The 71,620-nt window shown below is 45.0% G+C and overlaps 4 protein-coding genes across 5 annotated transcripts; 1 reads left to right on the plus strand and 3 right to left on the minus strand.

Annotated features, from left to right (window-relative positions):
• Positions 1-8,393: 8,393 nt before the first annotated feature.
• On the minus strand, positions 8,394-10,825 carry LOC125506521 (putative apyrase 3). Its single transcript, XM_048671322.1, has 6 exons — positions 10,516-10,825; positions 10,292-10,420; positions 10,130-10,186; positions 9,944-10,036; positions 9,384-9,589; positions 8,394-9,216 (listed from the first exon to the last, which is right to left on the minus strand). The coding sequence occupies exons 1-6, from the start codon at positions 10,762-10,764 to the stop codon at positions 8,577-8,579; spliced, it is 1,374 nt and encodes a 457-aa protein (XP_048527279.1). The 5' UTR covers positions 10,765-10,825; the 3' UTR covers positions 8,394-8,576.
• A 1,346-nt stretch (positions 10,826-12,171) lies between these two features.
• On the minus strand, positions 12,172-12,734 carry LOC147974051 (uncharacterized). The gene is made up of 2 exons (XM_087524890.1): positions 12,285-12,734; positions 12,172-12,198 (listed from the first exon to the last, which is right to left on the minus strand). The coding sequence occupies exons 1-2, from the start codon at positions 12,732-12,734 to the stop codon at positions 12,172-12,174; spliced, it is 477 nt and encodes a 158-aa protein (XP_087381016.1).
• Positions 12,735-14,496: 1,762 nt separating this feature from the next.
• On the plus strand, positions 14,497-18,696 carry LOC147974052 (uncharacterized). The gene is made up of 4 exons (XM_087524892.1): positions 14,497-15,661; positions 17,012-17,558; positions 17,896-18,597; positions 18,687-18,696. The coding sequence occupies exons 1-4, from the start codon at positions 14,497-14,499 to the stop codon at positions 18,694-18,696; spliced, it is 2,424 nt and encodes an 807-aa protein (XP_087381018.1).
• Positions 18,697-19,657: 961 nt separating this feature from the next.
• Positions 19,658-27,906, minus strand: LOC125506522 (putative disease resistance protein RGA3). Of its 2 annotated transcripts, none has more exons than XM_087522348.1 (5): positions 27,604-27,906; positions 27,078-27,404; positions 25,071-26,180; positions 20,786-20,936; positions 19,658-20,009 (listed from the first exon to the last, which is right to left on the minus strand). In XM_087522348.1, exons 2-4 carry the CDS (start codon positions 27,369-27,371, stop codon positions 20,850-20,852), a joined length of 1,491 nt encoding a protein of 496 aa, XP_087378474.1. In that variant the 5' UTR covers positions 27,372-27,404; positions 27,604-27,906; the 3' UTR covers positions 19,658-20,009; positions 20,786-20,849. The 2 variants fall into 2 exon arrangements, with proteins under 2 accessions (XP_087378474.1, XP_087378473.1); XM_087522347.1 differs by lacking the exon at positions 19,658-20,009 and adding an exon at positions 21,466-23,592 and having other exon boundaries at positions 20,799-20,936.
• Positions 27,907-71,620: the final 43,714 nt, after the last annotated feature.

Consider the following 71,620-nt stretch of genomic DNA (forward strand, 5'->3'; position numbering starts at 1 on the left):
GAGACGCTTCAATTCCATCCGGGATCTAGTCCAGGTGGGATACATAGAGATTTGCAAGATACATACGGATCTGAATATAGCAGACCCGTTGACTAAGCCTCTTCCACGAGCAAAACATGATCAGCACCAAGGCTCCATGGGTGTTAGAATCATTACTGTATAATCTAGATTATTGACTCTAGTGCAAGTGGGAGACTGAAGGAAATATGCCCTAGAGGCAATAATAAAGTTATTATTTATTTCCTTATATCATGATAAAAGTTTATTATTCATGCTAGAATTGTATTAACCGGAAACATAATACATGTGTGAATACATAGACAAACAAAGTGTCACTAGTATGCCTCTACCTGACTAGCTCATTAATCAAAGATGGTTATGTTTCCTAACCATGGACAAAGAGTTGTCATTTGATTAACAGGATCACATCATTAGTTGAATGATCTGATTGACATGACCCATTCCATTAGCTTAGCACCCGATCGTTTAGTATGATGCTATTGCTTTCTTCATGACTTATACATGTTCCTATGACTATGAGATTATGTAACTCCCGTGTGCTGGAGGAACACTTTGTGTGCTACCAAACGTCACAACGTAACTGGGTGATTATAAAGGTGCTCTACAGGTGTCTCCAAAGGTACATGTTGGGTTGAAGTATTTCGAGATTAGGGTTTGTCACTCCGATCGTCGGAGAGGTATCTCTGGGCCCTCTCGGTAATGCACATCACTTAAGCCTTGCAAGCATTGCAACTAATGAGTTAGTTGCGGGATGATGTATTACGGAACGAGTAAAGAGACTTGCCAGTAACGACATTGAACTAGGTATTGGATACGGACGATCGAATCTCGGGCAAGTAACATACCGATGACAAAGGGAACAACGTATGTTGTTATGCGGTCTGACCGATAAAAGATCTTCGTAGAATATGTAGGAACCAATATGAGCATCCAGGTTCCGCTATTGGTTATTGACCGGAGATGTGTCTCGGTCATGTCTACATTGTTCTCGAACCCGTAGGGTCCGCACGCTTAAGGTTACGATGACAGTTATATTATGAGTTTATGCATTTTGATGTACCGAAGTTTGTTTGGAGTCCCGGATGTGATCACGGACATGACGAGGAGTCTCGAAATGGTCGAGACATAAAGATTGATATATTGGAAGCCTATATTTGGATATCGGAAGTGTTCCGGGTGAAATCGGGATTTTACCGGAGTACCGGGAGGTTACCGGAACCCCTCGGGAGGTACATGGGCCTTAATGGGCCTTACTGGAAGAAGAGGAGAGGCGGCCAGGGCTGGGCCGCGCGCCCCTCCCCCCCTAGTCCGAATAGGACAAGGAGAGAGGGGGCCGGCGCCCCCTCCTTCTCTCTCTCTCTTTTCCCACCTCGCGAATCCTATTCCAACTAGGATTGGGGGAGAAGTCCTACTCCCGGAGGGAGTAGGACTCCTCCTGGCGTGCCCTATGATGGCCGGCCGGCCTCCCCCTCCTAAACCTTTATATACGGAGGCAGGGGCACCCCTAGAGACACAAGTTGATCCACGTGATCATATTCTTAACCGTGTGCGGTGCCCCCTTCCACCATAATCCTCGATAATATTGTAGCGGTGCTTAGGCGAAGCCCTGCGACAGTAGTACATCAAGATCATCACCACGCCGTCGTGCTGACGGAACTCTTCCCCGACACTTTGCTGGATCGGAGTCCGAGGATCGTCATCGAGCTGAACGTGTGCTAGAACTCGGAGGTGCCGTAGTTTCGGTGCTTGATCGGTTGGGCCGTGGAGACGTACGACTACATCAACCAAACGCTTTCGTTGTCGATCTACAAGGGTACGTAGATCACACTCTCCCCTCTCGTTTCTATGCATCACCATGATCTTGCGTGTGCATAGGATTTTTTTTGAAATTACTACGTTCCCCAACAGGCACGCACTGGTTTGCATGAACCCAATCACGGCCTAGTATGACATTGTAGTTACCTTGCACCTCAGTGATAAAGAATGCGGTAGCCAAAGTTTTACTTCCCACCGTGAGCTCCACATACATCACACCTTTGGTTTCAATTTTCTCTTTGCCTTCAAATCCATTGAGCACCATGTTGGTCTTTATCAACTCTTCATCATGCAACCCCAATTTTTTGAAGACCGAATACGGCATAAGATTCACCACAGCACCACCATCAACAAGCATCCGAGTGAGCGGTGATCCATTGATATGACCTCTGAGATACAACGGTTTCAGATGCGTTACTGGGTCTTTTGGCTTCTCGAATATTGCATTTTTAGGGCCAAAATCCAGCTGATCCACCTCCCCTTCCTCATTGACAGCACGAAACTCAGCAGGTAAGTAATATACCATATTGATATCCATACCTTCATGAACCGGCGTAGACTCATAGTCCAACATATCATCCTCTTCGTCAAGTGCATCCATCGATTATGAAATTTGTCCAAGTGAAGGAGAAGTAAGAAGTGTCGCAGACGATGTAATAGCTGTCGCATCGTCCTCCTTTGGTGGCGCAGGCGCTGCTGTGATAGGTGTAGAAGCAACTGCATCTTGTATTTGCTTAGGCCTCCACACTTGTTTTGTAGGCACCATGGGTCGAGTGTCATTGAACAACTTATCCCTTTGCTTCTCGGCTTCTTGTTTTGTCATCTCTTGACTCCTTAATCTCTGTAGTTTCCTCTTTTGTGTTTTTGTCAGCCCAGGAGGACACCACTTTGGCTGAGTGTATTTAGGATCTCTCATCTTTACTTGGCTGGTGTTCCCTTCAAGGTCATTAGCCGAGTACTTTGGCGCGATAGCAAGTATCGGCTCAGTCGGATTACTATGCATAATCGGCTGTTGTATGGTGAATGTTTCGGTGCCCAAGATGATTGAGTTGGCATCGGTTTTTTCCTTGCCTTTGCTTGACTCGACCGTTACAGCACTTGGCGACTTAACACGCCATTCTTGCTTGCCGCCCCTTTTTTGATTATCTTGCACTGGCCGATTGACACCATTGTTCAAACGGCCTCGTGTGGGATAAGAAAGTCTCATGAACGGGCCTCCTTTGTTCTGTCGAACCCGGATGAAAAGAATAAGGGGCCATTGGGGGCTGCCTCCATTCTCCATTGAAATCCCCCACGTAGTATGGCACATAGGGGGGTGGCGGCATCCATTGTCCTGGCGCCCACGACCCATATGGCCTTGCATGATGCTGAAATTCTTCCCGAGGAGGTGACCTTGAGCGCTTCCAATTTGATGACCGGTTAGAGCTAGAACCGGCCGCATGATTGGCATACTTGGATCACAACATATCAAAAGTTGGCTTGATTTTCTTGCGCTGCACTTTTGCCTCATTCCTCTTCCACTTGCCAACTTCTGGACTTTTGGGCTTGACCAATTTAACACGAGTATTTTCTTGCGCTTGCGGTTGCCCCCCGAGTGTAGGATTCTTGATGGTGATTTTGATTGTCTCCTTGCCACAGGGTTGCTTGTCAAGCACAACCTGTCTCCCCAAGACCTTGTCGCCCTCCTTGTCTTTCATGGGCTTACCGACAATGACATTAGCTTTATTAGCATATTCGGCAACCTCCGGCCGAATGAGTAGCTTCTTTTCCTCCAAATCTATGGTATTCATTGGAAAAGGCTGTTTATCAACTTGCATCTCAGAAAAGTTTAATTGTCCGTCATTAATGGCCGATTGTATCTGCCGTCGAAAAACATTGCAATCATTAGTAGCATGAGAAAAAGAATTATGATACTTGCAATAAGCGTGCCGTTTCAGCTCTTCAAACGGCGGTAATGTACGAGATATTCTAATAATCTTAGCCTGCAGCAAAGCGTCAAATATTCTATCACACTTAGCAATGTTAAAAGTAAACTTCATCTCCTCATCACGATTCTTATGAATCGGTTTCATATCATTGCAAGTAAAGGGTTTGGCCTTAGATGGCCAAACAAATTCAGTAGAAAAAACATCACCCTCATCATCCGAGTGATCACTATCATATTTCACCATATTCATCTTTGGACGATCGGCTTTGTATCTATGCACTTCTTTGAGGTCTTTGCTTCGGCTTTCCTGAGCCAAAGCCCTTTGTAAGCCTTGGTTGATATTTAAGAATTCATAGCCTTCTAGCTTTTCTCTAATGGGAGTTCTCAAACCACTCAGCACTAGGTCCGCCAAGTCCCTCTCGGTTATCGCCAAACTAAAACACCGGTTTTTTGTTTCTCTGAATCTCTTGACGTAATCGGAGACCGATTCATCATGCTTCTGTTTAACCGATGTTAGATGTGACAACTTGAGTTCATTGTCGCCGCTGTAAAAGTGATCATGAAACTTCTGCTCTAGCTGCGACCAAACCCGAATGGAACCATGGGGTAAAGAAGAAAACCATGAAAATGCGGTACAAGTTAATGATAAAGGAAATAAACGCACTTTCAATTCATTCAATGAGCCTGCCTCACCTAATTGTGCTAAATATTGACTAACATGCTCCCATGTGGTTTTTGTGCCTTCTCCATTAAACTTAACAAAATCTGGAATTTTATATCCTGGAGGGCACTGGATGGCATCAAAGTACTCGGGATACGGCTTTTGGTAAATCCGATTCCGAGGTAACTCAACTCCAAAATTCTCTCTAAGCATCTTAGCCATATCTTCTCTAAGATTAGCTAGACCATCATCCATAGTGGACGATGAAGCTTGTGGCAGTGGCATAAGAGGAGTAGGGTGACTAGCTGCAGGTAGGAATTGTGGCATGTATGTCGACCCATAATTTGGTAGTGGTCGAGTGGTTGTAGCTGTAGGTAGGGTTTGGTTCGGCGTTGCCACCGAACCTGGCATGCTCATAATAGGGTTGATGGGTGCAGTCACAATCTGATTTGTTTGGGTAGGATAATAAGCCATCGGCACGGGAGGCGCCGATGCAATAGGTAAAGCCAGATTAGGGTTTTGCACACTAGCAGCTACACCATCACTACCACTAGACGATTGAGATGTATTCTTCTGAGCATTAGTATTTTCCATGAAAGTTTGGTAGACTAGATTGTTAGCATCAGCAATACGACTTTCAATCTCAGCCCACTGCACAGGAGAAAAGGCAGTACTTACAGAGGGTTTAACCTGCTCGGCTTGAAGAGGAAGGAACTTGATTTCTTCAATCGGAGTGATGTTGCCTTGGCAATCCTTCTTGAACTTTGCAAGGAACTCCTGCAAGTCCTTCTCCTCGCGCGCCTTCTTGTACTCATAAACTTGGCGATGATCGGCCGATATCTCATCAAGATTGGGCTTAATGATGTTATCGGCGTCTACCTCAGATGGTTTGGGAATATCAGACATGGTGGATGATGACGATTGATCTTCGTTCCCCAGTGGAGTCGCCAAAAAGTGTGTTGACACACGAACACGTCACGTGTACCCTCGACGCCGGGGGTGATGCACCGCAGCTCACGTCGAAGGAGACCCGACCGACAGCGCGATACGCAAGACAGTCGACGGGCGCTTTTGCAGACCCGAAAACCCCACACCCCCGGGAGGGACCCCGTCAGGGAGTGCGGCGGCTATGGGCTGCCCTAGGTCGATTCGCTCGCCCCTACAGCCTCGGAATTCGCAGCTCTCAAACACGAAGAACAGTGAAGAACGAGAGAGAAAAACGGTGGAGAGATAAAACGTAGATGAAAACGTAGTATATTGATTTGCTCGATTGTGTGTTGTTCAATCGGCCGTCACCCCCAACATATATAAGAGGCGGCTGGACTTCCCGTACAAGCAAAGAATTTATCTAGGCTTTCCTTACAAGAAAATTACATCAATTCACGTCCAAAACCCTAGTCAAATTCGGACTGGTTTATCCGAACTTTCCAAAACTGCTCGGTTTAAACTGGCTGCACCTTGCGGGTCTTTTTTGCGGTGGTAAACGATCTCGGATGAAAACAAGCCCAAAAGAAATCTTGACTGTTTCGACGAGACGAACAACTTTCATGTTGAAGGTTTTTTTATCAGAGATCATCTTGATGGTCAGATCGGTCTCGCAACACAGACTATTTCCTCGCGCTACCCGTCAGACATGTGTCTGGTGGGGCGCGCCACATCTCGCCTCGTGACAGGGCTGCACTCCGATTGCTCTAACTTTTGCATACGAACTCGTATTTGAACGATTTTTATATCAAAATCGATCGTTTCGACGAGACGAAGACAACCCGTGTAGATCATTTTTACATTTGAGGTTGTCTTGGGGGCTTAATCGGCTAAACTGTACTTTGAATATAAGATCTTGGTACTTTGAGCATAGTTTCGGCCTTCGAGATGAAATCGGACGGCAATGACCCAAATTTCAAAGATGTTCACATCAATAATACGGAACTTTTTCATGTAGATCACTTCTCCATATGAGTCCATCTAGATAATCATTTGAGCCCATCTTCAGCTTCTGGTAGGATTGGCCTTGACAGTTTCCACCCCAGCAAGCTTTTTCCCGGCAAGCTTTTCAGCCCCGGCAAGGTTTTCGCCCGGCAAGCTCTTCCCCCGGCAAGGTCTTCACCCGGCAAGCTTTTCCTCCGGCAAGCTTTTCCGCCGACAAGCTTCTCCGCCGGCAAGGTTTCATTCAGCCGGCAAAGGCCGAATATTTTCTCACTCAGGGCCGGCCCGCGAAGTGTTGCCTCTAACTTTTGCATATGAATCCGGATTCGTGACCTTGCCAAAATCTGGTGTCAACAATATCATAGGATTTATTTCACCTTGCCTTGTACTCCAAGATAATCATGTATATATGCCCATGAGACTCAAGCAATAAATAACGATTCCATCAATCTCTCTCTCTCTTCTAACACCATATATATACTATGAAACTACATTTCACAATGAATTGAACAATATTTATTGGGCATTGCAAATGTTGATACTTTTTTATAAGTTTGGTCAAAGGAGACATACGTTGACTTTGTAAAAAACTTATATGCAGACTAAAAAGAATAAGAGAAAGTATGATATTGTAATCCAAATATGAGAGTATCCACTGTTTTTATTTGATTAAAGGCGCTTTTATTATCTTAAAATGTGGCATCAAGCGAAATAAGAGCATTAAGAGTATCACCCACCATCTACATTACTAGTATGCACACAGCCAAACACCAACTCTCTGACAAAAAAAGGATAAAAAACCGACAATTCGGCAACAGTAGTTTCATATAGACCGACACTATACCTATGTCAAAAGGTATGATGGACTCGTCTAGAGATATGCTGCCAGCCATGTTGGATAAAAACCTCCTAGGCACATGCTCCAACCACATACACGCGCCATGAACAGCGAAAAAAACCTGTAGACGAGAATCTTTTTTTATCATTAAAAACCAAATCATTTCAACATAGCAAAGACCTAAGCGACCATAGTAACGCATATGCTCTCACCCTTAAAGAGGTGTTTGATTGTTTCATCACGAGTACAAAAACACCAGTTTTTACTTCCAAGCCAGTTGGGACGTACGAGGTTGTCTTTGGTTAACACAACTCCCATATGAAAATACCACGTGAAGATTTTAAAATTTGAGAGGAATCTTCACCTTCTAAATGTTTTTGTTATTACTCACTGGTACCTTAAAATGCATGAATGCACGGTAATAACACGCTATAGCGTTTTGACAAATGTCTTGCTACATGAATCAGTGTATAATATCTCGCTAATAGCGCGTTATAGCGTGATATAGCACGGTAATAGCATATTTTGAGGGTCTTGCTATTTTGTCATGGGTTGCAACTCCTTCCATTCATAGTTGTAACTCTCTCTTGATGACGCGCTCCCATTCAAGGCTTGTGGTAGGATGTGGCTTGTTTGGGAGAGAGAGAGAGAGAGAGAGAGAGATGTGTTTGCAGGATGAAAATGAATGTGTGGAGGAGAACGACACTGAGCAGATAAAGCGGGCACGTGCGGTACTTGGGGATACCAACGCGTGCTTCCTACGTGAGCGAGCGATGCATTGACACAGTCTGTATGATCTGAAAACGATGGAATGATAAGAGTAATGCTACACCTACGAACCACTTTTTTCATCGATCTCATACTCGCACACTCCTTCCCCCTCGATATAGTATGCCTCTCGCATCATCTCTTAGATGCATCCCTCTCTCTCTATCCTTCTCCCCTGGCCTTGTTTGCTTCTAACACATACATGCATGTATACTGATCGATCTCCCTACATATACCTAGGTCGACTTTAACTATACTTAATGTAGTCCTTACGTGATTAGACTGCTGGCAAGTTATGATTGGAGAACACGGGCCCGGCCCCATTTAAATTGGGGAGGGAGGGGGGAAGCATTGATGGAAAGTTTGGTAAAAGTTCACGTTAGGAACGAATCATTTTCCATCCAAAACATAAAAGGGAAATGTTGCTTGTGCAGTGGTGTTGTCAAAAGTTTTCCCATTATAACTAGATGAGTAAACTTGAAATCCTGGAGAACAAACATCACTACGGATAAGCGGTGGTTTCCTTCACTCATTATTCTCCACGCGAGACAAGGACTACGTACGGAAGATAAAGCATGGAGCCGCGGCGCTGCTTGGATCATAGTAGTACAAGCTAGCGATCATGCAACGTTGACGGGTGGATCATGTTGGATGCGCTTCTTGGGCGCGACGGCCTCGATGGCCTCGCCGAGCGGCCACGCGGCCTCCATGAAGTACTCCCCGTGCTTCACCTTGTCCACCAGCGTGATCTCCCTCGCCGGCGCCAGCCCGAACCCGTAGACGAGCAGCGTGTACTGGTACACCAGGTCCATGCAGATGTAGGGCGTCTCGCGCACCCCGGGGTACGCCGCCTTGGCCTCCTCCAAGCTGAGCGGGCAGATCTTCTTGGCCGCCGCCCTGAACGCCCCCGGGCTGGACTTGGCGCTCGGGGCGTCCTTATCCACCCACCCGACCTGGGTGGCCTTGCCGTAGAAGAAGGAGGCCGCGTACAGCGTCGCCTGCCCGGCGCCGCCGCCTCCGCCCCACACGCCGCCGAAGGTGCAGTTCTTGTTCGCGCACGGCGCGTCCAGCTTCAGCGCCTTGGCCACCTCCTTCCTGCACTTGGTGTACACTGCCCCTTCCGGCGACGCCGCCGCGTCGTAGACCTCGCCGTTGTAGGTGTAGTTGCCGGTGGATCCACGCAGCATGCACGAGCTGAACGGCCCGGACTTGGCCTTGAGGATCTCCACACGAGCAGCCAAGTTGCCGTAGTACAGGTAGCTGCAAACTCAATTTGTGAGAAAATAGTAGATCCATATTACTTGTCGCTGGTTTAGTATATAATAATCCACCTCTCTTTGTGAGTTCGAACTTAATTGTGTGGAACTCAATTAATTATTAGTAAACATTTGCTCTTGTAGTGTCTAATTGACTTCATGATTGATGACCTGTGGACGTAGACGTTGTAGTCTTTTCCCTTGAGGTACTCCTTGGTGATGTAAGGGTCCTTGCCATCAGGCGTTGCCGGGGCGTTTGCTGCGGTGTTTGGAGAGACGGCGTAGGCCATTTGGACCGAACCGCCACCAAGATCGATCACGCCTACGGTCTTCGAGTAATCTCCGCCCAATCTATCCAGCAGATAGTTCAGAGCAACCTGCATATATAGCGCGTTTGCCAATCATAAATAAAATAAAAATTGAATAAATCTAAATCTCTCCGATGTCAATCACCGTCGACCTTGAAACTAAGATCAATGCAAGTTTTCGTATTATCTAACCTTTGAAAACAAGCAATACAATTTTTAATACTATATGAATATTTTCTATTGCCTGATGAATACTTTTTGAATTTATTTTTAAGTATAATACCTTATGAAATTCATATGAACAAATATGCAAAATCGACTGAATGTCAATCAACCTAGGACATATATAAAAGCTATCCAAAAAAACATAACCAAATGTTATAGAGAAAAGGTTCACAAGATTGGAAGAAGCGGTGGACTTACCCACATGTAAGACCCTTCTTGAGATCCCTCGAGAACATTGATCCACTTTGGGTTGTACTGGAATTTACTCTTGGTGTGGACGATATCCCTCACCTGTAATTGTACCAAGGGAGAGTCAACACCAACGGTCCTTCGATTACTCCTTGATGCATATATATTTAAACTGCTAATTAGTAAAGTGATTACCGCTTGAAGGATCTGCTCCGATGGCTTGTCTCCGATAAGCCTCAGCCCAGCCGTCGCCTGCTTAATATCTTTCGTCAGTGTTTAATTACCACATACATACAGAGTATAAAGGAGTTCAAAGATCAAATTTCAATTTTTTCATTAAACTCGTATATATATTACCCCTAGTTTAAGGGGAGTTCTGTTCATTTGCCACCAAGGGACGACACTGTTTGCCTTGTCGAGCAGTGGTATCACGGACTTTGCAGCCTCCTTGGGCCGCCCGGAGAAGGAACTCAGCCCGGGGGACACCTACACCATGAACAAAACCAACGTTGCATTCGTGCTTGAGTGTAATGATATAATTGTGAGATTTGCTTTTGCATATGTACTACAGGCGTACATACCTTGGCGAAGACCTCGATGTCGTCGCCGATCTCAAGGAGGTCCATCTTGTTGTCAAACTTGAAGACGTGCACGCGTGTGCCCGTGCTCCCGGCGTCGAAGATCACGGCGTACTTGCCCACCCCCGGAAACTGCACGGGCCCCTCCGCCGCGGTACTGCCTTTGCGGCCGAGCACCGTGTCGGCAAAGGCCGCGGACGACGAAGCAAGCAGGAGGAGGAGAAGCGGTGCCGCGGCGACGACGCGAGCCATTGGAGAGAGGGGGGGAGCTAGCTACTGGTGACTGGCAAGTGCTGACTGTTGAGTCCAGCTGTAAGTGACAGTGGGATTTAAAGAGGGCGAGATGGGGTCGTGTTTTGGATCAGCTCCCCAGCTGTGCACTTGTGCGCAATCGGGTCCCTGGTAGTAGGTGGCACAGATCCAACACACATGAAGACAAAGCAGATCGCTGGACGGTCGGCTCAAGATCTCCATGCGCAACATGCTCGTGTTTTTTCTGTTCTTTGATTAGCATTTGCTTGTCAGGCGGCCACGTTGTTTATAACACCAAAAGGGGATTTTTTTTTTCTCGAGCGCATAGCATGCGTATCATTTTATAAAGAGAGTTGGGTTGCTGCTGAGCTTTGGTAGTCGGTCTCATCCGGCGTGTTCGAGGGGTGGCCGATCCTCACTTGTCTTCGTGAAGTCGGAGCTGCAGAGGAGGTGCTTCCGCGGTGACGATGACACGAGACGGGTGGTCGGTTACGGCGCTGGCTCGGTGCAGGTCCAGCGCTTTCCCCCTGCAATGCTCGTCGCCAGAGTCGGAGTTGTCTGGTCTTCGGAGCGTGCGGTGGATTGTTTGGCGTTGTCCGGCGCAGGCCTCGACGCTCGTTTATGGTGAGGGCTTCATCGGTGGTCGTTGATGGTGGAGTCGGAGTTGCCTTGGCGGAGGTGTCATGACGATGATACCGGATTGCTACCTCGACCGTGTGTATGCGTTCTTGTGTGGGTTGCCAGGTCGCCCTGGGTGTCCTGTGTGGGCATGTTGTAACGAATTTCGTCCGGTTTTCCGTTAATTAACCGGGCAATTCTCTTCTTCTTTATTAATGAGGTGAGCCAAAGCTTTTGCCTCCGTTTTAAAAAAAATTATAAAGAGAGGGAAAGGGCATACAGAGCCCTCCACTGGTGTGGCCATTATATTTTACATACTACACCTCGACATTTAGTCCACTCCACACCACACTTGTGGTCATACTCATGCAGACGACTACTCACGCGTACTCCACCTACTTAACCTACTGAAGAAACTCTCTGCGCTCCCCTTCATGAGCCCTGCATTCCACCATGTTCGTCCTTCACGCTCCACGTGTCGCATGACAGTTGCAATATCCGGAGTAGCACCATCGAAAACCACTGCATGCCGGTGCTTCCACAACTCCCAAAGACCAAGCAAGATTATTGCCCTAGTGGTCCTGATGCTTAGGCCTTGCTTCTCTCTACTTTGGCATAAGAAGGAAAGCACCTCAGTCCCACTAGGCGCCCATGCCGGCACCTCTAGTGCATGGCAGATGTGCGCCCAAACCACTCTAGAGAACACACACAGGTGAGCAGTAGATGATTGCTAGTTTCTTCTTCCTGGTTGCAGAATGGGAATATGAGTCATGGTGCGGTAGCCCTCTCCTAGCTAGTCTGTCTGACGTCCAACACCTGTTGCGAAGGGCAAGCCATGAGAATAACCGACACTGCAATGGGCCGCTTGATTTCCACAAGAAGTCTGATGTAGGAGCGATCACGTGGCCCACGAATTTGGCCGCGTACGCCAATCTTACTGAGAAGGCACCGCCCCTCTCCCAGGACCATGTAACCTCATCGGGCCGAGCCTCCTGGAGCTCAATGTCGCTGATCCTCGTCCACATCCGTAAGTACTCCCGAATGGTGTCAATTTGCAGGTCTGGCCCGATATCTCTTGCCCATGTATTATCCTCGATGGCCTCGGCCACCATTCGTGCCCGCCGTAGCCTGGGCGGCACACTAGCATATACCATCGGTGCCAACTCCTGGATTCGATATCCATCAAGCCACCGGTCCTCCCAAAAGAGGGTGATGCGCCCATTACCTAGCTGCATTCTGGTCGCCGCCTTAAATAGTTGCATGGACTCCTTCGGCACCGAAAATCTGAACTCTTGCCAGCACCTACCTTCCTCGGCTTGCTGTAGCCACGACCACCTGCCCTGCATGGCCATGTTCATCCACCTCAAGTCTGGAACTCCAAGGCCGCCGGCAGCAGAAAAAGGTATTGGGAAAGGTGGGTGACACTTCCAACGTGGGTTCATGTGACTCACGTGTGGCCACACTTGTGAAGATAAGGCGATGCCCACCTAGGATTCCACAGACTCATGGGCAATGATATACGATGCAAGCATAGAAATTTTTTATTCAAATCCATAAAAAAATTAAACTTTTGATTTTCTTAAATCCATGAATTAAATAAATCTTAAAAAGTTAATGAATTTGGAAAAATTCATGGATTTAAGTTATTTTAATGAATTTTAAAACATTCAGAAGTTTAAAACTGTTCATGGATTTTAAAAATGTTCAGGAATTAAAAAAATCATGATTTTAAATAGTTTTGCCGATTTTTAGAATAATGTTAAAAAGAAAAAGGAAATGGAAAAAGAAAAGAAAACCATGCAAAACTTGTCCGAGAAAAACTAGTAGAAAACCGACCTAGAAAAAACCAGTGGAACCGTCTAGAAGGTCACCAAAACCTGTGAGGAAAAGAACTAACATACAGGAAAAGAAAGAGTTCGATCGGCCGAGCCCAAGGCAGAACGAGGCTGTGGCAGGTTGCAAGGATACTAGTAACTGGCGCTTAAGACGCTAAATAGGAGTTGGCGGTCACGAAGGTGTAGGCTCAGATCAGAGCTGCAGGCCCATTCCTGTGTACTCCCTGGTTTGATCGACTTTATTCAAGAACATAGAAAAATTGCTTACATGGTTTGAGAGTTTCGGAATTTATAAAGAAGACTAACATGTCAATGAATTTATAATTCATGATGCTCAGTTAGGGATATAACCGGGCCCCGTCTAAACCCACTTACGGTCTAACAGTTCAATAATTTGTTTTCCTTTTTGGAGAAAATGAACTATCGGCCTACATAAAAGCATCTAAACGAGAGTTGCGGACGTTGTTTATTTGCCATTTACATCCCTGTGCTCAATTGTTTCCAAGACTACAATTGCCAATATGCTGCTTAAGTGTTATGATAAATTCTGAAAATCCTGGTTCCTTGCCCCCTTGACCTCTTGGTGTTGGCATCGGCCAGCTGGTGCAGTGTTGTGCATATGTCAAGGATTTCCTCTCTGATTCTCAGCCTATCGGCATGGTTCACTTTTCTTCACAACTTGTTTTTTGCTCCCGCCTAGGATTTCCTGGTGACCGGTTCTTCGATGCAAGGAATGGGAAAGCTTATGCAGGCTAAAATTATTTACAACACCAGTCAGGGTTACAACGGCAGGATAAAGTGCCGCCAAGGTCCAGACTCTGCAAAGCCAAGCTTTAGTTCAGAGTTCAGTCGAGCTGTCGTCCTCGTGATGAATTTTTCTTTCATGTAAACATATTTGCTCAAGTCACTGTGTGGTATACAAAAGAGTGATGTTAAAGTATATACAAATATTGCGTCCGTTTGTTAGATAGATTGATAGAGTTATGCGTGTATGTTTCAAACTCATCTATCTCTTCTTCTGTTGGACTCTTCTTCTCGTTGTAAATCTTCTTTCCTTCTCCTGTACGAACTCCGGGTGAATCCGAGCGATCTCCCTATGCTTGTAAGCCACGACAACTTCTCAATATATACAGCGGCCTGAGACCAAAGGGTTCAACGCTTCCTCCAATCTTTACATGGTCATCAGAGCCTATCCTCATCGCATCTAGCAACCTACGAGAAAGCCTTCAGCCCGAGAGGAAAAACAACCTAGCCGCTGTATTTGCTGTAGATCAACGCCATGGCAGGAACCGATGCATCCACCGCCGCCGCTACCATCTCCACCCTCACCACATCCACCATGAGCGCCATGACTACCCAGTTTGCCGGTTCCTCCTACGCTTCTTCTTCCACCTCCAGCAACGGCGCTAGCTCCCTCGGGTCGCCTCCATCAGAGAAGCTGACAAGGACAAATTTCCTTCTCTGGAAGGCCATCGTGCTACCCCAGATCAAGGGGGCACAGATGGAGCACTTCCTGGATGCCGCAAACATGGCGCCCCCTGCCACCATCACCATCACCAAGGATGGGAAGGAAGAGCAGGTCTTCAACTACGCCAGGACGATCTGGTACGCCCAGCAGCAGCAGGTACAAGGTTACCTTATGGGATCTCTATCACGTGAGGTTCTTGCGCAGGTCGTTACTCTCCAGACGAGGGCCGAGGTGTGGAGCGCCATCCACGCCTTCTTCGCTGCGCAAACACAATCGCAGCTCGTCAACACTCGCATCGCCCTTGCAAATCTTCAGAAGGGCAACATGGGGATGCCAGAGTACCTCGCCAAGATCAAAGCCTTGACAGACGAGATCGCCTGCACCGGGTCTCCGCTCGGCGATGGGGAGATCGTCTCCTTCGTTCTGAAGGGTCTGGACATGGAGTATAACTCGATGGTCTCAGCCCTCTCTGCCCGCGTCGAGCCCGTCACCGTCGCCGAGCTCTACAACCAGCTTCTTAGTTTTGAAGCCCGCATCAATCTGCTGCAACAAGGAAACCTGCGTCAATCTTCGGTAAACGCCTTGACTCGTGGCCGTGGCTATGGTGGCCGAGGTCGTGGTCACCAAGGCCAGCAAGGGCGTGGCCGCGGCAACAACAGCAACAATGGGCGTGGGCGCGCCAACAACAATGGCCCACGCCCCTCTAGCAACAACGATGGTCGCCCCCGAACTCGATGTCAGCTCTGCAAGAAACCCGGTCATGAGGTACTTGATTTTTGGCTTAGGTATGACGAGAACTACGTGCCTGAAGAGCGTCATGTCCTTGCCGCTTTGAGAGAGCAAGGAGGAGAAGGAGACACCGTGTGGTATGCTGATTCTGGAGCAACTGATCATATTACTAGTGAGCTTGAGAAACTCGCAACTCGTGAACGCTACTATGGCAATGATCAAGTGAACACTGTTGCAAACGGTGGAGGTATGGACATACATCATATTGGTCAAGCTTTCATTAATTCCCCTACTTCTAAACATGATCTTGTTCTTAAAGATGTGCTTCATGTACCACAAGCTAATAAAAATCTTGCTTCCATGTCTCGTTTAACATATGATAATAATGTCTTCTTTGAGACTCATCCTGAATATTTTTTCATTAAGGATCGAGCAACGAGGGAGCTCCTCCATCACGGTAGATGCATCGGAGGTCTCTACCCCATCACATCCAGGGTCTTTAATCGAAAGCGTCGTCGTCAAGTCCAATCCGTCGTCAAGCCCTCCTTGGCAAGATGGCATCAAAGATTAGGTCATCCTTCGTCTATTATAGTTGAGCAAGTAGTAAATAAAGACAATCTTCCATTGTCAGGTAGAGATAATACAGAGTCTGTTTGTGAAGCTTGTCAATGTGCCAAGAGTCATCAACTTCCTTATCCTAGGTCAAATAGTGTTTCTCATGCTCCTTTAGAGCTTAGTGATGTATGGGGTCATGCAAGAGATTCTTTTGGAAGGAAAAAATATTATGTTAGTTTCATCGATGACTATAGCAAGTTCACTTGGATATATTTGCTTAAACATAAATCTGAAGTTTTTGCTATTTTTCAAGAATTTCAGAAACTTGTTGAGCGTCACTTTGACAAGAAAATCCTTGCAGTCCAAAGTGACTGGGGAGGCGAGTATGAGAAACTCAACTCGTTCTTTCGTAGTGTAGGCATTGAACATCATGTATCTTGCCCACATGCACATCAGCAAAACGGTTCTGCAGAACGCAAGCACCGTCACATTGTTGAAGTAGGATTGTCTCTACTTGCTCATGCTTCTATGCCGCTCAAATATTGGGATGAGGCTTTTATTGCTGCTACATATCTTATCAATCGCCTTCCTAGTAGAGTCATTGGAAATTCAACTCCTCTAGAGCGCCTGTTTCATCAAAAACCAGATTACACATCTCTAAAAATATTTGGGTGTGCTTGCTACCCCAATCTTCGTCCCTATAATCGCCACAAACTTGAGTTTCGGTCCACTCAGTGTGTTTTCATTGGGTACAGCAATCTCCATAAAGGCTACAAGTGCCTAGATGTCTCAACAGGACGAATCTATATTTCTCGCGATGTCGTTTTTGATGAAACTATTTTTCCTTTTGCCCAACTTCATCCCAATGCAGGCGCTCTTCTTCGTGAAGAAATTTCACTTCTTTCCGAGTCTTCAACTTCTCCTGATCACGGGGGTGAATTAACTGAAACTGATCATGAGATGTTACAAGAAAATAATGCAGAAAATAATGCAGGTTCTAATGAAGAAAATGCAGTTTCTAGCTGTAATTTTATGTGTGCAGATTTGGACAAAACAGGCGCTACAGCCCATGTTGATTTACTGCAGAACTACGGCGTCGGTGTTACGCGATCCAAGGAGAATCACCTGACGCGCGCTGCCAATCAGGAAGAGCCTGCCAGCCCATGTGCGGCAGACAGAGCGACAACAATGGGCCTCGGCGACTCACCTGTTGCCACGAGTGGGCGGGCCAACGTCTCGGCCGACAGGCCGACAGCCGCGGGGCCTAGCTATAGGTCGCCCTGCCGCGCACCCGAGAGGGCGTCATCTGGCGATGCCACACGGAGTCCGGTGGTTGGCGATTTCAGTACGAGGCAAATTCTCTCGGACGACGCGGTTTTCTCGGATCTGGAGCGACAGGGCAGCCGATCGTCTTCGGCAGACACGCCAGGATCTTCTGCGGCTGAGCTACATATTCCAGAAAATACAAACGATGAGCAAATAATTTCTGCATCAAGGTCTTCCGCTCGTATGAATGAAGTTTCTCAGCGTAGTACCAGATCACAGTCCGGAATATTCAAGCCTAAAGAATATAAAGATGGTACAATAAGGTATGACAGTCGAAAACATGCTTTTCTTACTAGTACTGGTGAACTTAAGTGATGCCCTTGCACACAAAGAGTGGAAAGAAGCTATGGATAGTGAATACCAAGCTCTTATGAAAAATAAAACTTGGCATCTAGTTCCACCAGGAAAAGGAAAAAATGTGATTGATTGCAAGTGGGTCTATAAAATTAAAAGAAAAGCAGATGGAAGCATAAATAGATACAAGGCTAGGTTAGTTGCAAAAGGATTCAAACAAAGATTTGGAATTGATTATGAGGACACTTTTAGTCCTGTGGTTAAAGCAGCTACTATCAGACTTGTATTATCTATTGCTATTTCTAGAGGTTGGAGTTTACGACAGCTAGATGTTCAGAACGCGTTTCTTCATGGTGTTCTTGAGGAAGAAGTGTTCATGCAGCAACCGCCGGGATATGAAAACAGAAGCACACCACATTATGTTTGCAAATTAGATAAAGCTTTGTATGGACTAAAACAGGCCCCTAGAGCCTGGTACTCAAGGTTGAGCACAAAGTTACAACAACTTGGTTTTAATCCATCAAAGGCAGATACCTCACTATTCTTCTATAACAGAGGCAACATAACAATATTTGTTCTTGTTTATGTTGATGATATAATTGTTGCTAGCTCCAGTCCAGATGCTACTACATGTCTGCTTCAAGATCTTCATATGGACTTTGCATTGAAGGACTTGGGCAACCTTCACTATTTTCTTGGCATTGAAGTAAAAAAGGTGAAGGATGGAATACTTTTGACACAGGAAAAATATACTACTGACATTATCAAGAGGATGGGACTGGAACACTGTAAGCCTGTAAGTACACCACTCTCAACTTCAGAAAAACTTTCCGTTGAGGGAGGAGATGCACTTGGTCCAGAGGATGCAACAAATTATAGAAGTGTTGTTGGTGCATTACAGTACTTGACTTTAACTCGTTCAGATATCTCATATTCTGCTAATAAAGTATGTCAGTATTTGCATGCTCCTAGTACAGTTCATTGGACAGCAGTTAAAAGAATTGTGAGGTATCTTAAGTTTACAATGGGACTAGGACTTAAGATTGCTAAGTCATCATCCATGTTGGTGACTGCATATTCTGATGCTGATTGGGCAGGGTGTGCTGATGATAGAAGATCTACAGGTGGATTTGCTGTATTTCTGGGATCAAATCTTATATCATGGAGTGCAAGGAAACAGGCCACTGTCTCTAGATCCAGCACCGAGGCGGAATATAAAGCTCTAGCAAATGCAACTGCCGAAATTATGTGGATTCATACTCTCCTTTGTGAACTAGGAATAAAAATTCCACAAGCTGCAAGGTTATGGTGTGACAATATTGGTGCAACCTATCTTTCGGCAAATCCTGTTTTCCATGCACGGACAAAGCATATAGAAGTTGATTTTTATTTTGTCAGAGAAAGAGTGGCTCGCAAATTACTTGATATCAAGTTTATTCCCACAGAAGATCAACTTCTGATGGCTTCACCAAACCACTTACCATGAGGAGGTTGAATGAATTTAAGTACAATCTAAATCTAGACAAGGTTTCATAGGTTTAGATTGAGGGAGGATGTTAGATAGATTGATAGAGTTATGCGTGTATGTTTCAAACTCATCTATCTCTTCTTCTGTTGGACTCTCCCTCTCGTTGTAAATCTTCTTTCCTTCTCCTGTACGAACTCCGAGTGAATCCTAGCGATCTCCCTATGCTTGTAAGCCACGACAACTTCTCAATATATACAGCGGCCCGAGACCAAAGGGTTCAACGCTTCCTCCAATCTTTACACCGTTAATGCAATAAGTACAATCTATGCCCACAACAGAAAACAGACACACACCAGACAGACATACATCACCTCCTCAGAGCTATTATGGCATACTGGATGCACAGAATTGCATTGGTAAGTAATTCTGCTGCTAAATGCTCACTTTTTTATTAATGCCTGACATGAATCAACTACAACAATCAGTACTAAAAATACATGGTCACAAGGATACAGAGTCCCAAGATTGACATATGTTTGAAACAATGCGAGGCCTTCTTTTGATTCAGTTGAATCAATTAGGTTGTATCAGAATTGCTCCTTTCAATAAAATAAGTGAAAATACATTTCATTCAAGCAATCCAGCAGACAAACAGCTAGCACTATGACCCCAGAACTAGTAACGAAATAACAAGCGCTATTTCTAAGAATGCGTTATCTTTATCTTTGTTAAGGGCAGTAGATAACATAGTACAAGAATCTTTACTGCCAAAGGTAATATACAAAAATCCCGGCACTTTGAATTCATGCAGAACACAGCAGTCTCCCATATACATACATAACCTGTAGCTCCAGTTGAAATGCGGATGCAGGACTGTCGACTTCTGCTGCACTTGTATTTTCACCGAGCAGTATTATATTCATATACATACATATACGCGAGAAGACCCATGCTACAGAAAAGAGGAGGTTATATGAAGTCGTTAGAAACCATCCAGGGTGAGCATCAAATCGGGGCGTGGACCACTCAATTTCGATTAGATACTTTTTTTTAGTAAATTGGTATTTGCTTCCGCAGTTCCAATTATATCAATACTTTATTTAATTTACTCCTATTTATTACTCCTCGAATTATCTATTTATCGGGACTAATAATACCTCATTCTAGGAAGGGCTGAGTTGAGTATGATTAATTTAGAAGATATGCTTGCCTTCTTATTTTCCGTCCTTAGTTTAGGAAAGTGGAAAGTTTTTTCCTTTTAAGTTAGGAATTTTGGGAATAGAACATTTCAATAAAGGAAGTCTTTCACCGGTTAAACAAGACCTAAGACTGAATCTAAAAGAAATTCCTAGGTTGAATCTATTTGCATTAAAAAACGATCAAAAAAGGGCGAGCGAAGTAAGTGATCGAAAAACTTTGTTCTTTGTTCGTCCTATCTATAAGAGGAGAGCATATGAAAAATGTAACCCATTCTTTCTTTTTTTAGCTCACTGGCCATCTGCTGGCAGTTTCGGGCTTAATACAGATATTTTAGCAACAAATCTAATAAATGTAACTATAGTGGTTGGTGTTTTGATTTTTTTTTTGGAAAGGGAGCATGTGCGAGTTGTCTATTTCAAGAATAGATTGGATCTATCCGGCGCTGCACTTTATAATATTTTTAGTATTTTTCGGATAAATACGAAAAGGGTGCACGATCTCGTTTGAGGTGTCAAATGAACCTGTTACCTTTCTAGAAATCCTGCTGAAGCTACTAACGGTTTCGCTAACATTGGGCGTTGCTACTGACAGCTCAGAATCTCAAACGGCCACTATGTTGCGGCTCTGCTGGCTCTGCTTGCTCCCCTGGCTCTCTCGGAGTGGCTTTATCTTCAGTACGCTGCAGAAAAATACAAAGTCAATTCTATCATTAACTTAAATTTGTGTTCACATAAATCATAAGCATTACACAGAAGGAACATGTTTGATCAACAACAAAATTCGGTGCTATGTGTAAATCAATGTACGCAGGTTGATGTGTACAAAGTCAAGGCATTTTGGATGAAAGAATAGTCCTGTAAATCTGAAACAGGTATTAATACAGATTTTCGTTCTTACTTTTAAGAAAGAAATTTTCGTTGCGATTTCTTCCGAAGCTCCTAAACGCATATTTTGGTACACATAGGAGTGTTTCCTTCTATTGATTTTAACATCAAAACCACCTTCTTGTTTTCTGATGTTTTCAATAACAAGGATATGTTGGGGAAAAGAAGAATTACTTTACTTCCTAAAAGCATTTTCTGCAAGAAAATCCATCAAGGAAGTACAGAACAGAAAAGGAGAACGTGGTATTATGGATGAGGGAATACGTGATCAGTGCAAAACCAAGTGCAATATGTATATGACAGATAGTATGGCAGGGCACATACCATTTCTCCTATATGAGCAAGCTTGATCTTGTTTTCCTCTGCTTCACACCACATGCTTAATCAATGGCAGTCACGAATTTCCAATTGTTGGAGGTTTGTGAGCTGTTGTATGCTGTGTGGCAAAGTCGTGATGCCAGGGCAGCACACAATTTCAAGTTTACTGAGAGAGGTGAGTTCTCCTAACCATTCTGGCAGCGATGTCATACTTCTGCATTCCAACAGTGTTAATGATTGGAGCTGTGTGAGTTGCCTCATCTTACCGGGCAATTTCTTAAGCTTGTTGTAGTTCAGTAATGACAGCTGCTGAAGAGACGTGAGGTACGTGAACCACTCAATCAGTTCTGCATGGTCTGAGTCTCGCATGTCTAGTTTCAGTGATTTGAGGGAGTGGAGGGCCTGGATGATCTCTGGTGAGATTGCTAAATCACTGCAACCATAGATATCCAAATCGCTGTGGGCAGGTAGGTGGTGAAGCAAACTCCACTGATGCAGAGGCAACTTGCTGCCTGTAACTTCCAGAGTAGTAGGTACTGAAGAAGAAGAAGATGAGGAAGCACCGGTGTGTGACACGCTCTCTCCCCATGAGATGAGCACACTATCACTTGTTGTTATACTCCAAGAGGCTGCTCTAGGAAGGTGTGGTTTTATCCTCAACTTGGGGCAATTATATATAATCACTTCCTCAAGCTTAGGGAACATGAGCTCATCCGGACTATCCTCGCCATTCGAGTATGCTATGTTCCATTCTTCCAGGCTTTTCATCGCACCCAGAATAAGCTCTCGGAGATTTGGTAGATGGCCAAGGGGTGGTAGACTGTTACAGTTTGGCAAATTAGACATCTCCACGCGCACAAGATTAGGGAGATAATTTCTGATACTCATTAGCCAGTCCGGAAAGCTCACGCTACTATAACCAGATATCTCAAACCTCTGCAAAGTGGTTGGTGGCACTAGCTCCCTCAGCAACTCCATGTCGTCCACGTATCTCTTCGCATCTTCGAACCACCCTAATCTCAGTTCCCCAATTCTGTGTTTCTTACGCAGATTTATAATGCGCACCTCTTCCAAGAACTTCACATTTCCAAGCATCCTGATACACAGCTGTTCAGGATTTATATGCTCAAGCAACCCAAGGTTGCTGTTAGATTCAGTACCATCTGAATATACAAAAAATTCCGGCAACAAGCCAAAAAGGCTTTGCCTATCCATTTTAGCCACACATTCTGGAATCCTAGTAACATGGCGGCACCAATTGAGGACCAACTTGCTGAGGCGGCTAGCACTATCTGGTATACTAAGAGAATATTGACCTTGGGAAGACAAGTCCAGCTGCTTCATATTGGGAAGCATGCAGATATAGTGAATGAAACTCTCAGCTTGATCTGTTGATGAACTGTCAAAGATATGATGCATGGACCCTGATAGATTCAAATAGCAGAGTTCAGTGAGCTTGCGGATGACGTCGGGCAGCCCTCTGAGATTTTTGCATGATGATAAGTCCAAATGTTGGAGTTTGTTAAGGCCATCCAAAGCTTGGGGTATCCCTAAAAGACCATTACAGTTTGACAAATCCAGATATAGCAACTCTCCGAGATTCCCAAATGACAATGGGAGTTCTTGTAGGTGTATACAACGTGATAAGTCAAGATGCATCAGACATTTCATTTCGCCAATCGACTCTGGCAATGCTGAGAGCTCATGACAGCAATGAAGGTTGAGATAATTCAACTTTGAGAGCATACGAAAAAACCTTGGATTCATTCTACCCTGAAATGATGGAGCCCTAAGATACCTCAACTGCTTAAATTGACCAATTGAATCTGGCAACTCATGGGAACAGTCTGTGCTTAAATCTAAGACATGGATGTACTTAGCTGGTGAATCTACATCATGATGGAACTGAATTCTTGTGTAGGTATGGTCCATAATATGCAGCGCCCTTAGCTTTGCAGGTGAAGTCGTGGATGGCTTTAATGGCTTAAAATCTGCGCGAGTCCGCCATGCATAACGGCAGTTCGGGCCCTCCAAGTCAAATTCATCAGCCATGACCGATCTTGCAAGGTCATGCACCAGGTCATGCATAGTGAACCTTGGAACATGTTTTCTTTTGAGAGTTCTACTGTCAGCCTACAAGAATAAGATACAATAGTGTAAGACTAACAGTTAAAATTCTATTACTGATGTGAGGTTGAGTTAAGCGAATTACTGACTGGATTTTAATCTGTATCTGCAATCCAGAGGTTATAACTGTACCGTGTGTTTCCAGCTGATGTATTGGGTTTTTCTTTTTTACTTCTTCTACACCTGTTTCTTTTGTAAGATGACTATTTGTTAAATCTATTGCCATTTTCATCTAGTGCATTTGTGTATTATGAAATAAGGGACAAATAAGAAGTAAAATCAAGAACATGAACACTAATTTTTTTCGTATATTTTGTATAATTTTGATAAAATGTTGATTTGCAGTACATTTTAAAATTATTTATATTCTTACCGATACAGTACAGTTACAATAAAGAAAAAATTCAACATAACAGTAACATTTGGTTTCTAGACTACTAACATACTACAATTAAAATATGAAATACAGTGTGTAACAGTTGTATACTGGTTGTAAGGTCCAATGAAAACTGATCGAGGTGCAGCAAATTAATTAGACCGAGTAAGAAATCTTTTCGATCCGTAAGAAATTTGAAACTTGAAAAGTCCCTCAACACAGCAGCTTGCCCAGATTCACCGTCAAGAACACATTTTAGTTAAGAACATATATACTTAATGCAAGGATTTGAGATGAGCAAAATGGCTTGAATGGTTCTGCGGTGAAACTGATTTGACTGCCTCATGCATACAAAACTAAAAAACACCAACTGTTCCTCGGGCAAAAAAAACCAATAATAAACAAAGTGCTGCACGGGGAAGATGAGTTGCAATTGTGTTGCCGGATTCAGAGCTCAACGAGGCGCTACAAGCACACTGCTAGAGTTGTAGGGCCATCAGCTTCGCACCCATTGCAATATTGATCTAATAAGTAAAATAATGTTGTGCAAAGTAATCAAAGAGCAAATGTGAAGATCGGCCTCAACTGCAACATTTGGCCATTGGTGGCTCTCTCCATGCTCTGGGAGATTTTGGACTCTAGGAACGCTCGTGTCTTCCGTAACAAGTACCACCGACCCTCCACTACCACTAGGAACATCATCAACGACTTCACACTTTGGACTTTTAGATCGAAAGATCCCTCTGAGAAGGTCGCTGCTATGTCTTGGCAGCTTACCTTTCCTCACGCGTGAGCCCTCTATTGTAAAACTGGCCCTTGTGGCACACACACACAAAGACTATAATTTTCTAAAGGGGCACGTGCGCTTTTAAAAATCATTTTTCAACATACTGCCTTCAACGGAAGTAGTAAAGTAGTTAAACTCATCGATTTTTGTTTTTGAAAACTGAAGTAGTAAAGTAGTTATTCCAACATACTGCATGCAACGGAATCATAGGAAAATATTCTCAACATCTCTAAAAAAATGTTCACTATCAACCAGAGTTTTAGTTCAATATATTAAATAAAAAAAGACAACTAGTACTTGTGTAGGTATGGTGTAACTCACCTTTGAATGTTGAAGAAAAGACATCTCCAGAAGCATCCTAAAATAATTTTGACCGACATGCCAGGTAGAGAACGCACTAGATGGCTCTATGAATCCAAGAGCAATCCATTGATAAATTAGATCATCTTCAATAATATTGTGACCTTTTGGAAAGATTGCACTATAACCAAAGCATAGCTTCAAGCGTGGAGGCATGAAGTTGTAGCTTAACAGCAAGGATGCAAGCACTTCATGTGTATTTGGTGTATCTTTGGAAATAGACAGTTCCCAAATATGATTGGTTCTAACCGAATCCCACATTTCACACGGCATGAATTTCAACATGTGTCCAAGTGATTGAGAAGCTAAAGCCACACCTCCACACTTTTTTGCAATTTCCTTCCCAATGGGCTCCAAACGCTCTTTGTCAGGACAAGCCTCAAAGTTGCATTTTTGCTTAATAATATCCCAGCACATTTCATCGGTGAAGGGAGATAATTCGTATGGAGCAACAGTACCAATTTCCTTTGCAATGCTTTCTTCGCGTGTGGTTACCACAACCATCACCTTGCTCCCCTCACCCTGCTTCAGCATAGCCTTCAATTGTTCTAGTTGAGAAGGATGCTTCTCCCACAGGTCATCCAAAATGATCAGGATCCTCTTACCAGTAAACAACTCTTGAAGACGAGTATGGATACTATGTAAATCAGATATTTGGCTCTGCTGGGACAGCTGCGATATTATAATGTTGCCAATTTTTTTCAAGTCAAATGTCTGGGACACATAGACCCACACCCGATAGTATTCTTTGAACTGGGAATTGTTGAAAACCGATCTTGCCAAGGTGGTCTTTCCAATGCCTCCAAAGCCCCATATGGGAAAGAAGGTGGTACCTTGAGTGCTGTTCTCAGATAAACAAGCCAAGATTTTCAGTTTTTCTTCACTCCTCCCGATGATTTCTGCTTCCTCCGCATTCCCTGTTGTTTCCCGAACATCAGGAACTCGCTGCTCCTCGCTGCGAGCTTCTGGCAGAACCCGATAATTGTTACGGTCATCTGTTATCTTTTGTAGGCGCTTTTGCATCTCTTTCATCTTGTGTGGCATCTTAATCTTCTTCATCGTAGTTGCTAACTGCAAGAGATGCAATGTGAATTGTTAGTACCATGGAAGGCTTTCAAAGAACAAACGATGACTCTTTTATGAAGTCCCATTGTAATTTAAAAAAATTAGTATAAGGCTAAACCGACTAGTTATTTGATTGTTTTCCGGCGGTTACAAAGACCCATTATACGAAACTAATGCACGTGTACTAATAACACTGTAATAATGAACTAGCATTAGTACTTTGATGGTTTGTTTCCTACTAGAACTTTTATACAGTGGCATTTCCATTTATTAGACATAGCTGTGCCTCTATTCGTGCTTACTCCCTAGCCGCTCAATAAGCAGATATAGCTTTTACATAACATCGACTTAAATATCGAGAGAGTGGTTTTTCTACACCCATCCTTAGTGCACCCACGCAACAAAACATACCAAAACATTTTGAAAAAAATTAAAACTTTGTGGGAATGATCATCAACTAATGTTAGAGAGGCTTGCAAATTTTTGTGGTCAGACATCCGAGGAGCTCTATACAAAAAAGACAAAATTACTCAAAATGTATGTGCATTGTTTGACCCAAATTTGTTTTTTTTTTGTGCAGTTCTCCTAAGATATCATTTGACCACCAAAATTGGCAAGTCTCTCTAACATTTGTTGATGAACATTTCCATAAAGTTTCAGATTTTTTTGAAATGTTTTGGTATGTTTTTTTGCATGGGTGCACCGTGGGTTCAGTCACTACTTCCCCAAATATCAACTCCAATGGTGAGACTCAAATCTACTTCAGTACATAAAAATGTTTCAGATCTACTAATTCATTACCTAAAAAAATCAAGCTTTCCCGGTTCATCTCTTAGAAATAATAATAATAAACTGCCTTCAGATCCAGATTGATGGCAACCAAATCAACAGAATCTTGCATACCAGGTTGAGGTTGGTGTCAGCTTCAAAATCTTGAAGCATGTCGGAGATGTCGTTCACGGCGTCTTTGAGCCGCTTCAGCCATAGAAGCGCCGAGTTATCCGTGATAGAGCGTCTCTCAGCGTCGCTGAGCACGGCCTCCACCGACTCGAGCGTCATCTTCATCTTCTCCAGATCCTTCTTCATGTTCTTATGCAGCTTGATCTCCCCAGCGATGGTAGAACTGATCTGTCTTATCACCACCTTGATGACGGCTGAGGCGAGCATGCCCCCGAGCGCCGCCCCGACGGTCGCCATGGCTCGTGTCTGTCGGGTTGGGGATTTTTCAGTCTACCAAGGCATTGGAAGCAAAAAAAAATTGTATCAGCAACTGCAGAATCAATCATGACCTGCTTTACAGATATCACTAATTAACTTGCAGATAACCAGCAGCTAAATTTGCAGGCAAGACTGGAACTGGACAGGCAGAAGTGCAGAGCAACGGAAGCCGTGCGCTTGCAAGGAAGACGGTAGAGCAAGGGATATGGACCTGTAGACGGCTCTCCACCGATCCGGCCTGGTTGATGTCGGCAGCGGCGGGATCCGGTGAGGTGAGGTCGGAGGCGGCCGGGTCCAGGCGTCGTCGCCCAGGGCGACAGCGAGGTGGCGGCCCGTGACAGGTCGTGTCCGGATGGCGAGGGGCGTCGAGGTAGCGGCCGGCGCGGGACGGCCGGAGGATGGCGAGGGCGTGGCGGCCGCCGGCCAGGAGCGAGCAAGTAGAGCAGGCGGCAGAGCGAGCGCGGCGAGGGGACCTCAAAGTCAACTGATGAACCGGAGGGAGTACGAGAGCACCTCTAGCCAGCCAGCTATACTTTAAGGGAAACGTTTATATACGTCCGGCCGAGGCAAACTGCTTCCCACGTCTCACGCGTTCCTGGTGGGCCCCGTGCGACTGCCCTTTTTTTCTCCGTTAGTTATCTCTTGACTCATTCGTTACCTTTCTTCTACGATAAATGATATGCACGGTGGGCAGCCGTTTGGTGCCATGCATGGACGGCTTCTTAGGCTTGTCTTTTTTTTTTCAGGTTTAAAAGAAGTTTATTCTAAAGTAACAGGCTTATAGTCCGTTAATACAAGATTATGAATGAAGGGGGTGGCCGTTGCAACCGGTGCTACGAGCCGTTCGGGCATAATTAGCAAGACAATGTGAGTACAGCAGTGCTCTTCTTCTGCCTCCACGCACATCGAGTCATACTTTGCTACGAGATGTTGCATCCGGTCGAGTAAAATGCTTCAACCGGCAAAATTAAAAGGTGGAACCAACGAATAACAAAAAAAAATGGATACAAAGGGTGGCAGATTTTGCGAAGTGAGATTTACTAGAACCAGCAGAGTCGGTGCCACAACCGTGTAGAGAAGATGCTAGAACCGTGGAGGGCGGCGGAGCTGCGCAGCGGACAAGAGTTTTGCTGGAAGTATCGACGCGAGCTGGAACCAGTATTTATTTATTTGCTACAACCGACGAATCCTGAGCTGGAACCAGCATTTCTTTTTTGTTGTTGCATCGACTGGATTGGTTTCCATGGTGTCCGGATGGAGTCCTGAATTTATTGCAACCGGCAATCTTTTTTGCTACGATGGAGCTCGTTGACAGGGTGTTGCGGTCTGAGACCACCGCCACCGAGGTTGCGGCCGTCTTCACCGCAGATGCAGCCGTTACCACCAGAGCTGGGACTGTCGCACCAGGAGCTGCAAACACAATGCACGCTGTTGCATGCGTGGACGCGACAGGAGAAACATGCGCCGACCGGCAATGAGGGCAACGGTGCTTCGAGGTTAGTCACCTAGCTCGTTCATGGCGTGGGTCCATGGCGGGTGCTGCTCCGGTTCCCCTTTTTGCTCGTCCGATGTGATTTTATAAAGAACGAAATACAATACAAGAAGCCTGATCTGACGGCGACAACACCCAGATCTAATGCCCACGCGGTGACCGGCCTAAAACTAGCCACAATGGGTAGTAACATAGATTAGTAACATGCACATGTTATTAGTCTATATTACCACCTCTATAGTGAGGAGTAACATATGTGTGGTAACATGCAACACTTCATTTATTAGGCTATATACTCATTTTGCCTTGATATGTGTGATGTTACTCATACTACTAGTAACTAGCTATGTTACCATTTCTCTTCATTTCTTCATTTATTGCTTGCCACATCATTTATTTTATCTAGATATGTGTGATGTTACTACCTATATTACTCCCACTGTGAATAGTCTAAAATTGAGCCGGCCGACCGACCGGCGCCTAGTGGTCACCATACTTTGATGACACATTTAGTAGACTGCATATTACGAGGCCAGACCAGCGCGATATCGTTTTGATCTGTTTGGTGGGCTGCGTTAAACCGAATTCTTGACCCACGCGATATTTAAAACACTTCTCAGTAAGGCCCGTTAGGAACGGCCAAATTGAATTTTAGTGATCCGATGATGCAGCTAACTATGCACACATGTACGTGGGTTTTGCATAATTAACCCATTTTAGCCTACACAATGGGACTTCGATTCGAGATAAGTTTTACAAACAAAATATGCACATCTACATTATGGTTCTATTTAGGCGATCGGTTCTCAATTTCATGAACTGTAAATATTCAAATTTGTGCTAATCTTTGGAGATTTTTAATGAATTTCGGTAAAATCCTCACACCAAGTCCACTATTGAAATTTCCTTTCACCACTAGCTTCATCTTGCTATTTCACACGAGTTTTGCGTTGCAGTTTTCGGTTTTGACGATATCTACATCTCTCTAGTGGACTATACAAATGCATATGTGTGGTCTCATTTAATGACACTTCTTAATTCCTTTTAATCTACACTACGATGCTTCCATTCAAGATGAGTTGTGCACGAAAAAGATGCACATCAACATTGTGGTTCCATTCAGACGATCGGTTTGTAAATGTTCAAGTTCGTGTTGATGTTTGGAGCTATTTTAGATGAATTTTGTCAAACTCATTATGCATGGTCGGCGGTTTGAAATTTTCTTTGACTAGTAGCTTCATCCCACATGACTTTTGGGTTGTGCGTTTTCTGTTCAACAGTCATAGAGGAGTATATTTTTTGAACACAGTACAGACACAAGCGCTCATATACACGCGCATACACTCACCCCTATGAACGCACACACGCACACCCTACCCCTATGAGCACCTCCGAAAGACTGAGCCGGCATATCATCTTGAAATTTACGAAGTCACCGTAGGCACCTCATCATCGACGGGAACGTCTCCTCCCACTGAATGCGCATCGCCGGAAATCCTGAAATAAATCCAGGAATAAATGCGAGCACCAGGACTTGAACCCTGGTGGGCTGGGGATACCACAGTCCCTCTAACCATCCAACCACAGGTTGGTTTGCTCATAGAGGAGTAAATGTGTATCTCTCTATTCTAATGTACTGAGGTATTCATGTGATTGTTTAGACGAAATTTAGAGTGACACTACTAGGAAAAGGGCTATAGATAGAATTGATACTAATGGCGCACCAGGAAAGTAGTGCGCCACTACTATATACTAATGGCGCACCTGTTTGTGATGCGCCATTAGTGTGGACACTAATGGCGCACCAAAAATAGTGTGCGCCACTAGTATGATTTTTTTTTCATTTCTCCATACATACTAATGGCGCATCAGGTCTACAATGCGCCATTATTAGTTCTAACTACTAATGGCGCACCAAGCAGACAGTGCGCCATCACTGCAAAAAAAAAATTTCTTTTTTTTGCAAAACTACTAATGGCGCATCTTCTCACAGTGCGCCATTACTAGTTATATATTCTTTACTTTTTTGCAAAACTACTAATGGCGCACCACCTGCTGGTGCGTCATTAGTAACCAGGGTTACTAATGGCGCATTTGCTCGTGGTGTGCCATTAGTAACCTGGGACCTCAACAAGATATTTTGAACAACCCCACACCTACCCACTCACTTTCCCCACTTCATTCCCTCCACCTCCTTCTCCAAGCTTTCGGCCATCTCCTCCTCCTCACCTTATTTCCACCATAGATTCATCAAAATTAAGTGGTGAAATTACCTTTTTTTTGATAGGTAAGTAAGGGAAAGCTATCTTCATGATGTAGATCTACTTTTTTTCTCCCTAGCTCGCTCCAACAACGTGCACATGCACTTTTTGTGGCCTAGCTAGATCTATGTATGTTTGTGGTGTTGCATGTGTTTGTGGTGTTGCATATATGTTTGTGTTTGAAGGTACCGGTATTTGAAATGCGATAGTTGCCAATATTTTGCCGGAATGTTTTGATTCATTTATGTTTCGGCGAGAATTTTGGCATTATGCATTCTTTTTGGTCCTATTTTTGAGACTTGTAATGTTTTATCTTTGTTCGGTCTTTTGAATTCGGAGACTAATATGATGAATTGTATTCGGAGACTAATCTTCTATTGTATTCGATGAATCTGATGTTGCTGTGTGCTGCTGTCTATATTCTGTCTAATAATATATTTTATATTCTGTCTAATAATATATTTTGTAACCTGCGCAAAAATCAGAAAAGGAAAAAAAACCAAATATTCATACTAATGGCGCATCATCACCAGGTGCGTCATTAGTATGCCAAAGGATACTAATGGCGCATCAGAGGAGAATGCACCATTAGTATGACAAAGCCATGCTTACATATGGCCCCCGGGAGGCACACTAATGGCGCATGCTGTTACATACTAATGGCGCACTAGTAGGTGGGCGCACCTTTGATGCGCCATTAGTAAGATATACTAGTGGCGTGCTACTAATGGCACACTGGTAATGCGCCATTAGTAGGCAAAACCAGTGCACCATTAGTAGGCTTTTTCCTAGTAGTGTGACTTCTTTCTGTGCTCAATGATCATCGTCAACCATGCTGCATGGATGTCATGTCGTGCTTGGTGCCAACGCGGGTGCCGTTCGTCTCGAGCTCCTCGCCCGCGGCCTACTACACTAACGCCGCCATCGTGCGCGCACTGCACTTTTCCTACTCGTCCTATGCCTCAACGCCCTCCTTATCGTCCCTCATGGTGAACTTCCATGTGGCGATGACGCTAACAACTGGTTCGCCGCACCGTCAACGGGATCACTCACCTCCAATTATGTGGTCGTCATGCCGAACACCGTGTCGCAGCCACCATGCACCCTAGTCATTGAGGCACTCTATTGTAACTCTGTGTGTCATGTGTAGCTATTAACTCTTAATCGGGTACAGTGTATACAACCAAACACCACCATGGACTCGGCAGACTTCAAGCAGCAGTGAGGATGTCAACCACGATTGTTAACTTACATCAACTCTAGTCCAAGGATGTTGGTGGTGCGTGTCCGGGGACACGTGTGGCACCAGGGGCAGGAGACCGCCCATTTTCTTGGTTTGGAGGTGGCACGGCAAACAAAGATTCTACCACGGCATGGATGATCAAGGACACGATGATTTACCCAGGTTCGCGCCACATTGTGCGTAATATACTACTCCTGCTTTTTGGTGGATTCTTTGGTGGATGATGTTTTACAAAGAGGGGAGTGGTGCTACTTGTTCCTAGGAAGGGTGTAGGACCTTGAAGTATGTCTAGAGGGGGGTGATTAGACTACTTGACCAATAAAAACTTAACCTTTTCCCAATTTTAGAGTTCGGTAGATTTCAGGTACTTTTAAGACAAGTCAAGCAATCATCACACAATTCAAGCAAGCATGCAAAGAGTATATAGGCAGCGGAAAGTAAAGCATGCAACTTGCAAGAATTAATGTAAAGGGAAGGGTTTGGAGAATTCAAACGCAATTGGAGACACAGATGTTTTTGGCGTGGTTCGGATAGGTGGTGCTATCCTACATCCACGTTGATGGAGACTTCAACCCACGAAGGGTAACGGTTGCGCGAGTCCACGGAGGGCTCCACCCACGAAGGGTCCACGAAGAAGCAACCTTGTCTATCCCACCATGGCCATCGCCCACGAAGGACTTGCCTCACTAGCGGTAGATCTTCACGAAGTAGGCGATCTCCTTGCCCTTACAAACTCCTTGGTTCAACTCCACAATCTTGTCGGAGGCTCCCAAGTGACACCTAGCCAATCTAGGAGACACCACTCTCCAAGAAGTAGCAAATGGTGTGTTGATGATGAACTCCTTGCTCTTGTGCTTCAAATGATAGTCTCCGCAACACTCAACTCTCTCTCATGGGATTTGGATCTGGTGGAAAGAAGATTTGAGTGGAAAGCAACTTGGGGAAGGCTAGAGATCAAGATTCATATGGTAGGAATGGAATATCTTGAGCTCAACACAAGGGTAGGTGGTTTTCTCTCAGAACATGTGAGTTGGAAGTGTAGATGTGTTCTGATGGCTCTCTCCACGAATGAAGAGGAGGTGGAGGGGTATATATAGCTTCCACACAAAATCCAACCGTTACACACAATTTACCAATCTCGGTGGGACCGAATCAACAAACTCGGTCGGACCGATTTAGTAAACCTAGTGACCGTTAGTGATTTTCGGTGGGACTGACATGCAACTCGGTAGGACCGATATGGTTAGGGTTAGGGCATAACGTAATCTCGGTGAGACCGATTACACAAACTCGGTGAGAGCGATTTGGTAATAAGCTAACCAGAGGGTTGGTTAGGTAAACTCGGTGGGACCGATTCGCTCTTCTCGGTGAGACCGAAATGTTACGAAAAGGAAACAGTGAGTTTACATTGCAATCTCGGTGGGACCGATCCGCTCTTTCGGTGAGACCGAAAAGTTACGAAAAGGAAACAGAGAAATTGCAATCCCATCTCGGTGAGACCGAGATCCCTATCGGTGAAACCAAATTGCTAGGGTTTGTGGCAATGGCTATGACAAAGGAAACTCGGTGGCGCTGGATTGAAAGAATCGGTAAGTCCGAGTTTGGCTTTGGGTTTAGGTCAAATGTGGATATGCGAAAGTAGCTGAGGGTTTTGGAGCATATCACTAAGCACATGAAGCAAGAGGCTCATTAAGCAACACCTCATCCATCCTTGATAGTATTGGCTTTTCCTAAAGACTCAATGTGATCTTGGATCACTAAAATATAAAATGAAGAGTCTTGAGCTTTTGAGCTTGAGCCAATCCTTTGTCCTTAGCATTTTGAGGGATCCACTTTCATCATCCATGCCATGCCAATCATTGAGCTTTCCTGAAATAATCATCTTGGAATAGCATTAGCTCAATGAGCTATATGTTGTTATGAATTACCAAAACCACTTAGGGATAGTTGCACTTTCAATCTCCCCCTTTTTGGTAATTGATGACAACATATAGATCAAAGCTTCGACAAATGATAATAAGAATGAAATATATCGTCGCTTTGAGAAGTATGTGATAAGTAAGAGCTGTTGGGGAACGTAGCAGAAATTCAAAATTTTCCTACGTGTCACCAAGATCTATCTATGGAGAGACCAGCAACGAGGGGAAGGAGAGTGCATCTACATACCCTTGTAGATCACTAAGCGCAAGCGTTCAAGTGAACGGGGTTGATGGAGTCGTACTCGTCGTGATTCAAATCACCGATGACCAAGTGCCGAACGCACGGCACCTCCGCGTTCAACACACGTGCAGCCCAGTGACGTCTCCCACGCCTTGATCCAGCAAGGAGAGAGGGGGAGGTTGAGGAAGACTCCATCCAGCAGCAGCACAACGGCGTGGTGGTGATGGAGGAGCGTGGCAATCCTGCAGGGCTTCGCCAAGCACCACAGAAGAGGAGGGAGAGAGAGATGCAGGGCTGCACCAACGAGAGATCGAATCGCATATCTTATGGACAGCCCTAGGCCTCATATATATAGGGGAAGGGGAGGGGCTGCGTCCCCTCTAGGGTTCCCACCCCTAGGGGGGCGGCAGCCCTAGATGGGGATCAAGGGTGGCGGCCAAGAGGGGGAGAGAGGGATGGCGCCCCTAGGGTGGGCCTTAAGGCCCATCTAAGCCTAGGGTTTCCTCCTTTTTTTTCCTCCTAGCTGCCCTTGGGCCTTGTGGGAGGCGCACCAGCCCACTTAGGGGCTGGTCCCTCACCACCCTTGGCCCATGCAAGCCTCCGGGGCAGGTGGCCCCACTTGGTGGACCCCCGGGACCCTCCCGGTGGTCCCGGTACGTTACCGATAAACCCCGAAACTCTTCCGGTGACCAAAAACAGGACTTCCCATATATAAATCTTTACCTCCGGACCATTCCGGAACTCCTCGTGACGTCCGGGATCTCATCCGGGACTCCGAACAACATTCGGTAACCACATACAAACTTCCTTTACAACCCTAGCATCATCGAACCTTAAGTGTGTAGACCCTACGGGTTCGGGAGACATGCAGACATGACCGAGACGTTCTCCGGTCAATAACCAACAGCGGGATCTGGATACCCATGTTGGCTCCCACATGTTCCACGATGATCTCATCGGATGAACCACGATGTCAAGGACTTAATCAATCCCGTATACAATTCCCTTTGTCTAGCGGTATTGTACTTGCCCGAGATTCGATCGTCGGTATCCCTATACCTTGTTCAATCTCGTTACCGGCAAGTCTCTTTACTCGTTCTGTAACACATCATCCCGTGATCAACTCCTTGATCACATTGTGCACATTATGATGATGTCCTACCGAGTGGGCCCAGAGATACCTCTCCGTCACACGGAGTGACAAATCCCAGTCTCGATTCGTGCCAACCCAACAGACACTTTCGGAGATACCCGTAGTGCACCTTTATAGTCACCCAGTTACGTTGTGACGTTTGATACACCCAAAGCACTCCTACGGTATCCGGGAGTTGCACAATCTCATGGTCTAAGGGAATGATACTTGACATTAGAAAAGCTTTAGCATACGAACTACACGATCTAGTGCTATGCTTAGGATTGGGTCTTGTCCATCACATCATTCTCCTAATGATGTGATCCCGTTATCAACGACATCCAATGTCCATGGTTAGGAAACCATAACCATCTATTGATCAACGAGCTAGTCAACTAGAGGCTCACTAGGGACATGGTGTTGTCTATGTATCCACACATGTATCTGAGTTTCCTATCAATACAATTATAGCATGGATAATAAACGATTATCACGAACAAGGAAATATAATAATAATCAATTTATTATTGCCTCTAGGGCATATTTCCAACAGTCTCCCACTTGCATTAGAGTCAATAATCTAGTTCACATCGCCATGTGATTAACACTCACAGGTCACATCGCCATGTAACCAACATCCAAAGAGTTTACTAGAGTCAATAATCTAGTTCACATCACTATGTGATTAACACTCAATGAGTTCTGGGTTTGATCATGTTGCTTGTGAGAGAGGTTTTAGTCAACGGGTCTGAACCTTTCAGATCCGTGTGTGCTTCACAAATCTCTATGTCATCTCCTAGATGCATCTACCACGTTCTATTTGGAGCTATTCCAAATAACTGTTCTACTATACGAATCCAGTTTACTACTCAGAATAATCTGGATTAGTGTCAAAGTTTGCATCGGCGTGACCCTTTACGACGAACTCTTTTACCACCTCCATAATCGAGAAAATTCCTTAGTCCACTAGTTACTAAGGATGACTTTGACCACTGTCCTGTGATCCGTTCTTGGATCACTCTTGTACCCCTTGACTGGCTCATGGCAAGGCACACTTCAGGTGCGGCACACAGCATAGCATACTGTAGAGCCTATGTCTTAAGCATAGGGGACGACCTTCGTCCTTTCTCTCTATTCTGCCGTGGTCGAGCTTTAAGTCTTAACTTCATACCTTACAACTCAGGCAAGAACTCCTTCTTTGACTGATCCATCTTGAACAACTTCAAGATCATGTCAAGGTATGTGCTCATTTGAAAGTACCATTAAGCGTTTTGATCTATCCATATAGATCTTGATGCTCAATGTTCAAGTAGCTTAATCCAGGTTTTCCATTGAAAACACTTTCCAAATAACCCTATATGCTTTCCAGAAATTCTATGTCATTTCCGATCAACAATATGTTAAAACATATACTCATCAGAAATTCTATAGTGCTCCCACTCACTTCTTTGGAAATACAAGTTTCTCATAAACTTTGTATAAACCCAAAATCTTTGATCATCTCATCAAAGTGTACATTCCAACTCTGAGATGCTCACTCCAGTCCTTAGAAGGATTGCTGGAGCTTTGCATCCTTATTAGCATCTTTTCAGGATTGACAAAACCTTTCGGTTGTATCACATACAACCTTTCCTCAAGAAAATCGTCGAGGAAACAATGTTTTGACATCCTATCTGCAAGATTTCATAAATAATGCAGTAATCGCTAATATAATTCCAACAGACTCTTAGCATCGCTACGAGTGAGAAAGTCTCATCGTAGTCAACTCCTTGAACTTGTCGGAAAACATCTTAACGAAAAGTCGAGCTTTCTTAATGGTGACACTTACCGTCATTGTCCGTCTTCCTTTTAAAATCCATATGTACCTAACAGCCTCACGACCATCAAGTAGTTCTGCCAAAGTCTACACTTTGTTTTCATACATGGATCCTCTCTCGGATTTTATGGCCTCGAGCCATTTATCAGAATCTGGGCCCACCATCGCTTCTCCATAGCTCGTAGGTTCATTGTTGTCTAGCAACATGACTTCCAAGACAGGATTACGTACCACTCTGAAGTAGTACGCATCCTTGTCATCCCACGAGGTTTGGGAGTGACTTGATCCGAAGTCTCATGATCAATATCATAAGCTTCCACTTCAATTGGTGTAGGTGCCACAGGAACAACTCTTTGTGCCCTGCTATACACTAGTTGAAGTGACGGTTCAATAACCTCATCAAGTCTCCACCATCCTCCCACTCAATTCTTTCGAGAGAAACTTTTCCTCGAGAAAGGACCCGATTCTAGAAACAATCCTTTATTGCTTTCGGATCTGAGACAGGAGGTATACCCAACTGTTTTTGGGTTGTCCTATGAAGATGCATTTATCCGGTTTGGGTTCGAGCTTATCGGCCTGAAACTTTTCCACATAAGCGTCGCAGCCCCAAACTTTTAAGAAATGACAGCTTAGGTTTCTCTAAACCATAGTTCATATGGTGTCATCTCATCGGAATTACGTGGTGCCCTATTTAAAGTGAATGTGGTTGTCTTTAATGCCTAACCCATAAACTATCGTGGTAATTCGATAAGAGACATCATGGTATGCATCATATCCAATAGGGTGCAGTTATGATGTTCGGACACACCATCACACTATGGTGTTCCAGGCTGTATTAGTTGTGAAACGATTTCCACAATGTCTTAATTTTGTGCCAAACTCGTAATTCAGATATTCATCTCTATGATCATATCATAGATCTTTTATCCTCTTGTCACGACGATCTTTCAACTTCACCCTGAAATTACTTGAACCTTTCAATAATTCAGACTCGTGATTCATCAAGTAAATATACTCAACATCTACTCAAATCATCCGTGAAGTAAGAACATAACGATATCCACTACACGCCTCAGCACTCATTGGACTGCACAAATCAAAATGCATTTCTTCCAACAAGTTGCTTTCTAGTTCCATTTTACTGAAACCGAGGCTTTCAGTCATCTTGCCCATGTGGTATGATTTGCATGCCTCAAGTGATTCAAAATCAAGTGAGTCCAAACGGTCCATTTGCATGGAGTTTCTTCATGCATACACACCAATAGACATGGTTCGCATGTCTCAAACTTTTCAAAAATGAGTGAGTCCAAAGATCCATCAACATGGAGCTTCTTCATGCGTTTTATACCGATATGACTTACGTGGCTGTGCCACAAGTAGGTGGTACTATCATTACTATCTTTTGGCATGAACATGTGTATCACTACGATCGAGATTCAATAAACCATTCATTTTAGGTGTAAGACCATTGAAGGTATTATTCAAATAAACAGAGTAACCATTATTCTCCTTAAATGAATAACCGTATTGCGATAGACATAATCCAATCATGTCTATGCTCAACACAAACACCAATCTCGATGGTAGAAGGAGCGTACAATATTTGATTATATCAACATTGGAAACACTTCCAACACATATCATCAGCTCACCTTTAGCTAGTCTCCGTTTATTCCGTAGCTTTTATTTCGAGTTACTAACACTTAGCAACCGAACCGGTATCTAATACCCTGGTGCTACTAGGAGTACTAGTAAAGTACACATCAACACAATGTATATCCAATATACTTCTATCGACCTTGCCAGCCTTCTAATCTACCAAGTATCTAGGGTAATTCTGCTCCAGTGGTTGTTCCCCTTATTACAGAAGCACTTAGTCTCGGGTTTGGGTTCAACCTTGGGTTTCTTCACTAGAGCAGCAGCTGAATTACCGTGTCATGAAGTATCCCTTCTTGCCCTTGCCCTTCTTGAAACTAGTGGTTTCACTAACCATCAACAATTGATGCTCCTTCTTGACTTCTACTTTCGCGGTGTCAAACATCGCGAATATCTCAAGGATCATCATATATGTCCCTGATACATTATAGTTCATCACGAAGCTCTAGCAGCTTGGTGGTAATGACTTCGGAGAAACATCACTATCTTATCTGGAAGATCAACTCCCACTCGATTCAAGCGATTGTTGTACTCAGACAATCTGAGCACAAGTTCAACAATTGAGCTTTTCTCCTTAGTTTGTAGGCTAAGAAAATCGTCGGAGGTCTTATACCTTTTGACGTGGGCACGAGCCTGAAATCCCAATTTCAGCCCTCGAAACATCTCGTATGTTTCGCAACGTTTCACAAACCGTCTTTGGTGCCTCAATTCTAAACCGTTTAACTGAACTATCACGTAGTTATCAAAATGTGTATGTCAGATGTTCGCAACATCCACAGACAACGTTCGAGGTTCAGCACACTGAGCGGTGCATTAAGGACATCAGCCTTCTATGAAGCAATGAGTACAATCCTCAGTTTACGGACCTAGTCCACATAATTGCTACTATCAACTTTCAACTAATTTTTCTCTAGGAACATATCTAAACAGTAGAACTGAAGCGCGAGCTACGACATAATTTGCAAAGATCTTTTGACTATGTTCAGGATAATTAAGTTCATCTTATGAACTCCCACTCAGATAGACATCCCTCTAGTCATCTAAGTGATTACATGATCCGAGTCAACTAGGCCGTGTCCGATCATCACGTGAGACGGACTAGCCAACGTCGGTGAACATCTTCATGTTGATCGTATCTTCTATACGACTCATGCTCGACCTTTCGGTCTTCTGTGTTCCGAGGCCATGTCTATGCACATGCTAGGCTCGTCAAGTTAACCCTAAGTGTTTTTCATGTGTAAAACTGTCTTACACCCGTTGTATGTGAACGTAAGGATCTATCACACCCGATCATCACGTGGTGCTTCGAAACGACGAACTGTAGCAACGGTGCACAGTTAGGGGAGAACACTTCTTGAAATTTTAATGAGGGATCATCTTATTTACTACCGTCGTTCTAAGCAAATAAGATGTATAAACATGATAAACATCACATGCAATCAAATAATAGTGACATGATATGGCCAATATCATATAGCTACTTTGATCTCCATGTTGGGGCTCCATGACCATCTATTACAAGAACATGATCAATCTCATACATCACATATATCATTCATCACATCCTTTTGGCCATATCACATCACATAGCATACCCTGCAAAAACAAGTTAGACGTCCTCTAATTGTTGTTTGCATGTTTTACGTGGCTGCTATGGGTTTCTAGCAAGAACGTTTCTTACCTACGCAAAACCACAACGTGATATGCCAATTGCTATTTACCCTTCATAAGGACCCTTTTCATCGTATCCGATCCGACTAAAGTAGGAGAGACAGACACCCGCTAGCCACCTTATGCAACTAGTGCATGTCAGTCGGTGGAACCTGTCTCACGTAAGAGTACGTGTAAGGTCGGTCCGGGCCGCTTCATCCCACGATGCCGCCGAATCAAGATAAGACTAGTAACGGCAAGCATATTGAACAAAATCAACGCCCACAACTACTTTGTGTTCTACTCGTGCATAGAAACTACGCATAGACCTAGCTCATGATGCCACTGTTGGGGAACGTAGCAGAAATTCAAAATTTTCCTACGTGTCACCAAGATCTATCTATGGAGAGACCAGCAACGAGGGGAAGGAGAGTGCATCTACATACCCTTGTAGATCGCTAAGCGGAAGCGTTCAAGTGAACGGGGTTGATGGAGTCGTACTCGTCGTGATTCAAATCACCGATGACCAAGTGCCGAACGCACGGCACCTCCGCGTTCAACACACGTGCAGCCCGGTGACGTCTCCCATGCCTTGATCCAGCAAGGAGAGAGGGAGAGGTTGAGGAAGACTCCATCCAGCAGCAGCACAACGACGTGGTGGTGATGGAGGAGCGTGGCAATCCTGCAGGGCTTCGCCAAGCACCACAGAAGAGGAGGGAGAGAGAGATGCAGGGCTGCACCAACGAGAGATCGAATCGCATATCTTATGGACAGCCCTAGGCCTCATATATATAGGGGAAGGGGAGGGGCTGCGCCCCCTCTAGGGTTCCCACCCCTAGGGGGGCGGCAGCCCTAGATGGGGATCAAGGGTGGCGGCCAAGAGGGGAAGAGAGGGATGGCGCCCCTAGGGTGGGCCTTAAGGCCCATCTAAGCCTAGGGTTTCCTCCTTTTTTTCCTCCTAGCTGCCCTTGGGCCTTGTGGGAGGCGCACCAGCCCACTTAGGGGCTGGTCCCTCACCACCCTTGGCCCATGCAAGCCTCCGGGGCAGGTGGCCCCACTTGGTGGACCCCCGGGACCCTCCCGGTGGTCCCGGTACGTTACCGATAAACCCCGAAACTCTTCCGGTGACCAAAAACAGGACTTCCCATATATAAATCTTTACCTCCGGACCATTCCGGAACTCCTCGTGACGTCCGGGATCTCATCCGGGACTCCGAACAACATTCGGTAACCACATACAAACTTCCTTTACAACCCTAGCGTCATCGAACCTTAAGTGTGTAGACCCTACGGGTTCGGGAGACATGCAGACATGACCGAGACGTTCTCCGGTCAATAACCAACAGCGGGATCTGGATACCCATGTTGGCTCCCACATGTTCCACGATGATCTCATCGGATGAACCACGATGTCAAGGACTTAATCAATCCCGTATACAATTCCCTTTGTCTAGCGGTATTATACTTGCCCGAGATTCGATCGTCGGTATCCCTATACCTTGTTCAATCTCGTTACCGGCAAGTCTCTTTACTCGTTCTGTAACACATCATCCCGTGATCAACTCCTTGATCACATTGTGCACATTATGATGATGTCCTACCGAGTGGGCCCAGAGATACCTCTCCGTCACACGGAGTGACAAATCCCAGTCTCGATTCGTTCCAACCCAACAGACACTTTCGGAGATACCCGTAGTGCACCTTTATAGTCACCCAGTTACGTTGTGACGTTTGATACACCCAAAGCACTCCTACGGTATCCGGGAGTTGCACAATCTCATGGTCTAAGGAAATGATACTTGACATTAGAAAAGCTTTAGCATACGAACTACACGATCTAGTGCTATGCTTAGGATTGGGTCTTGTCCATCACATCATTCTCCTAATGATGTGATCCCGTTATCAACGACATCCAATGTCCATGGTTAGGAAACCATAACCATCTATTGATCAACGAGCTAGTCAACTAGAGGCTCACTAGGGACATGGTGTTGTCTATGTATCCACACATGTATCTGAGTTTCCTATCAATACAATTATAGCATGGATAATAAACGATTATCACGAACAAGGAAATATAATAATAATCAATTTATTATTGCCTCTAGGGCATATTTCCAACAAGAGCTCCCCCTAAATTTGTGCATATTTTAAAATTTGCTTTGGACTGCAAATGCACAAAGAGTTAGAATCATAGGTTACTCTTCCATGTCACATACATCTTGGTGGAGCGCTCAAAATGATAGGAATTGCATACATGCACTCATCACCAAGAAAAGTGAATGATCACATAAGATATATAGGATAATATCAAGCATGCATAAGTGTAGCTTATGATCAAACACATGATCATCAATGTCTCACAAGCATATCAAAGTATCTCAACCAAAAGCAAACAAAGTTTGAAAAACCACCAAATAAAGCAAGAGAGAATAAAGGCAAAACTCTCTCTCTCTCGAAGCCTATGATCTATACATTTTTCTCCCCCTTTGGCAACAAGTTACCAAAAAGTTCCTAGAAAATGCATAGTGCTAGATCGACTCTCAGGCTTGATCTTCTGGTGGTGGTGGAGTCTGGATCACTCCAAGGACGAAGGCTTCTGTAGATGTGGTTGGAGCTGGAGCTGAGGTGAAAGCTGGAGCTGGTTGGGCTGGTGCTGTGGCTGGAGCTGAGGTGGTGGCTCTGGTGTCAGGAACTGGCACTGCAGTTGACCTCTGAGCTCGTGGCACTCTGGTAAATGCATCAGTTGTAGTCTTCCCTTTCCTCTCCTGCATGTCATCTTGAAGTTGCTCCACTGCAGACTGAATCTCTGTTACTTTTACATCCAAGTCATAGAACTTTTGTTCCACGATTCTCTCTAAGCTCTCCTGATTCTGAGTGAGGGTGGCCAGTCCTTTCTCAATCCTCAGTGTAGATGCAATCAAGTAACTAAACTGCTCTTGCTTGGTTTTCAAGAAATACTCAGATGCCTCCTCTTGAGTTGGCATCTTGGCAGCTTTCTCCTTCTTTGCCTTCTCCTTCTGTGCTTGAGCATGAGCTGATGATGGTTCATCCTTGTTCATCACAACTTGATTGTCCTCGAAATCTGGATGAATAGGCAAGTGTACGTGTTCCTTGTGCAGCAAGTATGTGCCTGTGCCCATCTTCTTCAGCAATGTCAGGCACTGGGGCCTTGTTCTTCTCAGCAGCTGGTATGCTCCTTGCATTTCTCTTTGGAGCTGTCTTGGCCTTGGAGGCAGCTTTGGGTGCTTCTTTGGGTTTGGATGCAGTAGCCCCTGATTTTATAGCATCACCCATAAGCTTTGGTGCCTTAGGTGCTAGTGCAGCATCCTCTTCTTCTTCATCTTCTTCAGAGTCTCTCCTCATGGAGGGTTTGCCAAGAACTCTGGCTGTGGTAGTTCTGACTCTCTTCTTTTTATTATCCTGGCCAATTTCTTCCTCTTCTTCTGACTCCATGGTGAGTTTCATGGTTTCTTCAGGTACAGCCTTCCTAGGCTTTTCAGGAATCTGAGTTGAAGCTCTGTCCTTTGGCATAGGCTGCCTACCTGCTGGCCTTTTGATTTTCAAGCCTGGCTTTATGCTCTGTGTTGAGCCATACTCCTTCTTGAGCACTACTTTCTTGGATGTGGCTTCCTCTTCTGCCACATAGTCCTCATCCCCTGATTCTGAGGTTTTCTTCTTCCTTTATCTAGTGGCAGCTTTTGGCAAATTGCTAGGGGTGCTCCTGCTGCCTTCATCTGAAGAACTGGAGGGACTAGTGCCCTCACTCATGTGCACTTGCTCTTCTGACATATTCTGGCTGTCACTCTGATCAGACATGATGCAAAAGCTGACTGCTGACCCTGTGAAGAGTTTATAGATGAGGTAGAGTAGATGAGCATCACAAAATGCAGAGATTTTTGCAAACGAATGATTCAAAGTCTTAGTTTTAGTTTCCCACAAAAATCATTTCGGATCTACCGATTTTTAAACTCGGTGATACCGAAGCAGTTTTGGAACCTAAACTAGTGAACTCGGTCAGACCGAGTCATAGTTCGGTGGCACCGAGACTGCTAGGGTTTCACAAAGTTCCAAAATCGGTCACACCGATTAGTAATTCTCGGTCAGACCGAGTCTCACTTGTGCAATGGCATAAGCCAAATCGGTGGGACCGAGTTTTTCAACTCGGTGGGTCCGAGATGGTTTCGGTGGAAACCTAACCCTAAAAATTTCGAATCACACCTATTCTACGAATTGCATTGACTGGATAGGAGTGTTTCAATCGTGGCTAGAATCAATAAGATCACAATGTGCTAGGAATCAGATTGGGAATAGCACAAAGATCGAGTCCATACCCTAGTTCGGTGGAGACTCGCTACAGCGGCAACGGCGGGGTTGAATTCCGTTGAGACCAGCGACTGGAGGCAGCAACGGCGATGGAGACCAGCGATTGGAGGCGGCTGGCAGCGAGGAGATGATCCGGAGACCACGTAGGCAGAGCGAGCTATCGCGCGGGCGAAGGGGTTCGGAGAAATTTCCAAATTTTTGCCCGTCTCTATATATAGCCCGACCCTTTCGGTGTGACCGAGTGGAATAACTCGGTGGCACCGAGATGCAACACTGTATACAGTTATTACAACTCGGTGTGACCGAATGGTTCAAATCGGTTGCACCGAGATCGAAAACATAGATCGACTTGCTGATCTCGGTAGGACCGAAAATGAGATATCGGTCAGACCGAGAATCACAAAGAAGTTTTGGAAGTTTAAGTCTATGACGAATCGGGGACTCCGAGTGCTCCTCACACAGAGTGGTTCGAATCTAACTTGATCAAATTTTGTGATGTAGCATGAATAGAGTTTGAGACGAGAAAAGCATAGATAGCTAGAGGAGGTTCTTAGGCATTCTTGTCCATCCACTTGGCAAGAGAAAAGAAAACCAATCAATCAAAACAACAAGTGGATGTCCTCGAATGAGTAAAATATGCAACCAACATGCTCACACAATAAAATGGCAATTGAAATATGTAGCAAAGCATGCACAACCAATACTAGCATCTATCAAGCAATTGGCGATGACTAGGTCATCTATATATGAGTATATTGACATAGGAGTCAAATGAGAACATTTGATCATAGGTCATACTCATCGTTTAAGCACAAGTGGGGTTACCACTTTTACATAAAGCATTGTTGTGTTCACATCATTAGAATTGCTTTAGCTCAAGTCTTAGAGTAAAGCTCCCCCTAGATGTGATATCCCCCCTAAGAGGGATGAACTAACCTTGGGTTTTGTCGATGATGACTTCATGTAGATGTTGAAGATGTGGATGCTCAATGTTGATGTAGAACAATTGGAGCTATCCATTGGAGTGAATTACACTTTCAATACCTACATGGGTTAGTCCCACAAGGAACAAACAAGAATATCCATAGACATAGAGTGATTCACACACAAGATGATGTCCATGAAAGCTTTTAGGTTACCTTGTCCCTTGACTTACCAACAAGAGGGTTTGTGACTCCTTGAACTAGTGCAAGATGTGGAAGTTGATTGCACTTGTTCATGCCAAAATGATAAGAGTGAAGTATGTTGGCGAAGTCACCCTCAAGAACTCTCTAGTTCTTCTTCTTTTGGATCCACACCATCTTGATGGGAATCCTTGGAGTTGTAGTCGTACTTGATGAAGTGGAACTTGAAGTAGTCTTGGGAATCCACTTGACTAAGGTCTTAGGAGCTTCTTCAAATGCATCAATTTCCTCTTGAAGCTTGTCCTTCCCTTTTTGCTTGTAGTCTTGTGGTGGAAGATCATCTTGAGCTTGTGTCCCCTTGAAGGAAGTAGGATCATACTTCTCTTGTTGAGGAACAAACTTTGTCTTGGGGTATTGATCTTCTTCCCACTCAACTCCATTGGCATTGAACTTTCGTTCAAAACAAACACCTTGATTCTTCCGGTGCCTTCCTTGCTTGCGTACAATTTCCTCGAATTGCTTACTTCCAGCAAGGCTCTTGTAGACTCCTTTCTCTATAATTCCTTTCAATAGGCTATTTTCTTGCTCAAGTGTAACTTGGCTAAGAGAATCATTAGTGGAATCAAGAGAACTACTAGAAGCAACAATATTGGATTTAGCATGATCATTGTTACTACTAGAGGAAGAATCTTTCTTGTTCTTGTTACTAGACTTGACTTGAGGCATGTAAGTGGATAAGAGTAAACGCTTGGCAATGTAAGAAGAACTTTTCTTGCGGAGATCATCATTGATTGCCTTTAAAAACTCATGCTCTTGCTCAAGATTGAGCTTTTCAAAGCGTAGTTTCTCATGAGCTTTTAAAAGTTCTCGATGATCTTCGAAGATAGTTTCATGAGCTAACTTAAGAGTGTTTAGTTCTTTAGTTAGAGCCTCAATCTTCTCCTTATCATTGTCATTCGTTTTATCTTGATTAGCATGATTAATTGACATTTCATCGTAGCATTCATCACTAGAGTTGTCAACAAGTAAATCATCATCACCTAACAAGTCATCTTCATCACTATTGAAATCAACATACTCGGGGTGTGTTACCTTAGGACCTTTGGCCATGAAGCATCTTCCAATTCCTTCATTTGGTGAGTCAAATATATCGTAGGAGTTGGTTGACACAAGTGCTAGACCGGAAACACCTTCATCTTGAGTATATTCGGAATCGGAGTGATAACTTCTCTCGGAGTGGTTGTCGGAGTCGGAGCCGGATACCCATTCACCAACATGAGCTTGATGTCTTCGTTTTGTGTAGCTCTTTGATGACTTTTCCTTTCTTTCCGAATCCTTTCTTCTCCGTGAGTGTCTTCGTTCATAACGATCATCTCTACTCCTTCTCTCTCTTGATGGTGATTCTTCTCTTTTGCTTCTTCTTTTTGGAGAATCTTCTCTTCTCTTGTAGGGAGCCGTACACTCATTGGAATAGTGTCCGGGTCTTCCACAATTGTAGCAGTTTCGGTCTCGACTAGAAGATCTTTTGTCATTGTAGGACCTTGACTTGGAGCTTCTATCTTTGCTTCTACTCTTGTAGAACTTGTTGAAGTTCTTCACCATTAAGCTCAATTCTTCATTGAAGGTTTGTTTCTCACTTGATGATGTGGGGGCTTCACATGAGGCTTTGTAAGCTCCACTTGATTTGTTGTGAAGTTCCTCTTTATCCTTGAGTGACATCTCATGAGCAACAATTCTTCCAATGACCTCCATTGGCTTGAGATCTTTGTAATTGGGCATCATTTGGATCAATGTGCACACGGTATCATATTTTCCATCCAAGGCTCTTAGGATCTTCTTGATGATGAATCTATCGGTCATCTCTTCACTCCCTAAGCCGGCAATCTCATTTGTGATGAGAGCAAGCCTAGAGTACATTTCAGCGACACCTTCACCATCCTTCATTTTGAACTTGTCAAGTTGACTTTGAAGCACATCCAATTTGGATTCCTTGACGGCGTCGGTACCTTCGTGCATATCAATCAAAGTATCCCAAATTTCCTTTGCATTCTCAAGACGGCTGATTTTGTTGAATTCTTCGGGGCACAATCAGTTGAAGAGAATATCACAAGCTTGAGCGTTGTATTGAAGCATCTTCAAATCTTCCGCGGTAGCTTCACGGTTTGGTTCTTTCCCATCAAGGAAGTCACCTTGCAAACCAACACACACAATAGCCCAAATGGCAGGGTTATGTCCAAGAATATGCATTTTCATCTTATGCTTCCAACTAGCAAAATTAGTACCATCAAAGTAATGACCTCTACGGTGATAATTTCCCTCGCTAGACGCCATACTCTCCTAGGTTGTGAAACCAAGGCTATGACCACCAAAAGCTATGGAAATCAAAGCAAATGGAGACCAAAGCTCTGATACCACTTGTAGGACCTTGAAGTTGAAGGAAATATGCCCTAGAGGCAATAATAAAGTTATTATTTATTTCCTTATTTCATGATAAATGTTTATTATTCATGCTAGAATTGTACTAACCGGAAACATAATACATGTGTGAATACATAGACAAACAGAGTGTCACTAGTATGCCTCTACTTGACTAGCTCGTTAATCAAAGATGGTTATGTTTCCTAACCATAGACAAAGGAGTTGTTATTTGATTAATGGGATCACATCATTAGTTGAATGATCTGATTGACATGACCCATTCCATTAGCTTAGCACCTGATCGTTTAGTATGTTGCTATTGCTTTCTTCATGACTTATACATGTTCCTATGACTATGAGATTATGCAACTCCCGTTTGTCGGAGGAACACTTTGGGTGCTACCAAACGTCACAACGTAACTGGGTGATTATAAAGGAGCATTACAGGTGTCTCCAAAGGTACATGTTGGGTTGGCGTATTTCGAGATTAGGATTTGTCACTCCAATTGTCGGAGAGGTATCTCTGGGCCCTCTCGGTAATGCACATCACATAAGCCTTGCAAGCATTACAACTAATATGTTAGTTGTGAGATGATGTATTACGGAACGAGTAAAGAGACTTGCCGGTAACAAGATTGAACTAGGTATTGGATACCGACGATCGAATCTCGGGCAAGTAACATACCAATGACAAAGGGAACAACGTATGTTGTTATGCGGTCTGACCGATAAAGATCTTCGTAGAATATGTAGGAGCCAATATGGGCATCCAGGTCCCGCTATTGGTTATTGACCGGAGACGTGTCTCGGTCATGTCTACATTGTTCTCGAACCGTAGGGTCCACACGCTTAAAGTTACGATGACAGTTATTATGAGTTTATGCATTTTGATGTACCGAAGTTAGTTCGGAGTCCCAGATGTGATCACGGACATGACGAGGAGTCTCGGAATGGTCGAGACATAAAGATTGATATATTGGATGACTATATTCGGACACCGGAAGGGTTCAGGAGAAGTTTCGGCTAAAACCGGAGCACCGGGGGGTTACCGGAACCCCCCGGGGGGTTAATGGGCCTTATGGGCCTAATGTGGAGAAGAGGAAGGGGCTGCCAGGGCAGGCCGCGCGCCCCCTCTCCCCCTAGTCCGAATTGGACAAGGAGGGAGGGGCGGCGCCCCCCCTTTCCTATTCTCCCTCCACCTCTCCTAGTTGGACAAGGAACGGGGAGGGGAGTCCTACTCCCGGTAGGAGTAGGACTCCTCCTGCGCGCCTCCTATGGCCGGCCGCACCCCCCCTTGGATCCTTTATATATAGAGGCAGGGGCACCCTAGAACACACAAGTTGATCCTCGTGATCGTTCCTTAGCCGTGTGCGGTGCCCCCTGCCACCATATTCCACCTCGGTCATATTGTTGTAGTGCTTAGGCGAAGCCCTGCGTCGGTAGAACATCATCATCGTCACCACGCCATTGTGCTGACGGAACTCATCCCCGAAGCTTTGCTGGATCAGAGCCCCGGGAGCGTCATCGAGCTGTACGTGTGCTAAGAACTCGGAGGTGCCAGAGTAACGGTGCTTGGATCGGTCGGATCGGGAAGAAGACGTACGACTACTTCCTCTACGTTGTGTCAACGCTTCCGTTGCGATCTACAAGGGTACGTAGATCATACTCTCCCCTCTCGTTGCTATGCATCACCATGATCTTGCATGTGCGTAGGAAATTTTTTGAAATTACTACGTTCCCCTACAGTGGTATCAGAGCCTAGGTTTTATGGTTTGATGTTATATGCACGAGTAGAACACAAGTGAGTTGTGGGTGATATAAGTCATACTGCCTACCAACATGTCATACTTTGGTTCAGCGGTATTGTTGGACGAGACGACCCGGACCAACATTACGCGTACGCTTACGCGAGACCGGTTCTCCCGACGTGCTTTGCACATAGGTGGCTTGCGGGCGACAGTCTCTCCAACTTTAGTTGAACCGAGTGTGGCTACGCCCGGTCCTTGCGAAGGTTAAAACGGCATCAACTTGACAAACTATCGTTGTGGTTTTGATGCATAGGTGAGATTGGTTCTTACTTAAGCCCGTAGCAGCCACGTAAAACTTGCAACAACAAAGTAGAGGACGTCTAACTTGTTTTTGCAAGGCACGTTGTGATGTGATATGGTCAAGGCATGATGCTAAATTTTATTGTATGAGATGATCATGTTTTGTAACCGAGTTATCGGCAACTGGCAGGAGCCATATGGTTGTCGCTTTATTGTATGCAATGCAATCGCGCTGTAATGCTTTACTTTATCACTAAGCAGTAGCGATAGTCGTGGAAGCATAAGATTGACGAGACGACAACGATGCTACGATGGAGATCAAGGTGTCGCGCCGGTGACGATGGTGATCATGACGGTGCTTCGGAGATGGAGATCACAAGCACAAGATGATGATGGCCATATCATATCACTTATATTGATTGCATGTGATGTTTATCTTTTATGCCTCTTATCTTGCTTTGATTGACGGTAGCATTATAAGATGATCTCTCACTAAATTATCAAGAAGTGTTCTCCTTGAGTATGCACCGTTGAGAAAGTTCTTCGTGCTGAGATATGGCCTCGGAACACGGAGACCGAAAGGTCGAGCGTGAATCATATAGTAGATATGATCAACATAGTGATGTTCACCAATGAAACTACTCCATCTCACGTGATGATCGGACATGGTTTAGTTGATTTGGATCACGTGATCACTTAGAAGATTAGAGGGATGTCTATCTAAGTGGGAGTTCTTAAGTAATATGATTAATTGCACTTAAATTTATCATGAACTTACTCCCTGATAGTATCTTGCTTGTTTATGTTGATTGTAGATAGATGGCTCGTGCTGTTGTTCCGTTGAATTTTAATGCGTTCCTTGAGAAAGCAAAGTTGAAAGATGATGGTAGCAATTACACGGACTGGGTCCGTAACTTGAGGATTATCCTCATTGCTGCATAGAAGAATTACGTCCTGGAAGCACCGCTGGGTGCCAGGCCTGCTGCTAGAGCAACACCAGATGTTATGAACATCTGGCAGAGCAAAGCTGATGACTAATCGATAGTTCAGTGTGCCATGCTTTACGGCTTAGAATCGGGACTTCAACGATGTTTTGAACGTCATGGAGCATATGAGATGTTCCAGGAGTTGAAGTTAATATTTCAAGCAAATGCCCGGATTGAGAGATATGAAGTCTCCAATAAGTTCTATAGCTGCAAGATGGAGGAGAACAATTCTGTCAGTGAGCATATACTCAAAATGTCTGGGTATAATAATCACTTGATTCAATTGGGAGTTAATCTTCCAGATGATTGCGTCATTGATAGAATTCTCCAATCACTGCCACCAAGCTAAAAGAGCTTCGTGATGAACTATAATATGCAAGGGATGAATAAGACTATTCCCGAGCTCTTCGCAATGCTGAAAACTGCGGAGGTAGAAATCAAGAAGGAGAATCAAGTGTTGATGGTCAACAAGACCACTAGTTTCAAGAAAAAGGGCAAAGGGAAGAAGAAGGGGAACTTCTAGAAGAACGGCAAGAAAGTTGCTGCTCAAGAGAAGAAACCCAAGTCTGGACCTAAGCCTGAAACTGAGTGCTTCTACTGCAAGAAGACTGGTCACTGGAAGTGGAACTGCCCCAAGTATTTGGCGGATAAGAAGGATGGCAAGGTGAACAAAGGTATATGTGATATACATGTTATTGATGTGTACCTTACTAATGCTCGCAGTAGCACCTGGGTATTTGATACTGGTTCTGTTGCTAATATTTGCAACTCGAAACAGGGACTACGGATTGAGCGAAGATTGGCTAAGGACGAGGTGACGATGCGCGTGGGAAACGGTTCCAAAGTCGATGTGATCACGGTCGGCACGCTACCTCTACATCTACCTTCGGGATTAGTATTAGACCTAAATAATTGTTATTTGGTGCCAGCGTTGAGCATGAACATTATATCTGGATCTTGTTTAATGCGAGACAGTTATTCATTTAAATCAGAGAATAATGGTTGTTCTATTTATATGAGTAATATCTTTTATGGTCATGCACCTTTGAAGAGTGGTCTATTTTTGATGAATCTCGATAGTAGTGATACACATATTCATATTGTTGAAGCCAAAAGATGCAGAGTTGATACTGATAGTGCAACTTATTTGTGGCACTGCCGTTTAGGTCATATCAGTATAAAGCGCATGAAGAAACTCCATGCTGATGGACTTTGGGAACCACTTGATTATGAATCACTTGTTACTTGCGAACCGTGCCTCATGGGCAAGATGACTAAAACACCGTTCTCCGGTACTATGGAGAGAGCAACAGATTTGTTGGAAATCATACATACAGATGTATGTGGTCCGATGAATATTGAGGCTCGTGGCGGATATCGTTATTTTCTCACCTTCACAGATGACTTAAGCAGATATGGGTATATCTACTTAATGAAACATAAGTCTGAAACATTTGAAAAGTTCAAAGAATTTCAGAGTGAAGTTGAAAATCATCGTAATAAGAAAATAAAGTTTCTACGGTCTGATCGTGGAGGAGAATATTTGAGTTACGAATTTGGTGTACATTTGAAACAATGCGGAATAGTTTCGCACCTCACGCCACCCGGAACACCACAGCATAATGGTGTGTCCGAACGTCGTAATCGTACTTTACTAGATATGGTGCGATCTATGATGTCTCTTACTGATTTACCACTATTGTTTTGGGGATACGCTCTAGAGACGGCCGCATTCACGTTAAATAGGGCACCATCAAAATCCGTTGAGACGACACCTTATGAACTGTGGTTTGGCAAGAAACCAAAGTTGTCGTTTCTGAAAGTTTGGGGCTGCGATGCTTATGTGAAAAAGCTTCAACCTGATAAGCTCGAACCCAAATCGGAGAAATGTGTCTTCATAGGATATCCAAAGGAAACTATTGGATACACCTTCTATCACAGATCCGAAGGCAAGACTTTTGTTGCTAAATTCGGAAACTTTCTGGAGGAGTTTCTCTCGAAAGAAGTGAGTGGGAGGAAAGTAGAACTTAACGAGGTAACTGTACCTGCTCCCTTATTGGAAAGTAGTACATCACAGAAAACTGTTTCAGTGACACCTACACAAGTTAGTGAGAAAGTTAATGATGATGATCATGAAACTTTAGATCAAGATACTACTGAACCTCGTAGATCAACCAGAGTGAGATCCACACCAGAGTGGTACGGTAATCCTGTTCTGGAAGTCATGCTACTAGATCATGATGAATCTACAAACTATGAAGAAGCGATGGTGAGCCCAGATTCCGCAAAATGGCTTGAAGCCATGAAATCTGAGATGGGATCCATGTATGAGAACAAAGTATGGACTTTGGTTGACTTGCCCACTGATCGGCAAGCAATTGAGAATAAATGGATCTTCAAGAAGAAGACTGACGCTGACGGTAATATTACTGTCTACAAAGCTCGACTTGTCGCAAAAGGTTTTCGGCAAGTTCAAGGGATTGACTACGATGAGACCCTCTCACCCGTAGCGATGCTTAAGTCTGTCCGAATCATGTTAGCAATTGCCGCATTTTATGATTATGAAATTTGGCAAATGGATGTCAAAACTGCATTCCTGAATGGATTTCTGGAAGAAGAGTTGTATATGATGCAACCAGAAGGTTTTGTCGATCCAAAGGGAGCTAACAAAGTGTGCAAGCTCCAGCGATCCATTTATGGACTGGTGCAAGCCTCTCGGAGTTGGAATAAACGCTTTGATAGTGTGATCAAAGCATTTGGTTTTATACAGACTTTTGGAGAAGCTGTATTTACAAGAAAGTGAGTGGGAGCTCTGTAGCATTTCTGATATTATATGTGGATGACATATTACTGATTGGAAATGATATAGAATTTCTGGATAGCATAAAGGGATACTTGAATAAGAGTTTTTCAATGAAAGACCTCGGTGAAGCTGCTTACATATTAGGCATTAAGATCTATAGAGATAGGTCAAGACGCCTAATTGGATTTTCACAAAGCACATACCTTGACAAAGTTTTGAAAAAGTTCAAAATGGATCAAGCAAAGAAAGGGTTCTTGCCTGTGTTACAAGGTGTGAAATTGAGTACGACTCAAAGCCCGACCACTGCAGAAGATAGAGAGAAAATGAAAGATGTTCCCTATGCTTCAGCCATAGGCTCTATCATGTATGCAATGCTGTGTACCAGACCTGATGTGTGCCTTGCTATAAGTTTAGCAAGGAGGTACCAAAGTAATCCAGGAGTGGATCACTAGACAGCGGTCAAGAACATCCTGAAGTACCTGAAAAGGACTAAGGATATGTTTCTCGTATATGGAGGTGACAAAGAGCTCATCGTAAACGGTTACGTTGATGCAAGCTTTGACACTGATCCGGACAATTCTAAATCGCAAACCGGATACGTGTTTACATTAAACGGTGGAGCTGTCAGTTGGTGCAGTTCGAAACAATGCGTCGTAGCGGGATCTACATGTGAAGCGGAGTACATAGCTGCTTCGGAAGCAGCAAATGAAGGAGTCTGGATGAAGGAGTTCATATCTGATCTAGGTGTCATACCTAGTGCACCGGGTCCAATGAAAATCTTTTGTGACAATACTGGTGCAATTGCCTTGGCAAAGGAATCCAGATTTCACAAGAGAACCAAGCACATCAAGAGACGCTTCAATTCCATCCGGGATCTAGTCCAGGTGGGAGACATAGAGATTTGCAAGATACATACGGATCTGAATGTTGCAGACCCGTTGACTAAGCCTCTTCCACGAGCAAAACATGATCAGCACCAAGGCTCCATGGGTGTTAGAATCATTACTGTGTAATCTAGATTATTGACTCTAGTGCAAGTGGGAGACTGAAGGAAATATGCCCTAGAGGCAATAATAAAGTTATTATTTATTTCCTTATTTCATGATAAATGTTTATTATTCATGCTAGAATTGTATTAACCGGAAACATAATACATGTGTGAATACATAGACAAACAGAGTGTCACTAGTATGCCTCTACTTGACTAGCTCGTTAATCAAAGATGGTTATGTTTCCTAACCATAGACAAAGGAGTTGTTATTTGATTAATGGGATCACATCATTAGTTGAATGATCTGATTGACATGACCCATTCCATTAGCTTAGCACCCGATCGTTTAGTATGTTGCTATTGCTTTCTTCATGACTTATACATGTTCCTATGACTATGAGATTATGCAACTCCCGTTTGCCGAAGGAACACTTTGGGTGCTACCAAACGTCACAACGTAACTGGGTGATTATAAAGGAGCATTACAGGTGTCTCCAAAGGTACATGTTGGGTTGGCGTATTTCGAGATTAGGATTTGTCACTCTGATTGTCGGAGAGGTATCTCTGGGCCCTCTCGGTAATGCACATCACATAAGCCTTGCAAGCATTACAGCTAATATGTTAGTTGTGAGATGATGTATTACGAAACGAGTAAAGAGACTTGACGGTAACAATATTGAACTAGGTATTGGATACCGACGATCGAATCTCGGGCAAGTAACATACCGATGACAAAGGGAACAACGTATGTTGTTATGCGGTCTGACCGATAAAGATCTTCGTAGAATATGTAGGAGCCAATATGGGCATCCAGGTCCCGCTATTGGTTATTGACTGGAGACGTGTCTCGGTCATCTCTACATTGTTCTCAAACCGTAGGGTCCGCACGCTTAAAGTTACGATGGCAGTTATTATGAGTTTATGCATTTTGATGTACCGAAGTTAGTTCGGAGTCCCGGATGTGATCACGGACATGAAGAGGAGTCTCGGAATGGTCAGGACATAAAGATTGATATATTGGATGACTATATTCGGACACCGGAAGGGTTCCGGAGAAGTTTCGGATAAAACCGGAGCACCGGGGGGTTACCGGAACCCCCCGGGGGGTTAATGGGCCTTATGGGCCTAATGTGGAGAAGAGGAAGGGGCTGCCAGGGCAGGCCGCGCCCCCCCTCTCCCCCTAGTCCGAATTGGACAAGGAGGGAGGGGCGGCGCCCCCCCTTTCCTATTCTCCCTCCACCTCTCCTAGTTGGACAAGGAACGGGGAGGGGAGTCCTACTCCCGGTAGGAGTAGGACTCCTCCTGCGCGCCTCCTATGGCCGGCCGCACCCCCCCTTGGATCCTTTATATACGGAGGCAGGGGGGCACCCTAGAACACACAAGTTGATCCTCGTGATCGTTCCTTAGCCGTGTGCGGTGCCCCCTGCCACCATATTCCACCTCGGTCATATCGTTGTAGTGCTTAGGTGAAGCCCTGCGTCGGTAGAACATCATCATCGTCACCACGCCGTTGTGCTGACGGAACTCATCCCCGAAGCTTTGCTGGATCAGAGCCCGGGGAGCGTCATCGAGCTGTACGTGTGCTAAGAACTCGGAGGTGCCGGAGTAACGGTGCTTGGATCGGTCGGATCGGGAAGAAGACGTACGACTACTTCCTCTACGTTGTGTCAACGCTTCCATTGCGATCTACAAGGGTACGTAGATCATACTCTCCCCTCTCGTTGCTATGCATCACCATGATCTTGCATGTGCGTAGGAATTTTTTTGAAATTACTACGTTCCCCTACAGAAGTATGTCTAGAGGGGGGGTGATTAGACTACTTGACCAATAAAAACTTAACCTTTTCCCAATTTTAGAGTTCGGCAGATTTTAGCTACTTTTAGGACAAGTCAAGCAATCATCACCCAATTCAAGCAAGCATGCAAATAGTATATAGGCAGCAGAAAGTAAAGCATGCAACTTGCAAGAATGTAAAGGGAAGGGTTTGGAGAATTCAAACGCAATTGGAGACATGGATGTTTTTGGCGTGGTTTGGATAGGTGGTGCTATCCTACATCCACGTTTATGGAGACTTCAACCCACGAAGGGTAACGGTTGCGCGAGTCCACGGAGGGCTCCACCCACGAAGGGTCCACGAAGAAGCAACCTTGTCTATCCCACCATGGCCATCGCCCACGAAGGACTTGCCTCACTAGAGGTAGATCTTCACGAAGTAGGCGATCTCCTTGCCCTTACAAACTCCTTGGTTCAACTCCACAATCTTGTCGGAGGCTCCCAAGTGACACCTAGCCAATCTAGGAGACACCACTCTCCAAGAAGTAACAAATGGTGTGTTGATGATGAACTCCTTGCTCTTGTGCTTCAAATGATAGTCTCCCCAACACTCAACTCTCTCTCATGGGATTTGGATCTGGTGGAAAGAAGATTTGGGTGGAAAGCAACTTGGGGAAGGCTAGAGATCAAGATTCATATGGTAGGAATGGAATATCTTGAGCTCAACACAAGGGTAGGTGGTTTTCTCTCAGAACATGTGAGTTGGAAGTGTAGATGTGTTCTGATGGCTCTCTCCATGAATGAAGAGGAGATGGAGGGGTATATATAGCCTCCACACAAAATCCAACCGTTACACACAATTTACCAATCTCGGTGGGACCGAATCAACAAACTCGGTCGGACCGATTTAGTAAACCTAGTGACCGTTAGTGATTTTCGGTGGGACTGACATGCAACTCGGTAGGACCGATATGGTTAGGGTTAAGGCATAACGTAATCTCAGTGAGACCGATTACACAAACTCGGTGAGACCGATTTGGTAATAAGCTAACCAGAGGGTTGGTCAGGTAAACTCGGTGGGACCGATTCGCTCTTCTCGGTGAGACCGAAATGTTACGAAAAGGAAACAGTGAGTTTACATTGCAATCTCGGTGGGACCGATCCGCTCTTTCGGTGAGACCAAAAAGTTACGAAAAGGAAACAGAGAAATTGCAATCCCATCTCGGTGAGACCGAGATCTCTATCGGTGAAACCGAATTGCTAGGGGTTGTGGCAATGGCTATGACAAATGAAACTCGGTGGCGCCGGATTGAAAGAATCGGTAGGTCCGAGTTTGGCTTTGGGTTTAGGTCAAATGTGGATATGGGAAAGTAGTTGAGGGTTTTGGAGCATATCACTAAGCACATGAAGCAAGAGGCTCATTAAGCAACACCTCATCCCTCCTTGATAGTATTGGCTTTTCCTAAAGACTCAATGTGATCTTGGATCACTAAAATATAAAATGAAGAGTCTTGAGCTTTTGAGCTTGAGCCAATCCTTTGTCCTTAGCATTTTGAGGGATCCACTTTCATCATCCATGTCATGCCAATCATTGAGCTTTACTGAAATAATCATCTTGGAATAGTATTAGCTCAATGAGCTATATGTTGTTATGAATTACCAAAACCACCTAGGAATAGTTGCACTTTCAGAGGGAAAAACAACCTTCGAGCTAGTGTCTAAGTGACCAAAAAGTCGTCATTGTGCTTGATAGTTTGGGCCTCTTTTTATAGTGTAAGGGGTCACCACAATAGCTAGAGATGGCATGTATGTACGTTGTGTAGCATCTGTCATATACCTACTGCATTAAATGTGTGGGCATGTGTCCTCTTCTCTAGGCTCTAGGAACGGACGTCAGTCATGTCACCGCCGCTAAGGGTGAGTATCTTTTATCACCACGACATGTAACAAAATAGGTGTTGTGCGTGCAGTGAAAAGACGACCAGTTGTGTGGCACGTCATGACCGCTTAATAGCAATGCCGCTCCCATCGAGCCACGTGGAGGCAAAGGTCGACATGCGCTACCACTGGGACAGGCCGCTGCAGTGCTCGAGGGTTGTTCCCCCATCGGGTTGTGGATTAGATGCTCGTTCCCGAGGAACAACCCCTTCGCGGGAGCCCGCGCCTCGGGTGTTCCTGGTAGAAGTGCAGATGCCTTGATTCCTTCTTGTTGATGTGGTAGTGTACATAAGGGTAATGTCCCTTAATGCACGGTTGTGAGGCTCCCATAGCATTGCCTTGCTTGAACCCCTGGAACAAGCTTTGGTAGAGCTTCGGGCTATGTAACTGTCTTGGTACGCCTGGCAACGAGCCGGTATGGCTCATGCGCAGGAGGGTTCAGCATGTACCCCCTACTTACGAGTTACGACATCAATAGTAGCCCCAAACCTGAGCCCAGCATGTGTTCTACTCACAGCCAGTATTGGGCCCAAATCAGCGTGCGGGCCAAATGTGTGGCGGAAAATCTTCCGCGCGCAGGCGCCAAGTTGGTGGCTTGGGCGTCTGAACAAGCTTCGGGTTGCCTCGGGCTTGTTTGCATGGCGCTTGAATTCCAGAAGGCATGGGGATGCAGCATGCCCTAGATTTGGATTTGAAATGTGCGTGACCCCTTGTGCTATCAAATCGGCGCAACGTCACTTCGCTCCTTGAGCGCGGCAAAGGTTGTCATGATGATCTTGGTCATTAAAACCCACTGCCCGTTGATGTGAAAATGCCATTGCATGGGGAAGACAAAAAGGGTTCCGATTAATGACCGGCTGGGCACGGAAGATTGGCGTGCTGCCACCCTTGGCCTACGAAAGGCGAGGCGCAGTTCCTCCTTCCCCAGTCAGTCTTATCTTTCATCTCTCCACCTCGCCGGAGCTCTTTCTCTCCCACCACCCTTGCCCTCTCGGTGGGTTCCTCCATCCCCCATGACCGGTCTGTCATGGCGGCGCTGGAGATAGCGAGTTTGAGATGAGGTGCCTGGGGAGGAGCTCAATGTCCAACAACCGGGGCTGAATGCAACTGCTGGATCGGAAGGACAACGCCACAAAGATAGTGATGATGCCAGACGATGGCGGATCTGCGTCTTTGCGCCGCACGATGCCGACAGTGGCGTCGGAGTCTCTCAGCCAGACAGAGCCGGGATAGAGGGGAAGTAAAAGCAGAAAGAATACGGCCGATGACCAGAATGGCGATGGCCAGCAAGGAGTGGTGTCAGAAACGGTGACGAGAGAGTGGTCTCGGGGCCTAGCAGCACTAGTGCAGAACCGGGCAATAGCACCGGTTCGTAAGGCCCTTTAGTGTCGGTTCCATAACCGGCACTCAAGTGTGGTCACTAAAGCCCCCCCCCCTTTAGTACCGGTTCAGCACGAACCGGTGCTAAAGGGCAACCACGTGGCATGAGCCAGCTCCGGGGGCCGGGAGCCCTTTAGTACCGGTTGGTAACACCAACCGGTACTAAAATGTTTGGGGATTTTTTGGTTTTATGATTTCTTTTTCATTTAATTTTGTGTTTTCCATTTTAATTCTTTTTCGTTTGCTGGTATTTTATGATACTACACATTGTACACGTTATGCATATATATATATATAAATAGAATTTCTAGTAGAACCAATCATATATATATCATCAATGTCTCACAAACCACCATATTAATTCACACATACACACATGTATAGCTATATACAATTTCTCCTACATATGCATGTTGCCTTTGGAGCCAGTGGCATTAGCCTAATTGGTGCCTTCGGAGCACGATGACAATTGGAAGTGGTTCATGACCTGGTCGATGGGGGCGGTAGCGGGTAATAGTATTCTCCCTTCGGATTTATGACCTGGTCGAGCAAAAATCCCGCTATTTCCTCTTGAAGTGCTTCTACGCGCTCCATTTCTAGGAGCTTGTCCCGCACCTCTGTGAACTATTAAGAAGGAGATCAATATGCATGTGTATTAGTTGTATGACTAGATATCGATAATGGTGTAAACATTATGAATAGTGTTCTGACAAGCGTACCCATTCCTGTCTTTGAGATCTGCTCCTTTCGGACGCCATCATGCGAATGTTCTCGCAAACGCAGAATGCACACAGATCAGTCCCCTGCGCCTGCTTCAGGGCCTTTACGAGAAAGGAATTTAATTTGATCAGATAATAATTAATCAAGCATGATAATTAAAGAGATGGCAGCTAGCTAGCTAGCTAGTACTACTTAATTACTTACCTTGGTTCGAAACCATTTCAGCTGTCGTTTCCATTCGCCTTCCGTGACGCTGATGAACCTTGCCCAAGCCCTGCCCGCCGACAAAGAAAATGAATAAAGGGGTTATTAAATAGTTCATATCATGAAATGACGAACTAAATAGGCCGAGATATATAGTTAATAATGATTGAAATTACCTGTTGACTATCCCAAAGAAGATGTTATAGTCACTATTTTCTTTGAGTAGTGAGTCCAGTATTTCAACTGTTCCGGCATCAAATTTAATGATACACAAGATCCAGTAAAATCTGCATGCACACATGTTTGCATGTCTTAATTAAGCGGGCATATGTAAGCAAAAACATGTAGCTAGCTACTAGGCAAAAATAGAGAATTTGTAGTACAAGGAAGTGTGACTCACTGGAAGTTGTAAGGAAGTAGTATATCTTCATTGTATTTGAGGTGCTTCAAGAACTCTAGCATGCTGTCCTCTACCTGCTTATCATGATGCTTGTTTATTTTCCATGTGTATTCATTAACGGTGTTTGGGTCAATGAACCCAATGCCATAGCGTCCACCTTTTCTCATTTCATACATCTTCATCCTGCATAATACCACAGAAAAGAATATAGTGAGGATAATATTACAGGTAATGATTGATCAAAAGGATCACTACAGCTAGCTTGAGACTTAAATTACAGAAAGAAATCACTTACAGACAATAGCAACTGACGATAGATTTGTCGAGTGCGTCTTGATTGTATAACTGAAACAGTTCAGAATACTCAACGGTCACAGGTTTCTCATGGTAGTAATGATCCTTCTTGACTTGCACCATGAGGGACTCTCGATTGGATCTCTTGGTAATGTCCATGTACCATTGATGCAATTCATACATTCTCGTTGGGAGCTTCTTGACATCTTCTGGCTTGACCAAAGGTTGGCCCCGGGCATATTTCCGTTTTATTTCCTCCTCTGTAAGCACAGGCATGTCCTCGATCTCGAGGAGTTGTCCAACAGTGATGTTGAGAGTTTCAGCCTGCATTATATGTCCTGGGTTATTACCACATCGCCCACCTCAGGAACGTAAACTGTTTGCCCACAATAATATTGGGCGCGCGTACTGTCACGTGTTGTTGGGGGCACAACAAGCGCGGGGATCGATTGCGCCGCCTGTTCTCCCAGCTGGGCAACGGTTTTCCCGCATTTTTTGACGGTTGCTTGTTGTTTGCTCGAGCTCGAGCTTGCCTCCTTCTATAAACGTTGTCGATGTAACTTCCTGATGTGGCGCTCATAGTCTGTGTCAACAGGCTTAGGAGCTGGTGGTTGAGCCATACGAATGAAGTGGTCAACTACTTCCACAGGCACTTTCTCCCTTGGCGGTGGTGGCGGTTTCGGTCCAAAATGGGCGTCGACTTCTGCCCGCACTATGGCATTGGTTTGCTCCTTGGTCCTGTCGTAAGCCCTCTCAGGAAGAGGAGTATTGAGGTTCGGACCATATTTATATCGCTTGCCTCCGCCTGTACTTCCTGTACTATGACCTCGACTTGTACCGCTATGCACCATAGCTGCGGGGTGTCTCTTCTGCGATTGCTTAGGCGGCGGAGACGGCTGACGGGGCTGAGTTGGATGAGGAGGAGTGGCCTGAAGCTGTGCCGGACTTGGAGGAGGAGTGGCCTGAGGTTGTGCCGTACTTGGAGGAGGAGTGGACGTCTGACGCTGTGTCGGACTTGGAGGAGGAGTGTCCTGACACTTTGCCGGACTTGGAGGAGGAGGAGTGGCCTCACGCGTTGGTGGACTTGGAGGAGCGGGAGTCTGCTGAATCGGTGGCGGACTTCGACGAGGAGTCGGGTGACGCGGTGTCGGTGGCCTTCGAAAGATGATGCAATCCTTTCTCCATAGGATGATACGATGTTTGGCCTCTCTGAGTGTGTGCTCCTCGTCACCTCCAGGAATGTCAAGCTCTAGCTCCGAATATTGGTCCACCACCTCATCAACCATGACACAAGTATAGCCTGCTGGAATCGGGTTGCAATGGAAGGTTGCATCAGGGGAATTTGTATAAGCAACGTCGCCCGCCACCTTCAAGGATATGTTCTTAATTTTGAAGTGTAGCTCGCAGTTAGTGTTGTCCGTGATGTCATCCACGGGGTATCTATCCAGCATTGCGTCAAACGGGGAGGAACCCATGCTACTTCTCGACATGGATGGGGCGGTGGTATCCAATGTTGGATCATCTGCTAGCTGCTACAGCTGCTGAGACCCACTTTGCTGGCTAAGTGAGTCGATCTGCTCCTGCTGCCGCTGGAATTTGACTGCCAAGTCCGCGTGCGCTGATTCTAGGCCTTGAAGGCATTCATAGTCCAGCTTCCCCTTCTCCTCCTCCATCTTCCTCTGCTTCTCCTCCGCAATCTTCCTTCTTGCACGGGTTCTGTAGTCGGCGTTCCAGTCCGAAAACCCCTCATACCACGGAATAGCGCCCTTGCCTCGTGTTCTTCCCGGGTGTTTAGGATTTCCCAGGGCACGCGTAAGCTCGTCGTTCTCTCTGTTGGGCTGGAACACCCCTGTTCAAGCCTCTTCTATTGCAGCAAGTATATTATCGTCGGCTCCGTTCAGACATGCCTTCGTCGAAACTTTGCCTGTCTTCGGGTCCAACTCCCCCCCATGCGAATATAACCAACTCCTGCACCTGGGGGGGCAGCTCTTAGTAACCGGAGTGACACCTGCATCCTCCATCTCTTTCTCAGACTTATCCCACTTAGGCATTGCCACCGCGCAGCCACCTGGCCCCAGCTTATGGAACTTATCCTTTTTTTCGGCATTCTTCTTGTTTATTCTTGACCGTTCCTTAGCTAATTCTGAATCCTTGAATTTCACAAAATCGTCCCAATGAGCACTTTGATTCTCTAGTGTTCCCTCGAATACTGGAGTCTTCCTTCCATCCTTGATGTACTTGTACCATACACGATTCTTGTGGTTCTTGAATGCAACCGCCATCTTCCTAAGAGCGGCGTCCTTTACTTTCTCCACATCTGCATCTGTGAAATGATCTGGTAGGGTGAAATGTTCCATGAGAGTATCCCAAAGCAGTTTTTTTTGTCTGTCGTCGACAAAAGTAACATTTGGACGTGGCTTTGCTGGCTCTCTCCATTCTTGAAGGGAGATCGGGAGTTGGTCCTTCACAAGAACTCCGCACTGACGAACGAACTTGTCCGCAATCTTCTTAGGCGCTAATGGTTCGCCATTAGGTCTGATTGCCTCGATATTGTACTTTACGCCCTCCTTCAACTTTTTGTTTGGGCCTCGTTTCGTCCTGTTGTCTGAAGAATTGCTCGATCCGGATGGCTGAAAGAAGAAAGATCGATTCGTTAATATATCTTCAACTCATTTAAAACATGTGATGATCACCAGATGCCTGCTTATATAAATATATATACCTCGCCGGTCTTTGTTGTTTCAGGATCATCATGTTCTTCGTCATCGTCATAATCGTAGTTCATGACTTCATCAATTCGGTCGTCGCGATCGAATATCATATCACCCTCTCCGGTGTTGTTTAGAAATTCAGAGCCGTCATAATCTTCTTCATTTTGATCCTCATCTGGCCTGCGTATCATATCGAACATGGTCTGTTCTCCCTCTCTGTCGGTATTGTCCGCCATAGCTTTTATTTAACTAATCCAAAAGAAATATAAAACAATTTAGTATTCAAATTACATCTTCTCGAATAATAGATATAATCTTGAATACATCGTCTCGAATAATATATATAATCTCGAATACATTGTCTCGAATAATATATAATATTGAATACTACATCACTGGCTAGGTAGCTAATTAAAGATCGAATACTACAGAAGAATCTAGGACACTCACGATTCCTGCGGCGCGGGTGGTGGACACCCAAAGAGAAGGAACCCTCACAGGATCATAGCTGAAGTGAGATCCCTGAAGAAACTGCCAGGTATTGGAGAACCTGCCGCCCTCTAACGCAACCATGTAGCGATGGACGTGCTCGTCCTCCTCCCTGACACGGCGACATACCACCTCCGGCGGGGCCGGCTCCCTCCGCACCGAAACTGGCCCACGCGAACGCCACCAAACGAGATCAGGGTCGACGACGGGACCCGGGGCCGGGTTCCTCATCAAGCGGCGCGCCGCTCCAGGCAACACCTCCCAGTGCCAGCCCGGCGGAGCCCAGTCCCGGACATGGGTCAGCTGGACATCGTCGCGGACGGGTCGACGACGAGGATGCGGGTCGGGCATCGTCGAGAACAAATACTAGCTATATGCCCGCAAAAAGTAACATTTTTTTAATGATTGGATTTTGATAACTAAAATTTCTAACATTTCTATATAACTAACATTTCTATAACATTTCTAACAATCCTATATATAACTAACATTTCTATAACATTTCTAATATTTATATAACTAAAAAAAAGAAAAATTTCTAACTTTTTTATAACTATTTCTATAACTAAAAAACAGAAAAAATTTCTAACAATTCTAACTTTTTTATAACTATTTCTATAACTAAAAAACAGAAAAATTTCTAACATTTCTAACAATTCTAACATTTCTAACTATTTCTAAAAAATAGAAAAATTTCTAACAATTTCTAAAAAACAGAAATGTATGTGTGTGTGTGCGCGCGCTCACCGGCGAGGCGAGAGGCGACGGGGGGCGGCGACGGGGGGCGCGCGGCGACGGGGACGGCGACGGGCGCGGCGACGGGGACGGCGACGGGCGCGGCGACGACGGGGATGACGACGATGGGGCGGCGACGACGGGGACGGGGACGTACGTGCCGGGGCGGCGACGACGACGGGGACGTACGGGGCGGCGACGACGGGGACGGGGACGACACGGGACGGGTCGGGACGGGGCGGCGATGACGACGGGGACGACGGGGCGGCGACGGGGGCAGCGACGAGGGATGGAGTACGGGGGCGGCGGGCGTCGACGGTGCAGAGGAGAAGAATCAGATGAGAAAACTGAAATTTTCGTAAGTGTTTCTTATATAGGAGGGGCCTTTAGTACCGGTTGGAGCCACCAACCGGTACTAAAGGCCTGTTTTGGCCAGGCCAAGCGGCAGGAAGCGACCCCCTTTAGTACCGGTTGGTGGCTCCAACCGGTACTAAAGGCCCTCCCTTTAGTATCGGTTGGTGCCACGAACCGGTACTAAAGGGGGTGCGCTGGCGCAGGTGCGGTGCGGCAAGTGTAGTCCCACCTCGCTAGCCGAGGGGCGACCGCACTGGTTTATAAACCCCCGTGCGGTAGCCCTCTCGAGCTCCTCTCCAAAGCAGGCCTACTGGGCCTACATATTCTGTCCTGCCCTGTGGGCCTACTGGGCCTTTGCGGGCCTGCATCCTGGCCCAACAACAGGTTGGGTTTCTAGTCGTATGCAGGCCGCTCTGGCCTAGTAGGAGGGCTTTTTTTATTTTTTTGCTTTATTTATTTTTGAGTTGTTTTTGTGAATATTTTTGCTTTAGGTACAAAAAATTACAAACTTTCTGTTAGTGCCCGTAGTTTTCAAATTTGAATAGTTTAAATTTTGAATTATTTGAAATCAGTAAAGGCATGAAAGAATTTGTTTGCACATAAAATTTCTTCGCGTTTCAAATGCCAAAACACATAATTAACTACCCTAACTATTACAGAGATTCCCTTCTGGGTGTGAAACACAGAAGAAAGTGATGATAGTGAAGCCGATCACATCCCAGATCTTTGGGTGTGAAACTTTTTCTTCGCGTGTGTCCCTTTGCGCCGTAACCATGGAAAATCTTCATCATTTAACGGGATGCTCGGGTCAATATTCACTGTGAATGGAGCAATTTCATCAAACTTTTCATAATCTTCTGACTTGTCTGTCTTGTCATCCACTCCCACGATGTTTCTCTTCCCAGAAAGAACTATGTGCCGCTTTGGCTCATCGTACGATGCATTCGCTTCCTTATCTTTTCTTTTTCTTGGCTTGGTAGACATGTCCTTCACATAGAAAACCTGTGCCACATCATTGTCTAGGACGAATGGTTCGTCTGCATACGCAAGATTGATGAGATCCACTGTTGTCATTCCGTACTGCGGGTCTTCCGTTACCCCGCCTCGTGTCATATTGACCCATTTGCACCGAAACAAAGGGACCTTCAAACCACGTCGATAGTCAAGTTCCCATATGTCCTGTATATAACCATAATATGTTTCCTTTCCCATCTTGGTTTTTGCATCAAAGCGGACACCACTATTTTGGTTGGTGCTCTTCTTATCTTGGGCGATCGTGTAAAATGTATTACCATTTATCTCGTACCCTTTGAAAGTCATTATATTCGAAGATGGTAACTGGGACAGCAAGTACATGTCATCTTCAATAGAGGTGTCATGCATGGTACATGTCTGCAACCAGCTGGCGAAACTCCTGGTTTGTTCACGTGTAATCCAGTCATCAGACCGCTCCGGGTGTTTGGAGCGTAGCAAATTCTTGTGTTCATCCATATACGGAGCCACCAAGGCGGAATTCTGTAGAACTGTGAAGTGTGCTTCAGTGAGAGAATGTCCGTCCATACATATTATTTGTTCCCCTCCTAGCGTGCCTTTTCCATCCAGTCTGCCCTTATGTCGCGATTCAGGAACACCAATCGGCTTAAGGTCAGGAATAAAGTCAATACAAAACTCAATGACCTCCTCATTTTGACGGCCCTTGGAGATGCTTCCTTCTGGCCTAGCATGGTTATGAACATATTTCTTTAAGACTCCCATGAACCTCTCAAAGGGGAACATATTGTGTAGAAATACAGGACCCAAAACGTTAATCTCTTCGCATAGGTGAACTAGGACGTGCGTCATGATGTTGAAGAAGGATGGTGGGAACACCAACTCGAAACTGACAAGACATTGCACCAAATCATTCTCTAACCTTGGTATGATTTCTGGATCGATTACCTTCTGAGAGATTGCATTGAGAAATGCACATAGCTTCACAATGGCTAATCGAACATTTTCCGGTAGAAGCCCCCTCAATGCAACCGGAAGCAGTTGCGTCATAATCACGTGGCAGTCATGAGACTTTAGGTTCTGGAACTTTTTCTCTATCATGTTTATTATTCCCTTTATATTCGACGAGAAGCCAGACGATACCTTAATACTGAGCAGGCATTCAAAGAAGATTTCCTTCTCTTCTTTGGTAAGAGTATAGCTTGCATGACCTTGATGTATGCCATCTTTTCCGTGCATATGTTGCTGGTCCTCCCGTGCCTCAGGTGTATCTTTTGTCTTCCCATACACGCCCAAGAAGCCAAGCAGGGTCACACAAAGATTCTTCGTCACGTGCATCACGTCGATTGCGGAGCGGACCTCTAGGTCTTTCCAATAGGGCAGGTCCCAAAATATAGATTTCTTCTTCCACATGGGTGCGCGTCCGTCAGCGTCATTCGGAGCAGGTTTTCCACCAGGACCCTTTCCAAAGACCACCTTCAAATCCTTGACCATATCATGTACATCAGCACCAGTACGGTGGCGAGGCTTCGTCCGGTGATTAGCCTCACCTTTGAAATGCTTGCCTTTCTTTCTTACGGGATGCCTGCTCGGAAGAAATCGACGATGTCCCAGGTACACATTCTTCTTACAATTAGCCAAATATATACTATCGGTATTGTCCAAACAGTGCGTGCATGCGCGGTATCCCTTGTTTGTCTGTCCTGAAAGGTTACTGAGAGCAGGCCAATCATTGATGGTCACGAACAACAACGCCTTTAGGTCAAATTCTTCCCCCATGTGCTCATCCCACGCACGTACACATGTTCCATTCCACAGTTGTAAGAGTTCTTCAACTAATGGCCTTAGGTACACATCAATGTCGTTGCCGGGTTGCTTAGGGCCTTGGATGAGCACTGGCATCATAATGAACTTCCGCTTCATGCACAACCAAGGAGGAAGGTTATACAAACATAGAGTCACAGGCCAGGTGCTATGGTTGCTGCTCTGCTCCCCAAAAGGATTAATGCCATCTGCGCTTAGACCAAACCATACGCTCCTTGCGTCATCTGCAAACTCCTTCCCGTACTTTCTTTCGATTTTTCTCCACTGCGACCCGTCAGCGGGTACTCTCAACTTTCCGTCTTTCTTACGGTCTTCTCTATGCCATCGCAGCGCCTTGGCATGCTCTTTGTTTTGGAACAAACGTTTCAACCGTGGTATTATAGGAGCATACCACATCACCTTGGCAGGAATCTTCTTCCTGGGGCGCTCGCCCTCGACATCACCAGGGTCATCGCGGCTGATCTTATAGCGCAATGCACCACATACCGGGCAAGCGTTCAAATCCTCGTACTCACCGCAGTAGAGGATGCAATCATTAGGGCATGCATGTATCTTCTGCACCTCTAACCCTAGAGGGCAGACAGCCTTCTTTGCTTCGTACGTACTCTCGGGCAATTCGTTGTCCTTTGGAAGCATATCCTTTATCATTACCAGCAACTTTCCAAATCCCTTGTCAGATACACCATTCTCTGCCTTCCATTGCAGCAATTCCAGTGTGGTGCCCACCTTTTTCTTGTCACCTACGCAATTCGGGTACAATAATTTTTTGTGATCCTCTAACATGCGCTGCAACTTCTTCTTCTCCAAATCACTTGCGCAGTTTCTCTTTGCATCGGCAATGGCCCGACCTAGATCATCAACGGGCTCATCTGATGCCTCTTCTTCAGCTTCTTCCCGCATTGCCGGCTCAGCTTCTTCCCGCATTACCGGCTCAGCTTCTTCCCCCATTGTTGTATCATCGTATTCAGGGAACCCATGGCCAGGATAGATGTCATCGTCCTCTTCTTCTTCATTGTCTTCCATCATAACCCCTCTTTCTCCGTGCTTGGTCCAAACATTATAGTGGGGCATGAAACCGGACTTAAATAGGTGGACGTGAATGGTTCTTGACGTAGAGTAATTGTGACCATTCTTACAGCCAGCACATGGAGGCATAAAACCATCCGCCCTCTTGTTTGCCTCAGCCGCAAGCAGAAAAGTATGCACGCCCTCAATGAACTGGGGAGAGCATCGGTCATCGTACATCCATTGCCGGCTCATCTTCATTACACAACACCGAATAGACCAAATTAATACAAGTTCATACATAAAGTTCATACATAAAGTTCATACAACACTTAAATGCAACAAACAAATAACTCTCTAGCTAAAGCATTTAAATGCAACAACAAATGCGATCAAGATTGCAACTAAGGTAACAATTGATCCAACAGCATAATGATACCAAGCCTCACTATCGATGGCATATTTTCTAATCTTTTCTAATCTTCAAGCGCATTTTCTCCATCTTGATCTTGTGATCATCGACGACATCGACAACATGCAACTCCAATTCCATCTTCTCCCCCTCAATTCTTTTCAATTTTTCTTTCAAGTACTCGTTTTCTCTTTCAACTAAATTTAACCTCTCGACAATAGGGTCGGTTGGAATTTCCGGTTCACATACCTCCTAGAAAAAATTTCTATGTCAACTTGATGGGCATAATTTGTCATAAACATGAAATGCAACTAGTTTTAAAAGAGAATATATATACCACATCCGAATCATAACAAGGAAGAGGGCCGACGGGGACGGATATCAAAACCATGGCACTATATGTATAACAAATAACGTACGGGTAAGATAATTATACGAGTAACTATATATCCAAATCACACAAACATCAATTTTTATATAAAATTTCATGAACAAGAGGCTCACCACAAGGTGGTGCCGGCGACGGGACGGTGCGGGCGATCGACGGTGGTTACGACGGAGATTTAGAAGGCACTAAGTAAACCACACCTACATATGCAAACTAAGTGTTATTTTTGACCTCAAATTACATATAAATCAAATACTAGCACATGGACAAGGCACTAAGTAAACTCACAAATTAATCACTATATAAAGCATTGCAAGAGCTAATCTAGCAATGAGAGATGAAAGGACAAAGTTGCTAACCTTTGTGATCATTTGAATGGATGGGGGCCTTGAAATCTTGACAAATTTTGGGCAAAATGTGTGATGAGCTCGAGAGGAAGAGGGGAAGAACAGAGAGGAGAGGGGAAAGGGGAAGAACAGAGCGAGCTCGGGTGGAAGAAGGGTT

The sequence above is a fragment of the Triticum urartu genome, chromosome 5A, assembly GCF_056163025.1.
Source record: "Triticum urartu cultivar PI428250 chromosome 5A, HENAU_Tu73, whole genome shotgun sequence".
NCBI lineage: Eukaryota > Viridiplantae > Streptophyta > Magnoliopsida > Poales > Poaceae > Triticum > Triticum urartu.

What these genes read in the sequence shown, in the direction of transcription:
- LOC147974052 (XM_087524892.1), top strand. Translation starts at nt 14,497, where the DNA reads ATGGCAGGAACCGATGCATCCACCGCCGCCGCTACCATCTCCACCCTC. An exon ending in CACTGTTGCAAACGGTGGAG is followed by an intron (nt 15,662 to 17,011) that starts GTATGGACATAC and finishes TTATGTGTGCAG; the next exon opens with ATTTGGACAAAACAGGCGCT. An exon ending in TATAAAGATGGTACAATAAG is followed by an intron (nt 17,559 to 17,895) that starts GTATGACAGTCG and finishes TGCTATTTCTAG; the next exon opens with AGGTTGGAGTTTACGACAGC.
- LOC125506521 (XM_048671322.1), bottom strand. Translation starts at nt 10,764, where the DNA reads ATGGCTCGCGTCGTCGCCGCGGCACCGCTTCTCCTCCTCCTGCTTGCT. An exon ending in ACATCGAGGTCTTCGCCAAG is followed by an intron (nt 10,421 to 10,515) that starts GTATGTACGCCT and finishes TTCATGGTGTAG; the next exon opens with GTGTCCCCCGGGCTGAGTTC. An exon ending in CGGAGCAGATCCTTCAAGCG is followed by an intron (nt 10,037 to 10,129) that starts GTAATCACTTTA and finishes GTACAATTACAG; the next exon opens with GTGAGGGATATCGTCCACAC.
- LOC125506522 (XM_087522347.1), bottom strand. Translation starts at nt 27,371, where the DNA reads ATGGCGACCGTCGGGGCGGCGCTCGGGGGCATGCTCGCCTCAGCCGTC. An exon ending in CTGACACCAACCTCAACCTG is followed by an intron (nt 26,181 to 27,077) that starts GTATGCAAGATT and finishes CATCTCTTGCAG; the next exon opens with TTAGCAACTACGATGAAGAA. An exon ending in CTTTTCTTCAACATTCAAAG is followed by an intron (nt 23,593 to 25,070) that starts GTGAGTTACACC and finishes TTATTCTTGTAG; the next exon opens with GCTGACAGTAGAACTCTCAA.
- LOC147974051 (XM_087524890.1), bottom strand. Translation starts at nt 12,734, where the DNA reads ATGGCCATGCAGGGCAGGTGGTCGTGGCTACAGCAAGCCGAGGAAGGT. An exon ending in CGGCCAAATTCGTGGGCCAC is followed by an intron (nt 12,199 to 12,284) that starts GTGATCGCTCCT and finishes CCTTCGCAACAG; the next exon opens with GTGTTGGACGTCAGACAGAC.